Source organism: Varroa jacobsoni, unplaced genomic scaffold (genome assembly GCF_002532875.2).
Source record: "Varroa jacobsoni isolate VJ856 unplaced genomic scaffold, vjacob_1.0 contig01218, whole genome shotgun sequence".
Taxonomy (NCBI): Eukaryota; Metazoa; Arthropoda; class Arachnida; order Mesostigmata; family Varroidae; genus Varroa; species Varroa jacobsoni.
The window spans coordinates 19,960-92,048 of NW_019214599.1; the positions used below are offsets into that span (position 1 = coordinate 19,960).

The 72,089-nt window shown below is 45.8% G+C and overlaps 1 protein-coding gene across 1 annotated transcript; it reads right to left on the reverse strand.

Annotated features, from left to right (window-relative positions):
* Positions 1 to 863: 863 nt before the first annotated feature.
* On the reverse strand, positions 864 to 35,808 carry LOC111271886 (plexin-B). Its single transcript, XM_022852917.2, has 3 exons — positions 34,356 to 35,808; positions 19,432 to 19,608; positions 864 to 1,289 (listed from the first exon to the last, which is right to left on the reverse strand). The coding sequence occupies exons 1-3, from the start codon at positions 35,772 to 35,774 to the stop codon at positions 1,122 to 1,124; spliced, it is 1,764 nt and encodes a 587-aa protein (XP_022708652.1). The 5' UTR covers positions 35,775 to 35,808; the 3' UTR covers positions 864 to 1,121.
* Positions 35,809 to 72,089: the final 36,281 nt, after the last annotated feature.

Genomic DNA, 72,089 nt, shown 5'->3' on the forward strand with positions numbered 1-72,089 from the left:
AAAGCAGACAGACACGCTAAAGAGACGGATACAGGATAGGCGGTTTTTGGTATCGAGTCACAAGGAATTCTCATGTTTACGAATACTTCCCATTGGAGTTTTATTCCATCATAACTATTCCCGTTTGTTTTTCATGATCGACTGGTTCTAACCAGTAGATTACAGTTAGAGGGAATACCCTCGCCAAAATAACGGTAACATTAGCGAAATCATACGTTTAATATCCAGTCACCTTTGTTAGAACGTATTTATATACTGCTGTACACGCTGAACAGTTGTGCATGCTCATACAATTGTTAAGCTGTTACTAACGGCACTTTAGGGCTCGCCTATCTTTATATTATCTGCAGACCCATCTAGGACGTATGTCCAACAACGATAACAATGAAAATCAATTGTGTGAATGAATCGTCGTGATCACCTTGATTATCTTTTGATACGTTGTGGAACGGCATAGCTTATGGACAATAGTGTGCTTGACGTTATTCTGTTTGCTGGGTTGGACACCATCGATAACAGTGAGCGTCGACCCACTGGTCTACTGCGCTGCCAGCCCAAGTCATACTGGCATAAATAAAATAATAAGTCAGACCTCTGCGACTAGGACCACAAATTCACACAGACCCAAATCATAATGCTCCCACATATCGACCGTAGGTGACGAAACGAACGACTACAGAAATTGCCGTTATTATATGTCTGTCGGCTCGGGAACCAAACAAAATGAAGCCGACAACCCTCGAACGAAATTGTGACTGGATGCGTCATGACCAGTCGCTGCTTTTCTATACAGCCTGCCACTTGCTACTACAAAGATGACCGTTCTGATCGTACAATGATAACGAAGAAGTTGATGAAGATCGCGAACGCGAAAGGGGACGATCATATTTTGGTTTACGAAACTACAACGCCGCTAGTGTTCGGGTCCAATGTTCACATATCAGCGATGATTACAACTATTACCTCAGAAGTTTCATTTGTTCGTGTGTGCGACCTATCCGTGGTGTATATTCAACTCTTTGTCTCTATCTCGTTCGCTGTTCTTTTCGAACCAATTTTTTCATTCTTGATATTTTTACCTCGGCAATCCGGTTGAACTTCAGTGAACATCCATTGATTGCTCAGTGGGCTATGTGTCTGCTTGGAAATGAAGTACTAACCTTATAAGGCGATGCGGCGTAAACGAAGTCACCGTGGATGCTTAACATCATGTCGGCGAGGATTGAATGGGGATGATCTACTTCGACCTCCTCGAACTCTTCTCCGATGCCCTCCGCTGATAGTAAGACCTGCAACGTTAGAAGTGAGGTCACTTCTTAGATTGTGCTATTCAAGTAATAAAAGATCACACGGCCGTCGGTAAACAATAAACATTTATGTCGCGTAACAGCTGGTATAATTTACAAATTACCATCTGGTTGGGTGTAGTCAAATCTTCACTGCCTCCAAATGCTAACTTTTTTTTCGTAGAAATATATTTATCTACCGCAAAAATAAGAGTAACTATGTGTGCATCTACTTTGTATTTTTGATCTCCTGTCATCGTTTTGTTACTTGTTAACAAAGCTAATGAGAAGAAAAGGCAACTTTACATGAGCTTTGCTACCAGTGTGCACAGAGCGAAACGTGCACTTGTTCTCAGTTCCCGCTTTCACCTGCTGTCGCGTATCTGCTATTCCGCCATCTTCCATCCATTATACTACTCGATGCCCTGTGCCCCTACCTAAAGTCTGCTTAAAATTTTTCTTCAAACAGAAGTTGATTACATGGTTTGTCGCTCCAAAATAAATAAGTCTAGTAATCGGACTAGTACATCACCTTCGTTCATACAACCTCTGCTTCCTTTGTACTTTTTTCGTTCCTGTGAGCAGCTTCTGATCTGTCATACGTGAGAACGAAAGATACAGAAAGGACCGTGAATCACACACTTCATTCCGGCAAGCTTTCTGCCATCATCACGACCAAATGCCAAGCATCAGCTCCTCTTTGCTGCCCCTCAAAATCCTCGCCTTTAGGACCTTGATATGCCCAATCTTGCTCATGAGTGCCCGGGCTTTGGAATCTATTCAGTTTCGCCTCTACTATTCTGAACTTCTTGTCCGGTTGCCCGGACTCACTTTCTTTCTATTTTTCCTTTGTGTGCTCTCTCTCTCTTGCTCCCGCATCCCTCTTTCGCTCTTTCTGTCTATCACTTCTATCTCTGCACTTTCCGAGACTTAGAACGCTGTGTTGTCGACGACAAGGAAACCTTGCGAGATTCCCGTTTCCTGCGGGCCGTATCTAACCTGGCACCGGGTCCCCCGGCAACCGGTTGCCATCGCTGACTCCTTGTTCCCACCTAGCAACGGTGTGCTATGTAAAACACCTTCATCGCTATATCAAAACTGGCGTCACTGCGCTATGGGCTAGCGATCGTTGTGGGTGCATTGGAGGGCCAGGAACCAGGTGAGTCAGCTGAGCAATCGTTCGTAGCTTAGAGTACACACGCAAGCCGTACATGTAGCTAACGCATTACATTAGGACAAATTGCTGGACCAGGGGCAGGCAAGTCAGCCTTGGGAGCCTTAGTTGCAAAGGGGGACAAGCGCAGGCCGGAAACGTGTGTTAAAGCTAGACACGGATCGGGAAAAGACGGCCGTTGCAAGCAGAGCGAAGATACCCTAAGGACGTCGTCCCATGTTACCCCACGTTTCCCCTGCCGTTTCCTTTCATCATAAAGCGTGCACGTAATCTTCTTTTTCCCTTGCTCACCACTGCTACTGGGGCAGCACAGCGGCTTCCGTCGTTGCTCTCCTGTGCGGAATGCTTCCTGCGTCGTTTCGGCTTTGTCGCGTCGGCGCCTTTTCATATGGCCACTCCGTGATGTAGCCTTGGGTGAAGCCAGCGTCTGCTATGGTACATATAGCGGTAAAGCCCTTGCAGGTAGGCCGTTGGGCCATTATGTACTAGCAACGTAGCTACCTTCGTCAGTGTCTTCGCCATTTTCATTGCGTCTGGGATGTTGTATAGCGCTGCGTAGCTCCCGGACGACAGCATGTTAGCGCGGGGAAAGAAGCAAGGACGAGGCGCTCAACGAAGAGCGACGTCAGAGAGCAGCAAGGAAACATGAACATAGTGAACGATAACAGTTTCTCGGTGCTCAGGAAGGCTCGGAGGTTCCGCGGGAGCGAGAGGGCGTTCCACTGATACAACAATGATGGAGAGATGTAGCCTCAGTGAAAACGTCTTAACAAAAATCATAGAACGCACGCGAAATAAGAGAGGAATTAAAACATGCGACGGAGGATCGAATATCCGCCGAAACGATCAAATGTTAGAGAAGCAGCGAAAAAAAAGAAAATAAGAAGGATAAATGAGTTTGCGGGGGACGTTCATCAGAACGACCGTGGACATCTAACAGTGCCATATATATATCTTTTTCTTGACCTGTCATCGCGGACAGCGTTTGCTCTAGTAGCAGAATTGCGCGCTAGTAAGAAAATAAACTATAAGCAAGCAAGGACAAATTATACAGAAAAAGTAGTTTACAAAGGCCAGTGAAACACCGCTCATGAATTGATGCCTGTGACCTTGGTAACCTAAAGCTACTTGAATGTTGCCGTGAAAATGCCACCTGTTTACTGCCAGGCGCGCAGGCCATTCCGTCCAACTGTTCCCGAAGCAAAACATTGTAGGTAGAATATGCGATGTCCGCACGATTGGCTGCTTATACACCTCACATCATCCGGTAACAACAACTGAGGGTAGTTTGTTGAGTGCGCCATGGCCACATTATTCGATCGAGTGTCTATTGCAGTTTCGCGCGCTATAATTATCGTTATTGTTGCTGGTGCTTTTTTATAGGTAACTTTTTGGATTAGGTAACGATGTGACTTACGGCGTTATATGGGTCTACTATAGGTTTCGCTAATGACATGATAACTACAAAATAACTTACCAATAATTGATAAGAGCGTGTGAATCTCATACATATCCCATATACAACTAGCTCTATTCTATGATCTCTAGCTATGGTCGAACGAATTCAACCAGGATTTTTACCATTACAGGTTTCTTCTCTTGGTTTTGTCCTATCGAAGATTTTCGTTCGCAGCACTATATTATGTTTAGTACTCGCGCATGTTGTAAGATTTCCTGTTTGTTTTCTATGACGCTTTGAGCGGATCGAGTCGAATAGAGTCACGTTTCAACACAACCGCCTGCCATCCATCCCCTTGCCATACACATACAGAAAACGTTCAATGGATGAAACCTTAAGTATCATTGGTTCCCCATAGCTTGTCAACACCAGCCACATTCGTGCCAGCAAAAAAAATTCGGCTACGTGGGGTCCTGCTGTGTTCAATAGCTACGTAAGCACCCAAATTCGCTTCTACACAAACAACCATATGCTATCCTATACCCAAATACACTGTCGTGAACACAGATCGACAGAACCCACCATCAGCGCTACCATCTTTTCTACCTAGTGCTATAAAACGGCGAGTTTGCTACCTGCCCAATGCTCGCTTCCGACTCCTGTTCAGCCTTGGACACCACTGACAAACGAAGATCAGACCCTCAGCCCTCGACAAGCTAGTAGTCCAAATAACGGGCTTCCGAAGCCCTTTGAACGGGCTTCGGCAGTTTTCTCTTTCTCTCTCTCTCTCTCTCTCTCTCTCTCTCTCTCTCTCTCTCTCTCTCTCTCGATAATCTGAAGTCCGTGCTTCAAGCAGAAAGGTACATACGGCTGATGAGCTTACCATTTGTGGCTCACTGACTGGTCAGATAGCCACGACAAACTAGAATTGATGTTCACTACTTGTAAGCAACAAGCCCCTTCTTGCCACGGCTCTAATAGGCCGATAGAAACCTAAAAGGGCTGAGCCTGTATTTGCAACAAGAGCCTGCATAGATGTGTTTAAGGGATGATGGTGTGTGCAGCTGTGTGTACAGATTTAAGAGTATTTGTTTGGCTCCGATTTCGGACCAACCGAATTAACAAACCGTCGGACGGGAAAGCGGGATGTAGGAATCGCATGGTCAAACAACCTGTGCTATGGGATAGGAATTACAGTAAAATGATATACGGTAGGGACTGAAGCCATCTCTCGCATAAAGATCGGCGGCTGAAGTACTACAGTAGCCGCATATTTAAGCTGAGATTTGGCTTGCGTGCAACGGGCATTACAAGGCTGAAGAGACGCTTATGTTATTCCTAGCTGCTTTGCAATGGCATCACTACGACTGTTAGTTAACGTTTCGTCCGGCTCTACGAAAAAGCCATTGAGTTGAGCACCGATTAAACCCTGTGGTTGCCGAAGATATACCGAATCTTAGGAAATCGGGACGGTACCCTATGGAAGGCATCCAGCGATTTCTTCCGTGGGCAAAAAAGCTATAGGGGTTCTTGTGAGGGGTTTCGGAATTGATTGAGGCAGACGACAACAGCCTGCGACAATTAGTTGTCCAGCAAACTGCAGATTCATCTGAGCCGGTGCAGTAAGACGTGCAACAGCCAGTCACGGACCGAACACGATTGGACTGGCGTGACACCAATGGAAACCATCATAATCACTAGGACGATGCCACCATCGAAGAGTAACACATGCAGCTCAACAGCCGGAGTATTAGTGGATGGCCAGGTAGGATAGAGGCACACAGAGCGCTTCGTTGCTGCGCCTACCAAGTAGCCATACAAAAGGGGGTTGCAGAAGATTGTGAACAGCGAACGATCGATAGTAGAATCAGTAAAAGCCCGATGAACTTAGGTTCGTAACGACAGGCTTTATAAGGTGGAGTAAGTTGGGAGCCGATACGTCACGGGAAGTCGATAGGGTTGTCTACCATTGTTAACCTGTCCCATAGGCGTTCTTAGGTTTGAAGTCTAGATTATTTACTTTCTCTCTGCCAATTGCCCAGTAGGCATGTCAACTGAGTTGGAGACCGTATACAAGTAGTTGTAACGTCTGTAACGTACTACTGAAACGTAGCAGCAGCAATAGTGAAATTATATTAACCTAAATTTTGTGAACTAGAAGCAAGTAAATCCAACGCGACGGAATAAGGTAAAAAGGAGAAACAAAGGAATCACATAAATCGTAGTTGGACAACACGAAAACTAGATGTACACAATCGTAGAATCAGTTGGACCTAATAGCTTACTGCTTAAAGCCGTACGGGGGATATATTATGACTGGCTTAGATTTGGCCTTAGCACAGGTATAACAGATGATCCAGTCTGACGCGACTGAGGAAGAAAAGGCCTCGTATGCCAAAACAATGGTGAGTTCCATCTCTTTGGAGGCAAGTGGAGGCAGTCTGTGAGGTACATTTGCACGAAATTAAGATTGGTTAGGTAAAAAAAAATACAAGAACAAATAAAACCCAATAGAACCAGCTTTCGTCTAATCGAAAAGTCCTACAAAGCGAAAGAAGGCTCCCATGTGTGGGCGACATGACCAGGTGTTTGTACGGGGTTATGAACCGTGGACATGATATGTATTGGGAAAAAAGACAACGAAGCTTGATACAGTTAATCAACTGGGTCACTGAAACATCCGACTGAGACAGAACGGCTTACGGAGGTAGTTTTTCTGATGTATTGTTCTTGTGCCATTTTTGCTCAGGGTCGATGTTGCATTACAGCTACCATTCTTCATTGTCATTTGTGTATGATTGGGTTGACGTCCCATCTTTGAAATCTCTATTTGATTTCTATTCCATTCTTCTTCGCTTTATTTCATCATAGTGCCAAGCATTACTTTCCCGTTAGTTTCGATAAAGCACCAAATGTCGTGTTTCTTCTAAAGATTCTCGCAGATTTTTTTCCTCGTCCGTCTATTCAGCCTGTTGCCCATAGTTTCATTTGGTTTTTTTAAGGAATGCATGTTGCTTTGTTATTGAACGAACAATGTTGATCAACAAGCGACAGCGTACCATTGGTATTATCGTCTTGTGCGAGAAGGATGCCAGATTGACCGCCGACATTTCCTGGCCAGCAGCGCAACTACCCGTGCTCGTGCGTTTTTTATCGCTTGAAAACACCGCGCCGTTGGCAAATACCAAACCACTTTTCACACACCCCGACAGATACAACTACACCGCTAGATGTCAACTTTCATACAGCTGAGAGACACCGTCTAGCAACCAGTTTCCCAAAAGGAAAAAAGTTAGCCAACGTCATCGACAAACGCCTCTTTACGCCACATGGCAAAATGGGTAGCACTGGCCGATCACAGCAACGTTGAACAAGCGAATTGAAGTTAGCCGTCAAGTTTATACGTATACGTCAGTTGAGAGCATCGGCCCCGACCCGTCTCCCATCCCCGGTTTGTTTCGTTCCACTGCAGCATCTCCTAACATGTCGACGCTACGGGGGCAAAAAATCGTCTCAACGAATCATCTAGTAAGCTCCGAAGAGACGGCAAGAGCCGTTGGCAACGTACCCGCAACCGGACCTAGAGAGCGAGGAAGCACAAAAGCTGAAAACGCCAAAGAAATAGACCGAACAGAAGAAAAGCCCCAAACAGCGGCCCCATCATCTTCATTCGAAGCATCATCTGATGAAGCCACAGAAACGTTTCTGTGTTGTTTTCTTTTCATTGTTTAGCCTATTCCACCATTTGTCCTTAACAGCTGTTTCGGCAGTGACCACTTGTTGTTGTTGTTGTTATTCTTCCCAAAATGCTAGAAATACTACCACCTTTCCTAAAGACACTCACACGTAGAGGAAACAAAGTGTCAGACACGAACATTATGTACGTACAAATGTACATAACTCACTACACGCGTAATAAGACACACACACACACACACAAAGAGGGACACGAAGGCGGATGAATGCACAATCGGCGTGTGTTTGTTCATCGTTCAAACCCCCTTTTGCTATGGGTTAGGCCAAACGGCTGTCGGAGCAGACAGAAAGGAAGCTACACGCTAGGGATGAGATGTTTCGTTCGATTGAACTGCATCTACGTCCAGTGCCCAAGCTGCGATTAAAATGACTGAAGTCATTGCCTTTTTCTTTTTTGTTAACGAGGGTTAGCCTTTTCCAAGTAATTTCCGCTTCAACTCCACTTTTGATCCATGAATCATCTGAAGTCTCTTGGATACAAACTTCAGCTGGTTTGCAGTTAGCTGGAATAAGCCAGCACGTTATATTAAGGAATGTTGAGTCACACGATGACCGGCGGCACCATATAGGACTTGAATATAGCAATGATAGCCGATAGAAAGTAAGTTTGACAGTAGCTAACTTGAGCTATCAGCCGCCAGCGGTGCTGGTCAATAGGAGCAAACAATCACCAGCTATTCCGTACGGATGCCACCGTATGAAGCTGTTGCCAGTTGTGTACAACGTTGGCAACATTGGCTATAGCATCGGTAATGCCGTCATCGGCACCACTACTAACAACGGTACAGAAGCCTCCAAGCTATTGGGGAGAACCAGGGGGCGCCGCCAACGACTGCATTGCTAACCAGATATGGATATACATAAATACTTGCTGAGACAGCTAGCCGGACACGCAACTTAGTCGGTAGCTCTTGCGTTCTACTGTGTGCCTTTTGCTCGGCTAGCAACGCTTGGTTCTATTTTGCTTCTTCTATTTAATGGCGAGCACAGTTCGCCTAGTCGATCGGTAGACTCCCGGGTAAACGAAAAACCTATACTGCCTTCTTGTCATATTGACGCGATACAACAGCGCATCGCGTTAACTTACGCGACGGAAACGACAAAACAGCAGACAGCAAAGACGGCTAGGGATCTCGTACAACAATAGAATCAACAATATAACTACAATAACAGCATCAACGTCAGTGGGACTCGCTGAAACAGCAATACGCTCAACAATAACCACATTGTTTCACCATACCAATAGAGACGGAGTTGACGAAAAGTGGGTCGTTTTTCTTTTCTTACGTTATCTGATGCGGGGCGTTAACGTTGCGCCCTGTTGTGGTCGAGTCCATAGGAAGCTATGGTTCGAGAGGACTGCCGGTACACATGCACACTTCTAACCCAAATTCGGAATTGCCTGAGAGCTTCTGCGATTCGCCTAATTGTGACTCGTTTCACCTGTCTGACACGGCGAGACGATCAAGCCGTTGTTAACATCTGATATTATATGTCAGTGCGTGTTATAATGAACAGGTACGTCTAAATACGCTTATGGTAGTCGTCAAATAACTGAAAGCAATGTCCAGTTTAATCCAAGCCTAGGCATATACTCTAATTCAGAGCGAGCACTTATCAACTAGTTATTGCCGTTTTCGAAGAGGATGCCCAGCCTACTCCCTAGGCGACATGTTCTCCTGTGGGGGGCAAGTTCTTGATGCTACACCGGAGAGGGGATTTCAAGGAGTTCTTTATGTAATGAAAATGTCGTCAAGCATTCAAAAAAAAAGTACGTAGACGTACCTCGGTACACATAGGAACACAAGTCATCAGCTGTGATCAGATCGCGCGATTGGACACAGCGTCCCCTAGTGATCGGCAATCTCCAATGGCAACTATCTTTATGACAACTTTATACGAATACGCTATGCTCATTTCTTGTAAACGATCAAGCCAAATAAGGAAGCCTTTTATCTTCTACGCGGCCGTTAAATAAATAGAGACGACCAACCAGCTTCTACAGGCGCTACGAGCGTTACCTTTGTCGCGACTGCCGCAGTTTCCGTGTCATCACGACGTGAAATTACTCAATTTCTACCGTTTCGATTCTGCCTTCGGTCGGCGAGTGATCACTGAGGGACGCATCGCATGCTTTCCCATTGTTGTTTTGGCTGGTGCTATTGTTGCTATAGCTGAATAGAATATCTGCACATCGGTGTAACAATAATGTCAACGTTGAATCTCTGCGGTATTTCACAGCACGGTAGGGTATCGTCTTTACTGTTGAAGACATGTCGACGATATTACTTTCATGTCGACGGAGACGGAACCGACGCCAGCAGCCGTAACGATTCGCACGAGTGAGTCTACGACGCCGAACGCGTCAATTTTCTTCAATCGTAACTAGAACCGATCAGTCGCTATCTATTCTTTGAATCTGCTGAATCCCCAGTGTTAGGCCGATTCTTCCGCGCACAGTCCCACCACTGACGACAACGAGCAGAGTAGCAACGATAATCGTACTAATGGTGTATTTCCCAACAACACTGCCGCCGACGCCACAGGCCCAGCACAATTCAGACACGCTGTTCACCCCTCCGCATAATGGCCAATGTTTGTTTTTCAAGTCACCTGCGTAACCTAGCTAGTCTGACTTCAGTCAGCTATTCGATCGGGATCAGAATGCATAATAATTAGCAGAAAACGATCGTGCTGCATAAATATCTCCAAACAGCAGCATAACTAATAATAGCAATAGATTGTATCGAGCGGAATTGATTTACACGTGTTAACAGAACGATGAGAAGATGCGTACGTTGTTAGTACTATGCAAACTGCGCCGATATATTGCGACGTATAAACTTGTCTATTTGGTGATGGCTCGATTATACCGTACGGTAATTATTGCGCATTACTAAGAAGTATTAATTCAAATTATATGCCTGCTGTGGCCTGTATGGTATGACCTTGTGATACCGTTGTTTGTTTCCTTGTTCTTCGCGATGTGAGGCGAAATCATCGCCCGCCTCGATGAGTGCTCTGTAAAATAGGCCTAATCCGGTCATCGATTACATCCTATGGAACATATAGACAGAGAGCGATGAACAGAATAACGTCTTTATCTCGCGTTCGATACTCGGCTCATTGTAGAAGAGGGTGGCAGGCGATCGTGCTCAACGTGAACCATTCCATATTAAAAGCGACCTATAAAGGCCCTTTTCGTTCTAGTGAGTAACAGCAAACTACAACGGAGTGTTCAGCGGCTCTCGGTAACCTAGGACGCGATTTTTATAAGCCAGAGGTAGATATAAGACTCAAGTGTTTATCGTTCATTTTATTACCATTATGTATTAATACCTAAGCAAGCACACAACAAGGTTACGATTTTGTATTTTGTGATTAGCAAACAACACGCGATGCCAAAACAGGAGTCTGGAAGATCCGAGTCGCGTAACATCTGCATATGCTATTTACGTGTTTTTAGTATCCCGCAATGAAGGGCAAACTTATAAGCGGATTTATCTGATAAAGACGCCCCTACTAACTTTAACCTCACCTAGAAAAAGAACTACATGTTTTTCAATGTATATAATTGATTGTTGACAAAGCATACCTACAATGAATATATCTTAAAGAAGAACGCGAAATCCCGATTACATACGCTAAATTAAGGGCACACGACGGCCGAACGATGGAACGAGTCCATTGAGAGATAATCCGGAAAAAGACCCAGACTTGTTACTCACATGCACTGTTATTATACACCAACCTTTGTTACGGTAACATACTGACGTATTCATTTATAATCTCCTATACGCAAAGCAGCTAACTGGTATTAGCAGCATCGACAATATGTACGTCCATGATTTTCCGTCGACCCAGAACTTCACTGACTGTTCTGAGTGTCTGGGTCGCTTAGCTCGTCTGTCCCGTCCCAGTTCTGTGTACAGATCCCGAAGTAGAAGCCGCTGACTTTATAACCCGTTGTCATCGAATGTCCGAATCTCCTGCTCTCCAAAAGGGAGACGCCGATTTTAGCGAAACAAACGCGCTAATCGGTAGATAGCGCTATGCGAACAGTGGTGCAATCCGTTGAAGCGACATCTCGCTAATTTTTCCCGTCCTTCAACGGTGGCTGCAAAAAATGCAGCAGTAGCAGCAAATGCTCAAAACTATACGCACCCATTCCTCATGCCGGTACCACGAAGAAGTATATAGTACTGCAACGTTACGTACTGGGACGTTCTCCTACCTTTCTCCACTCTTCACTTTTTTGAGGGGCCTCGTATAATCGAAATGTTGCAATGATGACTGTTGTTGCCGCTGCTGTTATCGTAATGAGCGTGCTGAGTGAGGCGGGTCCTGCTCTTTGGCTTTTCACCATAGGCCTGTTTTGTAAAGTGACGGTTGTCATCTCTAATAACAATCAAAAAAATGTTTAGCAGCGCTGTCCACGCGTTGATTCGACTCGTTAACATAATCGTATGAGTATTTATCTACGTAGACAGTATCTCCCTAGCGTTGACGTTCGCGTATGCGGTCTTCGTTGATGCTCTATCCGGTACACGGACTAGGTTTTAGGCGGATCTGTATGCATGGACATACGCTGTATTAATACCGTGCTTGTTTTGACGCTAAGTAACAGGTTGGAGATTAGCTAGGTTCTCCGTGCATATCACCACCGGACAGTCGAGAAAAGCAGGAGAACGCAGGAGAAGCTGACCGTCGATCAGCTTCACCTGCGTTAGCGATCGCTCTCTCTGTCTGGATGGGATCCGTTAGCTAATCGTAGGCAGGTAGATGTAAAGCAGAACAAGTAGGCTTTATTTCTGGTGGCCATCGTTAGCAATACGATGGCTCCTGAGCTGAGCAGGGGGAAAGGCGTAAACGTGGCTAAACTAAATCGTTTGTCAGATTAATTCGCTTTTAGATTTATTGCATTGGCGTGTACGCCGAAATCAATCGATGTATTTATTTACTGCGCGGAGTGTATCGCGCTTAGCTGTTGTGCCGGCTATGCGCAGACAGGTCCTAAAGAAGGCCAGCGTATGACGTCCAGTAGGCCGATCCGCCAGACGCATATATCGTCGAATAATGATCAACAACGAGTTTATTTCCAATTTAATTGGCCCCTCCGCCTGCCAATCACTACCCCTCTTACCTCTGTGGGATGCATTTACGGCACCACTATTAATCATTCCTATAATATGTAACCTCGTTTCAATCGATACGCTTCATGCCGCCATTGCTGATGTTCCATCATAAAAATGATGATTTTTTGATGGTAATAACGATGATATCTCTGTTAATATGGCTACGCGTACTCAGGCGTGATCGGATAGAGTGTCATAAATCAAGAGAATAAAGATTAAAGGCGCGCTGATTATATGGGTGACAACATTCAATAACATTACTGTACACCACTTTAGTATACATATATAAGGAATACGATAAATACGAACTTTTTGAGTTTATGATTTAGCACGAATGAAAATTGGGCCGGATTATCAGAATATGATGATCAAAATGACGGTATAAGACAAGTATTTTATTGGCCTGGTTATTTTTATTCGTCCAGTTTGTCCTTTTATCGTTGTTGTATTGAACTGGCGGTAAAATGGTTAACTCATTGAAGGTAGGTTCTCGTAGCAGGTGAAAATAGTAAAATTTCCCCACATTTTCTCCACTAAACTTCGCACCCCATCCATCCCACCTTCTCCCCCGGACGTAGACACACTTCGTTTCGATGAACAGCAGTGCTAGACGAAAAGCTTGTAACATTTAAGCCTGCTAATTGAGACGGTGTACGAATTGCTATGCGATTAACAGTGGAACACGAGATTCGCATCAACAAAGTGAGTATAACTGAAGTATAAGTTAGTTCGGATAAAGTTACGAAGATGCAATCGAAAAGGCATTGGCACACTCACTGACAAAAATCATTGGCAAAAGTCATTGTCACAAATTGCCAGTGGTAAGGAATAGCCATCGTCGAGTCGACCCGACCTGACTTGTCGACGATAACGAAATGTAATGAAAATTTCTTAAGTGATATGAGAAAAGGACCCTCGCTTCCATCCATCCATCGTTTACATGGCGGTCCTTTTGAAACTTGCTGATGTAAGGTGATATAATGAAAAATTACTCCTACAAGAACCAGCACACGCTGATCTACTCCTGCAACGGTATTGGGTTACGACTGCCCGTCCAAACTTTGGCTGCTGACTCTGAGTCAATCGGACGCGTAAAGTTGATCGACTCCAGTCGCTGCTTTCACATCGAAGTTCTTTGTGTTCTAGTGGGTGGGGTGCCAGTGCGGTCCGATCCGACAATTGAACTCATGTACACAGATACACATTCCAGTACAAGTGGGGCGTTACGTTACTGGATTGTGATGTTGAAGCTTCAGAGTCACCAGGTCGATGGGGGTCCACAAGGCATTTGACTTGGCAGAGCCACGGATTGATCGCGGGACAATTGAAGCTAGGAAATGTTGGACGTCTAGAGAGCTGGTTAGCGACAAGAATGACTCGTCAGCTCAGTACGGCATCGGCGCGGTAGACGCGACATTCAACTGTGATAGTTGAACATTTACTACGAGAACCGCTCTGCTGGTAGGAGCAGACCCGATTCGCTCTGCGACTGCTGTCGCGTTGCAATGGTCCCACAGCACTATGCCATGTAACTGTGTCACACTTGGCAGCCTCCCACCGCTAGCCATTCCGTGGAGAGGGTCGTTGGCCGTTGCTTGCCAACCGTATCAAGGAGGCCTCGTTGTTCGCTCGCCGAAGTTTAGCTGTACAACACAGTACAGCCCCTCAGAGACCGACATTCTGGATAGGGAAAGAAATAGAGCTGCCTGGGCAAGCATGCAACGGTGGTCCCAGAAGCTGAACCTAATGTAAGATAAGGGTTCAATAGCACTCGTTCAATAATCGAAGTCTCACTCATCAAGGGCTGAAGTCGACTCAAAACCGTTAGTCGTTGCTGCTGCTGTTGTTGTTGGTAATAGATGTGTGTATGTATGAAGTGTATATGTTTGAGTCTATGGGCGTCAGTAGCGGCGTTTTAGACAACTGCGTTTCTTCAAGCTGCGTACAGTTCAGATGGGATAGTCACCAGGGTAATATTATACAACCCCTACGTACACACATAAGGCATTGCGCTCGTACCGCCCAAAAAAAATGGATCTGCAACGTTTTCGGACCGTTCGACTATAAGTTCAGTCAGAGCGTAGGCGTTCAGAAAGGTATCACGTAGCAAACGCAAACCAGCCGATAGGTTAAAATCGTGCTTTCGTTGAACGGAGAATAGACGTTATCGGTGTTACGATAAAGGTGGCTTTTAGTGGCAGTTAGCCGTTGTTTACTACTAATAATAGTAAAAATAACAGTTCCACGTGTTCCCCCCATTTACTCAGTGTAGAACAGTATTTAGCCCGTGTTCACCATTGACACCCCCTTTATTAACGTAGCCTATGTCCTATTCCTGCCAGACGTCTCAAAGGCCATAGCGACAACACGACGAAGACAACTAGATTGCGATCTAATCACCACAGGCTGTTAGCAAAGTCGCCCGCCGAGAACTGCCGAAGGGGCCGGCTGTCGAGCAGGTCCATTAAAGTTTTGAAGTCTGATTTCTCTGTGCTATCAGCTACCGATCAGTTTTTGTTTTCTCCACTAGTTACCTCAGTACCGCAATTGTCCATGTGTCACACAAGGAGACTACGACGCTGTCTTAGACTCAACGACCAGCATTTGCGGGATTGTAAACACCCGTCGCGGCGCCTACCTTTAGTTTTGCCTGCCCAAACGCCCGATCCCGCTGTAACATAATAAGCAGCCCGCCTGAACAGGTGCGTAGTGAACCGGCTTTTAAGGGCAGTGGGCTACGATAGGTTGTGGCGGAGCAGTCGATTGCTACGATCGGACATTTCCCATCGTCCAAACCCTCTCCCAGATCAGCCACGATACACGGTTTTAGGTGTAACACAGAAAATGCAGAAGACAAGCTACATAGCGTTTTAAACTGAAAGATCGAGTTGCGTCGGCTTCGAGTCATTGATCAAAGTTTCAAAATTTCAAAAAAAAAAAGATAAGCGGAGATGCTATCTTATCTTGCGATAGCTTATAGAGGCAGGTACGTGGACGACGGCAAAAACGACGACATTTTCTGCGCTCGATAAGAGAGAATATGAGATAAGAAACGAGATATTGGAGAACCCCCGAGATATACGTGCGATCAAATGAAGTTATTGGAGATAAATTGGCCTCGAAGTTACCTCATCAGCTCAAATCAGGTGACGAATGCCTGTTAGCGCTACACAGTTTGGGATCAAACGTAACAACACAACAGCAGCTTTTGCTTTGGCCTCTTTTCTGCCTGTCTAAGGCTGTATAACGGAAACGCTGCTATTGCTAGTGGATTTGGTTTCTCTATTAAAATCGTATCAATCTAATTCGTAAAGCAACTCGGCAGAAGCGTTGATCAGCAGGTCCGATACGGCCTGGTATAAGGCAACAGCACCTCGTGTGATTGTCTATCTCAACATTTGGACAATTGTCGTTTTTCTTGAGATTTGTTAATGATTCGAAATATTTTTGTTTTTAATTCCATTAATTTATTTTTAGCATGAGGCATTTACTAACTGAAGAACCACCATGCTGCTCGCTGTTGTGGTTTACTGGGAGAGACAGACCTGAAGAGGTTTACTTTTCCGTTTACGAAATAGAACTTCGTACAGATCGCGCAAATGGTAAGACAAGCGGGACTTTGACACGGGAGTTTGCCCGACAGGTCGGCTAACGAAAATGTGCTAGAGAACAATAGCTCACATTTTAGTTGTACTGGATCAATCTGCCGCCTTGTTATTCTACGTTGCTTTAAGTGACGAGCCGTATATTTCTTAACGAAAAAGAACAATCAGCAGAAGCGTTGTGTACCCTCGTAAATGACAGATTATTCGAGGACAAAGAATGAAAAAACGAAGTTGCCAACGAGTAGCCAAATTAAAGGCAAGATAGTTTGATTCCTACGGACACCTATACGAATGTATAATATTCTTCGTAGGGACAAAATAGACTGAACTGTTGGATTAAACAACAGTCGAACAACAACGGAGTGGCTAGATCCACACCGCCATGTGAGTGCCTTTTGGACCCTAAGTCTGTGTAGGCTAGTATACATTTATCTGGCTATAGTTGCATGAGCCTTGAAGATCTTAATGGCACAGTGGTTTTACCCAGTCATCAAGTCTCCATCGTTTTGTCTATGTTGCACTACAAATGGACTTTTCAGACGCTACCTTGCCAGGGCAGCGAAATAGGACGAGACGATAAAGGTACAAATCGATTTGTGTAACGACAACGCTAGAGTCCCGGATCCGAGATCTTTTGAGTAAAGGAAATTTCTTGATTGGTGTGTATTTTAGATGCCCAATCGAAGCCTGTACCAACCCAATATGATAACGGCGAAGAATTGTCTAACGCAACCCAGTCACTACTGAAGGCGTTTCTCTACCGCCTGTTTTAGGGCTGATCCCGAACTTTGAAGACACTGCACGATGACGATTGAAACAGAAGATTACTGCGCGACAAAACCAAAATCGCTACCGCACGCATGTGCAATGCTCTCAAGGGAGTTTTGTGCGAAGGGGCACCTACATTAAAATACACTTATCCCAACTAAGTGCTGCTCGGGGAGCTTAAGTTTAGTAGGCACAGCGTTGTGTAGTGTAGGCTGCCTGATGTACACGGACCCCTGTCCTGAGCTGTCGAACAGACCAACGTCACCCTTGTTTTTTTAAGTTAATATCGAGATGCGAGAAGCAGTTTCAACAAGCAGTAATAGCAGCAGCGCAGCAGTAGCAATATCGAAGGTGCGCTACAATTCCTATTTAGGTTTTGCTAGGGATTTACACCCAGAGGTGTTGTCCTTCGCCTTAGGAGGATGAGATATAAAGAGTCAGACTCAGACAGCGATGGTTTACTGCTATAACCATGCTGAGCTGAGTGGATCTCCACGACTGTCGTGTTTTGGAAAATAAATTACCGATACTGATCGAGTGAAGGATTTCAATATCATGTTTTTATTAACTCAAACCGCTTCCCTCGTCAAGCTTAGTCATTTGCCACCTTCACGAAGAAGCACTTATTCACGGATTTTTATTGTCCTGGTTCCTCATAGCAATCATCTAACATATCCAACCCCAATGACGATCATCCCCTTTCTTAATGGATGGACACCAATAGCGATTGCGCGTAATACCACCTGTATAGTATTTCTAGCTAGGTAGGCTGGCTTGCTGATCGATTTTCGAAAACTAGCGCGCTTCCCATACACATACACAGACACAGATACACATACGTACACCTATCCAGATCTGTTATTATCGTTTTGTCTGTAGCAGCTGACGGAGCTTCAAACGACTAGTAACCGTACAAAAAGGTACGTGTGACAACTTCTAAATATATTGGTACCCACCAATAATGAAGAGACTATCGACATAGTAGGACAGACTGAAAGAACTGACGTCTGACGTGTAGGAATCTATGTGCGGATTTTGGGCATATCATTATAGTACTGGCTCTGGTGTTGTCGCCAACAGGACGGAAAACCTGGATAGACACAGGCATGCGTATAGCTATATAGATAATAACTGTACGTGGCTATGGTATAATTTCTGTCGTAGGTTGAATTGTCGACGGAGCGAGTAGGCCGCCGAATCGAACATTTCGAAATAGACGCAGATACGCATAAATAAAATAGATGGATTCCAAATAAAAGGGACGACACTCTGTCAAAATTGAATTTATGATAGGTATAAAATAATTGTTCAAATGGTTCTCCTTAGACATATATGAGATATATACGTACATCTAAAGAGAATCACTGGAGGTGCGGAGCCGCAAGAGCTAAGCACGAAAGGATGCCCCCAGTGCTGCAGATTGTCACTAGAAGCAAATGCACTGGCACAAACGCAAGGGCTAGTGAAAATTGAACAACCGAGACAGAAAAACATCGTTGAAAATCCCTACTACCAGCAACAAGTTTTTCTTTATCGAAGAGCTCTACTCGGAACAGATCCGACAGACAGGCAGTCCGATCAGGCGATCAGCCCGTCTACGAGTTATAGCAGAAGCAGAGTAAGTGCAATGTGTTTAACCTTAAGCGGGCACGCTCAGACGGACCTGAGCCAATTTTGGACGCATCAAAGCAAGCCATATCCTATCGCTAAAGCTTGATACCACGGCCACAGCCTTCGCGTTCGTTTTGAAAGGCCGCAATACGAAGATAGCCACAGAAGAGTCTTGAAAGGCCTCCAATAGCTCGGATATGCTTAACAGCACAGACAAACCTCTAATTGTGAGTGGTGATGACAGAAGTACAGAAGCGACACTGGTGGTATTTCAACATATCGCAGCAGAAATAGCAACAGGATGGCAGATAGAAAAAGGAAATTGAACTTAGGCACTGATGTACAACGAGGTCGAGATTAAATATATGCTAATACGAAAAAAATGTAATTATACTGACGAAAATATTTTTAATTATTTAATGCACATTCAGTTAGATCGTGCGATGTGTTACACATTTCTAGATTCTATAACTTATTGTCCTGTTTGTATCGTCACATATCTAAACTATACGAGCGTCGGGTACTTAATGGGCGACGCTCTACTATATAAGAACAGGCAAGGTCTGTGGGCACAATGCGACCACTCAATGTACGAAGGAAAAAGCATTATATCAATTGATTGACGTCGGAAGTGTCGTATATGGATCAGCTAAGCAGGGTATTTTGAGGCCTTTTTTGGACAAGCTGAGTCACGTACCTTTTTGACGGTTCCGTGATTTGTTCCGAGGAAGGCGACGCTGTGCTGTTGCGTGACTGTCACGACAACGGCCGTTAGCGTTACGCCAGTCCACGTAGCGGCGGCCTGAGCCCGGATCGGCGCGCTGCCGTTAACTTTAAGCGTCTCGTTACAGAAGCTGTACACGTTGCCGCTTTTCTGTAATTAGAGTAAACAAAAGAGCAGAAATTGTAGTAATTATGACTGTGCCATGACCACTACGCCACCTGTTGATCTAGCAACTTCTATATAGTATTTGGAGAATATAAAAATACGTGTATTACTTTTGTTATTATATGCTATAAGAAATATGTTGATCAAAAGCATCCATGACCCTATGAGGATGTTGGGCACTGAGTGTCCCGTAGCATACTATAGTTTTCTATGTCTATCTAGGTTGCCATTTCTATCCAACACCTTTATAGTATATTACGTTTATAGAATGCTATGGGTGCAATCTTACATGCGCCTGTTACGTATGCCATTGCTTTATATGCGGTATTCATCGAACAAACGCTATTAACAAACGCTTTCTTTTATAAAATCGAAAACTCACAGCGTTTGATCCTCACCACCCGGACACCTTAAAAACTTCTAGTTTCATCTTTAACCTAGTCGCATATCTCGCTGCGTATAACATGATGCAACCTGCGTATTCACCGCCTAAAGTGATATGGCTGAAACGTTTGTCGGCCATCGTTCAGACGACGCTTGACTGGCACTGGGCAGCTTCCTCCATCCGAAGCACTTCCGTTGATACATCAAGTTTATTTCGACCCCGTATACACACAAATACCAGGATCATGTAGAGGCTTTTGCGTTGTCATGAGCGTTGCTCACAGTTGCTTTGCGACCAGCCATCGGTTTCTCCCCAGACGGAAAACCGAAGTTTCAAGTTTCCTGCTGCCTCGGGCAGCATGCAGAAATCACTGTACGTGCGGGCCTTCTCTTAGAGAAGCATTACCTTTCGCCACTGCTCCTGAGGCAACGAACGACCCAGCGGTTTTAGTCTGTCCAAGAACTTCAGCGATGGTGGGGTGGTCCTTTCGTTTCAGACTCGCCGAGTGCAAAGGCAAAGTAGATGCCCAGGGGTGCCCTCTGGCTCCGCCTTGTCTGCCATTTGCCCTCTGCTGGGGTCATCCGGTCACCCACACTGGCAGGGCGTTTTATTGAATTTTTACGATTCTCACTCACACCCTGCCTGTGAGTTCCAAAGAGGCCATTACCCACCAGCAAGCTTTACATATACTAGTATTAAGCTCCGCTTTTTCTACACAACCCAAATGGAGTTTGAGAATAGCAATGTTGACTGCGGTGCCGCTTCTACGCTGCGCAAGGAAAAGCTAAGCTTTTGATGCTACGAACTCAGAAGTTATTGTCAGTGTAAGAGAGAAATAAAGGCATAAGGACAAGTACTGGATGGTGTAAGTCTATGCTACTATGAGGCTCGCTGCTCCGTAATATTGAGCACCAGCACCTGCGGGCGTCCTCTATAATAAAATTCTCGCTATGTCAGAACGAGTATTTGTATATGCCTATATTATAAGACCCTGCAGTTTCGCGCGATCTGTAAAATCCGTTTATGTGTGTGTGTGTGAATGTATGTGTCGCTTTCTCGGTAGCTCAGCGGTCTTGTCATCCATGCCAGCAGGACAACATCTGGGCGACAATCAGCAGGGGATAACCGGCAGAAGGAGCCAAGAACCAGTTTCATCGTTGTTGCCGGGTCGAGGCAAGTCCTGAATCGAGCCCGTAAAAGGGACATCGCCTGAGGGAGAGCTGAGGTTAATATCCGAGTAGCGCCATGAGGCGAGCATGTGCGCTAGTACAATTTTACAGAAATTCGCCTTTCACACACTTCTTGGCCGCTTCCAGCTTTGACATAACGGTACTCCGGCACAGGCCATCAACCGTACATCAAGCCTATCCGTTCATGTCGTGTAGAAGGCAGAAGCGGCAAAAACACAGACCAGTTGAACTCTCCCTCTTTTCATTCCTTCGTAAAAAGTGGAAAAGTGCCTTTCTGATGATTACGTGAGACTTTCCCAGCATTGAGGTAGCAACGCAGTAAAGCTTTCCAAAGACAAAGGCTTTAGGTGAGCCATCTAACCTGCTTTATCTAGGCAAAGATAAGGAGGGAAGCTCGTTTCCGCTGTGAACTTCATATTGTGCACGTATGAGGACAGAGCAGGAAGAGGTTCACCAAAAATAAAAAGCCTCAAAAACCCTTTACTTTGTGCCCGGAGCAATGACTTAACAAGCTCGTAATTCAGTCCGTTCGGCTACGCTTACTTAGCGTTTGTTTTTAGAAAGAATGCTCAACGTGCCAAGTACTGTATTTCGTAAGCAGTCCATATGCGTTCGACCAGCACACGGCCATCCCCAATAACGTTGAGAATACCGACCATCTGTTAATATGGCTGAAGTCATATTATTACCACCATTGCGTTAAATGTGAGTTGGAGTATGTCTTGGAGGATCTGATATAAAAATTTATTTTTATCTGGTTCCTAAAAAAGCAAGCGGGCTGCACAGACGACGATGTTCATTCTAGCGCCAGCCACCCGGTGGTCCCCAAAAGCAGTTCGTGCGGGCCGTTAACCGTCATCCACGACAACTGTGGTCCAAGTCTTGCTTCTTTAGCTTTGCCGTGTCCTACATCCCCCTCCCTGCGATGAAATGGTCTTCAAGGGAACTGTAAAATTCCCAGAGGATGGTGAGTTTCTAGCATATTTTTCACTGGTTTTCTCTATTGGGCTTCCGTTGGCTCAACCTTGTTTCGTTTGCTGTTATACCTTATCCATCCGCTGCCCGGCCGCTCAGGTTCTGTTAGTTGCCTAGAGTTTTTTCGCATTTTACCTTAACTTTCACTCTCTAACGCACCTTCCTTCCCGTTCCTCGTTTTTCAACCTATCATTCCTATATTACTTGCTGCTTCTGCGTCACAGAGTTAGGCTCATAGTGAACATCGTATGAGTCTTAGGTCCGCACCAGGCCAAAAGGACATTGCGCAACATACAGCTCACAGTAATACCGTTGGGTAAAGTAGTGGTGTGGTTCAAACTCTTATTGAGATTGACACAATCCGGTTTTCGCCTCCTGCAACGAGGCACAGGTGCTGAAAAGTCGCCACACCCTACAGGCACGGCCGCTTGCCGTCTACTCTGGCAGCTTCTCTACTATGAAATCAGCAACAGCAGCAACGAGACGAAGTGAGGAGGCTCCCTTATCCTCTTACGCCAGCGCAGTAGTCCATGTTGGTTCACCCAAAGTGGCAGGATTCTGCATCCGTATCCTTGCTCGACATATCCCATTGCAGCTTCCCCGGCCTTGAGCACGGCCATTGCCGCCCACTGCACTACCCAAATTATTGCTCTCGCTACAATTGACAAATACGTCTATTATAGCAGACAGACGCCAGTCGTTCGCTGCGAGCTCAAAGATTCGTCTCGATAAGCTTATATAACCCAAAAAGTCACGATGATCCATTCCTCCTTCCCGTGTTTCGTTGTCGAATCCACGCGCTCCTGCTTTTTTCCTCCCTTTTCCACTATCCACACCCGGTGTCAGAAAAAGCCTTGAGCACGAAAAGTCCCAAGGAAAAAAGGGGTGTATTGAGAGCAAAACTAGATGCCCGGTGGTGTACACGCCCAGATATATCGACCGACAGACATGCGCCGCGTGGCCGCGTTTCTCTCCAACGTTGACTAACCCAGAAAAAGGTGCCTTGCAGGCAAGCAAAACCCTCGCTGTGCTTAGCAGGCGCCAGTAATCTACCCGACTCCAATTACGCTTATTCGCCGGCACGTCGATCGCGCATCAGTGGGCCGCCAGACAGCAGTGCGACCTGCGTCTTCTGCTGCTGCTACTGCTTTCGATGTTGCATCTATGCTGTTGCTTCCTTTAGCAGCTGTGGCGGCTCATTGGTTTCTGCTCCCGGCTTCGCTTCTCTCGTGCTCTGTTTTTAGCCGTACTCATCCCTCTCCCTAGCAGGTTCCCTCCACCACTTCTCGCTCTCTCCACAGTTTTCTCCTCTTTGTGGAGCATTAACAGACAGTGGTTGGGCAGCGGTTTCCGATTGGTGGGACCGGTCAGTTTGCCCCACTGTCTAACGGCTATTGCCAGTTTCCTAGCAATAAGGAGTCTAGTGGGACAAGTAATAGGAGTGACAGCAGCAGCAGTCGGTAGTAGTAGAATAGTAACTGTAATAGCCGGTCCCGCGTCATGGCTCACGCCTCAGATGAGCCTAAAGAATGCATGCCTGATGGATCTCTACATAGAGAAACCGTCTAAGACGTGAGAAAAGGATGAAGAGAGACCCAAAGTTTTCAGTGTCGTGTGTCCCAGAAGCGAGTGGTTCGCTATGTTAACTGATGATGACGGTGGGAATAGGGCCACAGCAACTCAACCATAAAGTCCATGTCGTAAGTGCTTGTATATCTACTGTGACATTAACGCACATTACGACGATTGCTTCCGAATAAGTAGAGCAGAAGCGCTGTTTGGTGAGCTCTAGTCGCATACGATCGTGCGGTCAACGAGGGGGTAACGTTGCGCTCCGTTTCTAATGTAGTGCAGTGCCACTGCTCCATAGCGGTGAGAAATAGCTAGTCCCTTAAGACAACCTCGTGGTATGCCAATAACCGGACATGATCAGTCTATTAACAAGCAAAATCTAACAGTCATGATGAGCTCAGCCAGAGGTTCAGAGGAGGGATCGCATCGCGAGTCTGCACTAGGCTCTCACTTTTCCTCTTCGGTTCGCTCTTTCGACTCTCACTCTCGCAATAACGGTGGCGCATGACGCAGGACTCAGCTCAGCTAAGGGCATTCATGTGAAAAAAACTAATTTCAAGCGACGGGCTGTCCTCAAGCTCGTCGCCAAGGGGCAAACGGCTAATTATGGAACGCACGTGGATAACCTTATCTTGCTCTATATGGCGGCAGAACAGAACCTTCAGGAAGCTCTTGACTTGCTTTGCAATCGGCTGAGGGGGGATGCTGCACCATCGAGAAGGAGCGACTGAAAAACGAGGCCACTAATGGTGTATGAGCAAGATGCAGCCCGCTGAAGAGCCAATCGGTTCGTTTCTCACTGCAGATGGCAGAAGAGGATATCATAAGGGGAATAATATCATAAGAATATCATTTCTGCACTACATGTACCTCTGCTTTTACGCTTCCGCTACTGCGTGTTATGCCCCCTTCATAAGAATGTAAGTTATAATGTTGCTGGTAATTGCGGGTCCTGCTTCGGCTTGCTGCTGCTACAAACTCCTATTGCCATATTGCCAACAGGTGCCCGCGTTCTCTTTTCCTCCCGAAACTTACGTCGTTGGTATGAGGTCGTCTGGAGATTAACTACGGGCCTAGCGAGGTAAACAGGCGAAGTTAACGTGCTCGAGTGTTCGTATCACGCACATATGGTCTCTTGCATGCAACACGAAATCAGACGTAATAGAGTGGAGATACAGCTTTTATGTATCTGCTAGGGTGATTTAGGCGGGAGAGCCCTCTTACAGGAGAAACGAAAATGTGTCACACTAATGATTAAATAGGAATAGATGCATGTAACACAGATTGCTAGGTGTTTCAAGGATGATTCAATAACATGATCCGTCTCCAATCGATGCGATATGATATGAGCGTTAACTGTTCGGCCGGGTAGTATAGAGTATCAGCTCAGTTGCGTCTTCAGTGTCTTCAGTCTCACAGCTTCTTCGCAGACGTTGATAAAGGTGTGACATATATTGCACACCCAAAGGGCCATCTATGTCCTTCTGAGATTTTCAAAAAGAATCAAGGAACGAAACATCATACCATGAAACCTTTATATTATACGCCTGCTACCGCTGGCGCTCTTCTCAAGCCGACGACACTTCATACTGACTTTGTGGGCACTTACATTTAACCCACCTTCATTGCTTGCTAAAGCTTGGTCTTTTCAGTTGCCCAATGTCATGGTGCTGCTGTCGGTGCGATGAAACGGAAGTTTTTGAAATGGCTGCCCTCAGGTCTTGCTGCTTTACTCCATCGAATTCTCTTCTTTCCTCCGATCTATCAACGAAATCTCCTTTGGACGCAATTCAAGAAAGACGCTTTCTTCTAGGAGGACAGTTCTGCGAGTGTAAAAGCGGCCTGGTCCATTGAAACATCTGCCACTTCTTCGCCTGGCTGGATCTCGGTTTTTCTGTCCCGTTTCTTTCCATCTTTATATTATGGGGGGAACACCTTTGACAGCAGCACTGTCAGCTCTATTTAGTCAACCGCCAAATACGCTGTTAGCCGTTAAACCCATAAATATGAAACAAGCCCCTGTTTTTCTGCCGCTATTTTTCTGTCTCCGTCGATCTGAAAGTGAACGCGAACGAAGACGACATAGAACTGGAAACCCAGGAGAAGATACAATAAGTTTTGGCTGAACGGTTTATAAATATCTATTCTATAATACCATCATGGTTTGCATATAGCAGTAGATGTAGAATGTATTATTAGGTTTGACGGGTATCTGAATTAGGCGATTTAAAGCAACCTAACGGACAGTTGACCCATTGATTTGAAACTCTTCAGAACGATCGATGATAGTGACGGTTTGATGGCAGCTAACACAGATGTCCTCATCTATGTCAGATCAGTACGGCAATATTTCCTTTGACATCTCTGTATTCTCTTACATATCTCATAGTAGACTTTGATATAATGACTTGTCCGCGATTCTCTAACTATGGTCGTAGTTTATGGTGGTCTGAATTCTCCATAAGATTCATGTCCTTTGACGTTACATGATAGTAGCTGGGAAGTATTAATAATCACAGATGTGACAGATACTACACCGCGTGCGAGCTGAAATTCGGCATTCGTCCGTAGAATTGGACGCGTGTAGAATCTAATCGTCAACAAGTTTCGGCATAAAATTAGTAATTGTTCCAGAAGGCGAGCACGGCGCAACAATCGAACCGTATAGTTCTTGCTTTTCCAATATGGCATGATGTTAATCGATAGACGCAAGCAGTAAGTCTGTTTTTGTAGGCAATATCTGTACCATGTGCTGTTGTTGCAATCTGTACCTATAGCTACTCGCGCTCTTGAAATACGCATAGATAGATCTCAACAGTATCTAACCCATCACGACCCTATGGGCGGAGATATCTTTAGCCGGCGTTTTTTGAACCATGTCCAGTGGCGGCCAGTCCAATGAAGCATAGGGATCTTGATAGTATCAAGCGATTGGGTATGCCAACTACGTGCCGTTTTTCCTGTATTTCTTCATTAGCTAATTACAGAAGGCATAGTAAGGGAGAGGTATGCATAAAGGCAATTAGTCAAAAACGAAGAGACCGGGACGCTGTACTCCACCAACTTACACATGGCCTCGAACCTCATTGCGTTATTCGCAATAATTGTGGTGAAAGATACCACTCGGCCTGATTTTCTCGTTGCCTCCAAACGGCAAGCTGATGAAAGCTCCCTTTGAACATTTCTCGAGCCCGTTCGTTCCTTCGTTGGTTTAACCATCCGTAGTCCGTCGTCTACCATCTAAAGATCTCATCTATAAACCTTCAGTGAATGTTTGACGGAAGAAAAGCAAAACTGGTCCTGGAACGGAAATGTTTTTTTTTAAGAAATACAGAAGGAAAAACGTTCTCCGCCTTCAAGCCTTCGAAATGCTACTTTGGTGCGGCCGAGGCAGGCCCCGCGCTGATATTTGGCGGTCCCTACAGCCAGCTTATGCCGACTCTGTGGAAACAACCACAAACCACGTTCATCTCTTTGCGCCACTGCTTTTCACCGCTGCTGCGCCTGCTTAGCAGCAGGCCACATGGCAGCGTCACTCAAAGCTCTCCTGGCAGTTGCCCATGGGTGCTTCCTGTGAAGCCTGTGGGTCCTCATTGGCTATACCAGGGCCTTGCGGCTCATAACCCGGTAGCCCCGCTTCAGAAACCGATCACGCCTACGCCGTTAACATTTCGAATGGAGATAAATACCGGCGTGGATGTGAACGCCGCGGGACATTTTCCTCTTGCCGCAGCTATCGCCATAGCTCACCACCTAGAAACTCAGCGGTTACAGTCGGGGCAACTTAAACTAACCCGAGGCAACTCAAGGCGGCAATGAAGCGTAGGCAAACCTTCAAGAAGCTTTGCCTACGATCGATTGTAGGGAACCGGTTTTCCCAGGGCTTGTTCCTTTATTGAACAAGCATTTCATCATCATCTCATGGCAGCCAGGAGCGGCACCAGCTATGATGGCAGCAGTAGCAGACCTCCACGAGGATTTTCAGCCAAAATGCCGCAAGCCTGCATGATCGGGAAGGCAATCGCCGACAAAAGCTGCTAGCAGCATCTCTTTTTTGCTTTGCAAAGGAAAGCGCTAGCCAAACAGGGTGACCAAGACCTTCTTATTGGGTTTCTTCGTCGTCCCGCAATTGGGGTTCGTGTGCCATAATGGAAGAGCTTGAGGCACCGCCGCTGCCACCGCCACCGTCGCAACTACAAGGAAAGAGAGAGAGCAAAGGTTAATAAAGAGACAGCCCGGAACGCCCAGGCAGCCAGTACAGCCATGGTACCTAGTATCTTCTATAGTGCCTCATAACAGTACATCTATCGCGGGTTTAGGCTCGGCAGCGATGGCAGCAGAAAAAGCAGTAGGAAGATCCTCTGCCCCTACTGCAACGATGGCCACGACCATCCTTCGACGGGATAAGAAGCCCTCTGTCCCAAGTGATCCTCAAAGGGTCTCACCCATGATGAACCGCTCCGTCTTTGCTAGCGGATCCTCGGCCTTCAGCATCGTCCCCGCAGGCACGCTCTCCATAAAATTGGTATAAACCCACATACTTCATGGATGGGTTGTCCAGCAAACCAATAGACAACAGTTGCCCATCAGCCACATTCAACTGAGCACCCTTCTTCCTTCGACGACGATGTCTATCAGTATTATTCTATGACTGGTGCTGCTAGCACCCAAATGTCCATGGGTCCACTATAAACCCGCCGTCTCCATGTTATAGACGTTTAGCAGTAAGAGCCGTTGGCTGCGAGTTAGACAGCATCCGAGGCCGGACTCGAAGCCGGCGCCGGGCCGATTATCGATGACGGCGACTCAAAAAAGTAAAGCAGCGGAAAGGGCGGCTGTAATTTATTTGATAGGTCCAACGACAAAAAGAACCAGCCGACGCCGACAACGGCAATGATGAGACTGGAAAGGCAAGCGGACGTGTGCCTGGAGATCATAAACGGCATAATGCTATACGCGTTAGAGCTGTTGTTGCTGCTGCCACTCCTGCAGCTGCAATGGCAGCTGTTCGCTAGACAGGAACGTGTCTAGTGGTCGTTGTTATACGGACACTGAAGTTATATAGGGCTAAAGCGAACGGGGCTGCAGCCACGGCGGAAGTTAAGTAATAATTGGGTTTGTGGTATCACGGTGCTTCCTGGTTATTTTCTTAGCTATCGCAGGAGTTAAAGATAAAATAACAACACGAGTATTAGAAACAGGACGAACGAGCCATTGTCATGTTCACCAGCAATATATATATATATAATAAAACAAATTGTCTAATTTGCGCCAGCGTGACCAAATGTAACTAGCGGTCAGTGAAAAAATACGTTTTGTAAAAATAGCAGGGCAGTAGCCCATATCCGTTCAGTCGTGTCGGAAACAACCGCTTTTGCATCACTGAATGCAAATATCGCACGCTGACGAGGTTTCGCTGGCATTCAACTACAATAGTGAAGCTGGAATTGTAGTGCCTAAATTCAACATAGATTTAGAATTTCTCCATTGTGAAAAAAAAAATATACGTGTCTACCATGAAAATATACGTGTCTACCATGAAAATATACGTGTCTACCATGAAGGAGAAGATAGCTACTTCATATAGTTTAGATTCGAAGTTTTTCCTGATGTTTGTTACTTATGATGATGGTGTTTTATACTGCGTGCTAAACCTTGAAGCATAATTTTGGGTATTGGCAGCAAAACAAAAGCCTAAAGTTAACGACTAGTACCTCTGAAGCAACGTCTGCCGTACAGCCGAGAGAATATTGCTTAAACTGATACAGAGGCGTAGTTCGTTCTTTATCAGTTATTGAAAAGATTAGCAAATCATCGCGGGCAGCCACTGCCCCGGTTTTCAGCCATTTTCTATGAGTTTCGGAGCTGCAGCCCAACGAGCAGGGCAACGGATAGTCAGGCTTAGCAGAGCAGCTCGTAGTCAATCGAAAACGCCGAAAGTAGATGCCCATAAGGCATCTCATTTTAAGGCGATGCAAGATCCCCCACTTCACCCAAAAATAGGCTTAGTTGCGAATAAGAAGGAAGCGTGTTACGGTTTCCGATTTCGAACCGTGACGACAAGGACAGCTTCTCTGAACATGGCCTACTATGAGGCCATTCTGCTTTAAGCCGGTCCTCGAGAACCGGAAGTGGCAGGGGGGATGAAAGCCCGTGGGTGCCTGGGCCCGTGGGGAACTGAAGCTGTGGGTTTACTCGAAAGTAAGGTGACGGAATGCCGATAAAGAACAAAGCGGAAAACCGAGTACTGGTTAACGTCAAGCTGTGGGGAGCTTCGCTTACTCTAATTTCTCATTTTATACATGCTACTCCTCCTGCAGCCGTTTGCTCACTTAGAACAGACAAATGCTCGATCCCGAGTGACTGCAGCTGTAGAAGAGTCAGTAGAAACGTTAGTTTTCAAGGATCTGCCATCACGACAACTACAAACATCCATCAAACTTTTAACCGAGTCTACGATCCATATGGAACTAGGACCCATCCCGTAAAAACCATCGACGCAATGTAATCTAGATGCGTCAACTCTTGTAACTTTAATTAACGAAAAAAGTCAGGGGTTTCAGGGGTTTTTAGGCTAGCGATGCTCAAAGACTCACCGGTTTAGTGGATCGCTTCACGTCCACTCGGCAATCATCTTCAACGAACAGCTTGGGCAAACATAGTTGATGCCAGCGTCATCGTCTCGAAGCATCGGCATGGGTTTTTCGCTAGACGTTGGCGGTCCACCCAGCCGAGCGGCTTCGTCCGTTGACGAAGCGTAAAGCATCGCCTCGAGGCGCACTCCGTTAACTCCATCGTTACCATGGTGGTCTTCTACTTTCATACTTCCGCAACATATTTAGAATGTAGCCGTAGCCTGCAGAGTCACAGTCTCTGCAACAGTCTACACTACTCTCAGTAGCGACCATCGTCCGCTGCTAGTTTCCCCGCAAAGAAAATGGTCTTTAATTATCTACACTCTTGTTTTACGGGGATCTAGTCAAGCAGCGTTGTCCCGCTGTTACGATAAGTTACAATAGATGGCGGGCGCCCTCGCCCTGTTCGCCCATCTAGTGCTACCTGTATCGGCCTTTCTTGCCGTTACCACTACAGCCATCATTCCAAGTGGAAGAAGGAAAAGAAAACTTCACAAAGTTCATGTTGTACAGAGTTCTTCTCGTTCGACAGCGCAGGACACAGGCCAAGTGCAGACCGCGTTTCGGAGAGTGTGTTAAAAAAGTGATAGACGACCAAAGAGGAACGAGAGAGATGCACGTGGCAAGGAAGAGGTAGTCAAACGATGCCGCTACTAGCTGTCGTCCCGACAGTCAACAACTGGCGCCCGCCATGAGGCGCGGCGTGGACCGCTGAGAGGATCAACACTGGGCCACTGCCAGACACGATGGCACGGGAGTTGTGCAGCAGCGTGGACGTAGGTTTGGCTACGAAGAAGGTATTCAGCGCGCCGCCCAACCAGCTATTTCATTTCTACGCGTCTCTTGATGTTACCCAGTGACGCTTTTACATCAGATATAAAGAGGCCTGCACCGATCCTATAGAGCAGAAAGCTGGCGATGCAGCCAGTATGGCGATTCCAGCTACCGGCACGACTTCAGAATAAAGTGTACATAAATACTTTTTTAAATCCGGCAGCAGATAGCGTTGCGGACGCGCAAGCTACCGTGTGCAACACACATCTAATTACAACAAGTAAATAAAAGTAGATAGACAAGAGTTTATCGTCTCGCCAATACCTTTTGCGTAGTAGTAGTAGTAGCTGATCATCATGCGGAGAAGTGGCTTCACAAAGAGTCTTGTCCTAATCCTATGGTCCCGCCGTTGCTGCCTATTCTATTAGTAAGAAGGGTCTTATTCGTATGTAGTGGTACATAGGCGAGAGCTGAGAAAGAAGTTCGCATCGCTTGGGCATGAAGTAGTAGGACCGCGGTTGACAAGTGTGTTAGAACTCAAGGGAAACGAAGCAGGCTGACAGAACGATTGTCCGTGTCCATCGGATCATACAGTACAGTGAGATGACAGTGTTCTATGATCTTGACTGCTATCTGCCCAAAAAAGAGAACCAAGACACTGCCGGAAACCTCGAGCTGTTCCGCTTTTTTTTGTTGCTCCCACTGCCGCCGTAGGGCAAAGCTACTGAGACCGGCTGAATGGTTAACGGTCACAGCCAGCCAAACGACAAAGACTACGCAAGAGACAGAAGTCGGTAGTTTGCCCTAACGCTTTTGGCGAACATCTCGCTGAACGCCCAGGGCTTTCTTCTAGCGCGACCCTGTAGAATCCCTACTGCCGGTTTCCTTTGACGGCCATCAGGATCTGGTTACAGAGGCATCGATAGAACCTTCCCTCTAAGTCCCTATATATATGCTTCCACCATTAGTCGCTCGCTATCAATGGGCTACCGGGCACTTAGACGTCTTCATTTTCTCACTCGTCCGCGATCCATAGACCGATTCCATGGTACATCAAAACTCGACTCGGAATAAGCCGCGGTCAGTGGTAGCTAGTGGTCTATCGAACAAGAAGGCTATCACTCGTTGTCCCGGATATGGTCGTAATAGTGAAGCGACCGTCGGTCACTTCGTTATGGCACGAGTATCTTTGTGCAGGAAAACATGATAGAAAAAACACCCTCGCCTATTTAGGTGCTTACCTACTGAATCATCCGTAGAAAAGGACGCTGAAAATAGTGCTAGCATAGTTGACAGAGTAAGAACAAGCACTACAACTACAATTACTACGCACTGGGATCGGCTCCACTATCGCAAACACCCATATGGACATATATATGTACATATAAGCAGGTTCGTCCATATCGACAATGAGCAGAACTGAGCCGGACAACGGCCACCATCGCAGCTCACTTTTCCTGCTCTCTTGCTATGATCGTCGACCATAGGTGGGCTACGGACTGTTACTACAGCTGCGAGAAAGACCCAGGCAAGATCCTCATACGATTCCGGATAACACCATGCTACTGGGCCCTGGAGCTTGATTCACTTGCCGATTGTCCAGGCCGATGATCAATAAATGCATTTGTTGCATTCATATTGTACAGTAAGCGATGGTAGATGTGGCGGCGATCGTCGATGGGACCAACCCATCAGAGCAATCCAACAGACTAAGGCGGCCCACAAGGCATAGAATTATCGCATGTTGTTCGAACGACCGCAACTGGGCGACGATACAAAGCCTAAGGATAAGGAGACCCTGCAGACAGGCTTCCCCGCGTTCAGCTGGATCTGTCAACTGCGTCAAGTGTTTGGCGTCCCAGGCGCTGGTTCGTGGTTGGCCGTAACCCTGACTGAAGCAGCTTTCTCCATTGCAAGATAGGCACATTTGCGTCAATGTATACGTGGGGAGACACAAACCACAGATAGATAGGCAGAGAAAGGTAGCTAAAAAAAAATTGGAAGGACATGGATTTCATCTATTACTGTTTGATTAACATCGCGTGTTGTGTGTACTGGGCGAAACGTGTACTAATACAGGGAGCCAAATCTCTACAGACCCATTCATGGTAGATACAGGGCCTTGAAGAACTTCGTTCGGCCAAGTTAATTTTATACCATGCTCATTCGTGCTGTAGTTGTACAACTGAGGGAAGGAGCTGCTGATGTTGATACGCGCTTTTTTCGATGCAAATGTCAGCATCCATAAAGGCGCAAACTGTCCAATAACCAGTTTGAGAAAGGAAGACAACAAAACAAGCGAGAATTTAAGATGCGCTTGATTATCTCCTTTCTTTCGTTTGGCAGACCCAGCGTCCTAGCCTCCTTCTTTTTTCTTTCCCGATCATTCCCTCAGACTCTCGAGTTCCCGCAGTATCGAATATTCTTGCCTCACAGTGTATTTAACGACATGTCCGTGTTACAATGAAATTGCTATTGTCACTACCTATACGCACTAGTGTAAGAACTAGTAATAAATCAGAAACTAAAAAAACCGTCCATAAAATCTTCCATCTTGAAACAAAGATCCAGCAGTATGCCTCAACGGCCAAGAAATACAAGACTGTCGTTCTCTAACATACTGGCCTTGCCTTCAGCAACAAATCCTTGTTTAAGGCAAGAAACTAAAGTGTTATTTATCTTATAGATTCAACCCGTTTTTGCTTTGCCTACGTGCAGCCGTAAATTGATCGTACATGCTGTATCTGCATGGAATTCGTCAAGCACACAACATTTTACAAGAGCAGGCCGTCTTTCTTTATTTGTAGGTTTTATTGACGTCAGTTATTCGCATGAATTAAAAAGTGGTAAGAAATGACTCCGAAAATTGCTAACGGTAAGGCATATTGATGTATGCCAGTAAAAGTAGCAAAAAATAAAGTTAACAACTAAGTACGATGAGTGCATGGCACTTCATTCATAACATACATAAAAACTGTGTATATAAACATATGTTAGATCATCCTCGCTATTTGAAATTTCAGCAGTTAGGTAACGATGGCACGAATAGCGTGCTCTTTTAAAATATACTGATTGATTGAAGAAGTTCGTACCTATTTCTGGGAAAACAAATATACGTATACACACCTCCAGGTTTTATTTCATCGTAACTACGTATGTCGGCTAGCATGTTTGTTAACTTATATTCATGTCTGGACTCACCCCGGGAGCAGGACAGTCGGCCAGACTGCCGGCTACGTAGTCCATGTTCCTTGTCGCCACGGTGCCGTTGTAGCACATGTGAATATTCTCGGTAAACATCTTCTCGATCTGTCGCAGCGGATAGATACAGATCGCGGAGCGGCCGCTAACTTTTGTCGTATGATCGACGCTCTGAGCAAACGCGCCCACAAAGATTCGACGCTCATCCCTCAGACCGAGCGACCGTGCAAGGTCGGACCCGGCCTCGACAACGGTGGCGTCCTGAAGCAAATTGTAATCCGTGCCGTCTGCGCCCTTGCAAACAAGGCTGATCTCGGTGTAGGTATTGAACGACGGGTCCCCAGCGCATAACCGAGCTAACCGTGAATTGTACCCCAACTCCTGCAGCTGTAGCAAATGACTTCGCATCTGAACGGTGGCAAAATAGACATAATCATCAGTGTGAAATCCGTACACGTAACTGACGAGGTAATAGTCTTTGACAGTTGTGCCAAGATCCACGCGTGCAATGGTCGAGAATGAATGCTCGAGAATGCTGAACAAATCGCCCTGCTCGAGACTTCGACCGGAAATCGCCGGCCGGATGTCACTATAGGTTCCGTAGCGGGTCCGCGTCGTCGCCACGTAAAGCATTCGTTGTTGAACGTCACCATATTTCGCCGGGCCAATCATAGCGAACGAAGACGAATTTTCATCGTTTGTTGCCACCGGAATCGGCACGATAGGCTCCTTGTCCGTAATGTCGTTCAGCTCCATACGCTGACAGGCGCCCTGGTGCGTACTCCCGCATACGATCAGTTTACGGCTCTCTTCATCAATGAGTAAGACTTTGTTGATCGTGTTTGTCGGCCGAGTCTTGTACCCTGTGCCGTTGCAGTTCGTGGGCGGACAATGCTCGTGGTCCCATTCCGGACCAGTGGCAACGCTCCGAACCAGCGTTAGATTTTCATTAAACTCCATAATGACGTTTGTTGCACCGGCGAACAGGTGACCTGTCGTCGGATTGACGATAATGTGCGTCAAGTTGACTGAATGATTGCCCGGTAACCGAAATTCACTAACGCCGATGCTGCCGCTAGAGATGGCGCCGGTGCTGCGTCTCCCATTGCTTCCAGGACCGCTGCCAATTAAGCGTACGGCAGGCGCTATTTGCACTACCAAAACACTCAGCAACACTAGACTGAACAGCTGTTCGAGCGGTGACCAGGGACGGTGACGCCGTCGCCATGGCGATTTCAGGTGGGAAGCCGCGGCGCTTCGACGCCGAACCGTCAAGCGAATCGCGGGAATCATCGTCGCGCTTATTGATCTCGTCGGTAGCCCCACTTTCTTTGTGTTCGTCGTGGTCGAGGTGTTGACGAACTGGACGGCTTGGAGCCGGGGGCGACGAAAGCTCGAGGGCTCGTCGACGCGCGTCATTCTTCACGCTTTGGCATAATTTTCGACAGTAGGATACCAGAGAAGCGGACCGGAAACCTGTAACAACAACAACAAAAACGATTAAAGAACAACAATGGCAATAAGGTAGAATATAGGTTTAGTTTAAAAACTCCAAGTGCGATAGAATAGATGGCAACATACGATAATCTTTGCCTAAATACCTTCTTCTCCAACGAATTCTTTTCAGTTCTGTCTGATATGAGGTACATAGATAGAAAATCGACAATGATAACTATGCAAGGGACGCACATATATATACATTCAACTCGGTCTCTTTTTCCTACTCTCACAACAGGCTTCATTTCTTAATGTGTCTCTATCGTCGACGTTATAAAGCTTTATCATCTCTAAGCACGAACCCACCATACTTTGGCTTAATGTTGTTACCTATAGGCAGTAAGCACGAGTAGCTGCTGCAGGGAGCAGCGGCTGTGGCAACGAAAACGGAATTCGAAAAAGCGCGCGCGTAGGACGGCAAAATAGAGCGAGAGGGAGGGGCGGAGTTGAAAAAACAACAGGAGAACCAGGCAACTACTGGTGGAATCAAATGGAAAAGACTCCTTTTGCCTCTTTATTATTTTTGCACCACTGGAGCTTTTACGCTATTCACCCAATACCGCTTCCGTTCGCCGCTGCCATTGCCGCAGCCACATTCAGGACCTGCCAATTTTCTGGCCGATCTCAAAAGTTGCTCTGCGTAAGGCCCCCTTCTCGCCATCCTTCGCTGTCTTGACTTTTACTTTTGGCCCGTCCTCGATTCTCGTAACTGGCGAAAGGAATCGAAGAGGGAAATGTGGATAATGCTAAAAGGTGAATTCGTTAAACTAGAAAGAGTAAAAATACCTATTTTTGACGCCCGTTAGAGTCATCTTCTGCCAGCAGGGTCCTCCTCCCTGGAAAAATTAGCGCGACAGACAATCTGATTTAAATAAAAGATAGGACCGGTTTGACTCGCTAGTTCCGGAAGTCCTCATAAAATAATCGAGTTCGACAGAGCGAAATGCAACAGCAGGGGGCAATGCGACACGGTATTGCAGCGTCTAGCGTCCAGCATTCAATGCGAAACTCTTGCAGAGGACATACTGGTACGGGTGCCATAGGGCTTATAGCAGGATATTATTTGACCTTTTGCTGGTTTGCCTATAGTTGCTCTGGAGTACGTTCAGACATGTGGTCAGGCATTGGAGCGCCTTAGGCTCTTAGGTTTAATTGTAGGAATCACTGTAATCGGGAAGCACCAGAAGAGATCTCCATGAACTTGCGTTATTTTGTTTCGGATTGTTTCAACAACTCTCCTGGGAAAACTTTAGTGCGGCTGGCGCCAACGAGGGTGCGTCGAATTCACCACTATAGCTATTCCCGTAGTGGTTGTTTTTCGGTAATTTCTGTTGAAGACTATTCTAAGAGAAGGGACCAGAAAGCGGTCGGTGGAATCGGAATAGAGTTCGTGTCCCACTATAGCTGGCTTCTTTTAGGCCCATGAGCCTGTCGCTTCGCCGCTGTAACAGCCGCGATTCCTATTCGGAAATGGCGGGTGTTACAACGTATTATTGAAAATGTAATCATCATAGAACAGCACTGTCGGCAGGCCACCAAGGCTAGCCACGAAAGCAAACAGGCATTACAACTGTGCCTAACCGACGTGTCGTAGTCAAATGGCGGTGGAAATAGGAGATGTAGACTCACCACAAAAACTTTAACGAAAAGCAAAGGCTTCCACAGAGCTCGCTGTGGCTATGGTGAGCGGGCAAGTCGGAACGAGGTAGGCAAAATGAGACTAGGGCAAAATGAGAACAAGCAAGAACGAGAAAAGGCTGCAGAGCAAGAAAATAAGTAGGAAGAGATAGAGAAGGAGATATAAAGTCTTGAAAATTGCCACTTGGGTGGCGGGGAGAAGTCCTACTTCCTGAGAACTTTTCGCCTTTAATTTCAATTCTATTCGATCCAAGGTACATACTTGTACATAGGCCTTTACTGTTATTGTAAAGCCTTTTACTTTTTCTCTTTTACCTTCGTTGACCCAAGTTATTTTTCGGCCTGTAATTTTCTTACCATTCTCCCGATGCCCAGGAGCTTGAATGAGGCGTAGTAGCCATAAAATGATGGAATTTAGAAGGAACATTGGCAGCGGAATATACCGAAGATGTTTGTGCGGACGGTGGGATACGTTTTTGTGATTATGGGGCGACTGGACGGGATGGTGCTGATGGAAGCATCTAGTTGCGAGGTCAACAGGAAGGCTCACCCGAGAACTTCTAAACGGGACCATGTTTATCCTGCAAGGAGCAAGCAGTCCTATTTACTAAAGATGTGTTGTAACACTGGTGCTGGAAAGCTTTCGCAATTCTGCAGCTTATTCTAGAGCTTCTACAGGCTTTACAAATCAAGCCGCTAGGTTTCCAAGAAGTGTAACTCAATTCCATCACGAGTCTCATTACAGTTGCCAGGTCAACTTCCACATCTCCCTGGGCGCACTCACTTTAGCCGAGACAACCACGTCCGACAAGCCGCCTTGAGTCTGATGGCAGAGCTGCCGTTAACAATAGCAGAAACCGTAGTACCGTCAACTTTAATCGTAACTATGGTGGGACCCGAAAGTAAGGACCCATTTTGTCTTGCAAGCAGACACACTCACGCTTTCAGTTCGGTGGCCTCTCGCGCGTTGCATCATGCGGCTATGTTTCATAACCAACGGGGCGGAAAGCTAACCTCAAGCAACAGCCGAATCCGGCACAGCGGCGGCTGTGTGACAATGGCGGTTCACCGCTTCTATGGGGCTACCTCCCAAAGCCTAACTCTACGAGTAGGACTATTCCTCCACTAGCGTCATCACTCGCCACCGTCAGGCCTCAGATCTTGACCACAAGCAACTCACCTAGAAGAGATCCTTTTACGGTCAGTTCTTTAATCTACTAAACGACTCAGAGACCGTCCACCGACATAAGCTGACGTAATAAAAAAATATAGGTCCCGTGTACGTATAATCAAAATAGGTCAAAGCCTGTGATGACCACGGACATTGTCGGGCCCACCTTCATAAAGAGACAGTGGGAAAAAAAGGAAGGCGCAGCCAAAGCGACTATATGCGGAGCTATCACAGGGTGCAGTACTATCACACGTGCCACTATCGCTTGTAAGAGAAAAAAATCAGCTTTGATTTATTTCTCATTTCTAACTTTCTTTTCTTAACTTTTCTGAAGGAGATGATACCTTGCCTTATTCATTCCTGCTGCTACAGTAGAGTGATTGGGTCAATTTGACTTTCACCAGCTAAAGGATTTGCCAGCCAGATTTTACCAGCGATTGGGGACGTTTCTAAACCACTTTTGAAAAACGTTTTTGCCGCTTAATCGGCACCGCCACTGGCACGTCGTTTAATCTACCTTCGAAGATTGTATTAGTAACAGCTTTTAGAAGTCCAGGGGGTCACTTCAGCGCATTATTTACTAAACGCAGTCGTTTTCACATGATCCCTGTGTACTATCCGGCTGCAGATCTGTCAGCGCTCTCTGCTCCTGTCGGGTATCCGTTTAGACCCTGACCCACTAGCCAGAGCAAAATCGGTTACCGAAGAGTTTAATCAGTTTTCCAACTCAATTAATGCGAATTGGTTGTGATCTCCTCCAGAGCTAACGCTATGGTTCTGGTTACTGAACTCATTCAGGCCTGCGCTGAATTTTTCAGAACACGCCAGGCCTTTTGGTAAGGTGTCCGATCTTACAACAGCAGGCCACTTTCTCATATATTCCCGTCTTGCCACTGTTTATTTCGTTCGTATTCTGTCTTATTTCGTTTCATCTCTTGACGTTACTTTGGGACATCACTTCGCAGAAGACAGTCGATAGGCGAACATAGAGTATGAGGTAGCTCTCTGCATGTAGATTAGTGTAGGGTTGTACTTTAGTAGCTTGCTAACTGTTGATTTGAAGAGAAGGGGATATTTTCTGCCATTTGCTTCATACGCTACCGGCTCCTAGACGCACATACGAATATTTTCTGCTGTAGAAATGGTACCGGTGCCAAAAAGCACTGCAGCAATCGCTCGGTAGCCACGGCTCGCATGTTTGATATGAGCAAACCTGCTTGTGTATGTGTATTTGGTCAACAAACTACTATATCTAGCTTATATCAAACTAGAGAAAGGTATCAGGAATTGCATATATAAAGCTGAGCGAAAAGCACCCGGAAATTCTGCGTTCGTATTTACTCTTGGAAACAGGGCGCTTGTTCGAAGGTTTTCTCGTAAGGGCTGGTTGAACAACGGCACGTGTTTTCGGGTCAAGTACTCGTTGCGAACGCAGCCGCGTGCCGGACAGAGACAAGAGGCCCATGCCAACACTTGCATAGGCGTTGCAGCTAATACGAGCCAATGGAAGCACTCCAGGGGATGCGAACCGTCAGAGTAAAATTCACATATCTCAAACTCTAAGATTGCCCACTGCAAACGCAAATCTGGCAGGACTCGAGTCGACTCCAGACCCTCATTTGGCCTGTTTCAAGTGGGAGGTAACCCTGCGAGGGGCGAGGCCAGCTACAGGTCTTGAACTGGTCCCTATGACGACTTTAGTCTACTGACAATCCAAGAAGACCATTCAATCATTTGTCATTAAGCAGAACGCTTGAATAGCCAGCGTTGGGACAGCGGACAAGCATAACGTCGGGAGAAGAAGGCGGTATCGCTGCGTGGAGCCTTTAGTGACTCCCGTTCATCAAACTGAGAGGAGAAACAGAAAGACATGCAAAAAAGGCGCCGGCAGAGACAAACATCGTGAGAGATACATCTGAAGGTTGAAACTTCTTGCGGCCTCTAACTTTCACTTTTACATGTTACGTATTACGACCGTTTGCCAACTCGCAGGCACACTGCGAAAGTATGCATATCACTCACCCAAAGTATTTGGTAAACAATACTTTGGGTTTTCGCTGAGAGATTGTCGCATACATTTATCATTTGTGTTTTTAACGCTATATTTAGCTGAGATACAGTAAAACTGGATCGTTCTCGGATTTATATTACTATTTTTTAATTGATGACTATTTTATTTATGTTAGAATAAATTTCAGCAATTCGTGTTTTGATCATCAACATTTATTAGGAAACTTCTTTTCGTCTAACTGAAATAAATGGAACGATGGGATTACCCGTTTACTTTTGCAGAAATAGTCAAATTTGTTATATTTTTTCTGTGTAACAATAGATAGCAGGGTTCTTTATACTTTATAATAACGCACTGTATATAAATAGACAGATTTTAGTCGCAGTCCACCAATTTATATCGAACGATAATTCTATTCGTCCGAAAAATTTGGTAACCTCGCTAAAGCTTGCTGTTTACAGACGTTATTGTTATAGACTAGCCTGCATAAATGACGGAAGAAATTGCTGCTAACCTTGTCATATGTCCATTACAAGCCGGTATAAGTTTTCTCACCTAGAATGAACTAATGTAACAAGTTCTCACAAGGTTATTTCTATAGTTTACAATATTTATATAGTTGCCAAGTAATTTTGTTTATTGTCATGTTTGACAGACAGACATACGGCCAAACCAGGCTGTTCGGGCTAGGTTCCGAGAAGCTGACGTCAATTTATTAGGGTCCAAGCTCGTCCTGCCGTTCGCAGTTAGAAATGCCACCTGGCACAGTGTTCTCTTTCGAGAAAACATTATTTCAATTCCAAATAAAGGTGCTCTCGGTTTATCGGACCCAACGATAATAGCTAAACTTCTCCCTAGTCAAACAGTTTCTTCGTCCCCTTATAGAGCTTGGTCGTGTCGCTGTAGTAACATACATCTTCCATATCTTCGAAAGAGTATAATCTCATTCTTTAACATCTACGAAATTCCTGTGAAATGTAAGAAAGGAATTGCAGTAGGCCATTTTCTACTTCGAGTGCATATATCCTTGAAGGGTCACCCGTCCGCAAACCAAGTCTGTTTTAGAAGCCGTCATCAGTAGCATCAGCAGGACGACGTCAACGTAAATCGGCCACAGGACCGAGATTCTCACTGCTCTCACTTATCCTAAACTGTGCATATGGCGTAGAATTTGTGTTATAGATAAATATGTTGCCGCGTGTGATACTCACTGAAGGCCACACCGTTCGAATTAGCGGCTGCTCGTGTCGGTAAACTGTCCTTCTCTAAAGAAAAACGAGTCGGTAACCGAACGAAGCTGGCCATTTCGATTGAACTGAAATATCGTCGTAGATTCTAGCAGCAAAACAGAACGCTGGCCTGACCTACTAAGTCAAATTTGGAAGAACGACTTACCATCACGTACAAGTTAGAGTAAGAATTCCACGCACTGGGGTGGGTGCTTGTCAGCTTTCCGTACCACACTAAACAATAAGGGCCGACGAGCCCTATTCGGTCTGCTCTTCGTTCGGCTTGTTTCGCTCATTCGATTCAGGCCACGTCGGCAGGGGACAGCGAAGGGACGCATGGCCTTAAGGCGAAAAACAGTACAAGGAAACACGAGAAGGCTGGGGTAAATTGGCCTGTTTGAGGCCTTGCCGCGCTGCACAACGTACGCACACATGACAAAAAGGACTAGCGAGATATCTTATCATCTCGCTTCAGCCACTATTTCTACTGGTAAACTGACAATACGTGCTAATATCTAGATTGTGTGTTAGAGATTGGCTTCGTCGTGGTTATACGCGCTACGATAACATAGCTACAAATGCTCGTAGAACCTACGAGAAGGTACTTTGTGATTGCAATACGGACATTAAGCACACCTATCGATAACAGGAAAATCCTCAAATATGATTCATACGGTAAGAGCAGGTGACATCTGGACTGAGAGCGAACTTTCTACCATCCATAACACTATCTATATACACGGCTAGATTGCTTCTCTGCTATTTCCTCGCAGTTGTCGTGAATTGTCAAAACAAGATATGCCTTTTTCTATAACAAGCTAGACATTTCCATGTCGTCTGAAACTCGTCTACCGTGTCACCGACGGCCGACTGAAAGTTAATGCCGTTGATGGCTTATTAGTATTTCGTTTATCGCGCTAGATACGTCAATCAGAGCGAAAACGATTATCAACTCAGCCAGTAATAATCTTTCCGCGCTACTATCCGTAGCTGCTTATAGGGCAAAAACCCGAAGTACCTAGAAACTACCAAACGTCTGCTATCATGCGCAGTAACGTCCTGCAGGAGTCTTTAACTTTTGTCACCGCCTTTGTCTGTCTTTGTCGTTTAGAGCGATTCGAACAAATCTAGGAGTGTGTGCCTATTGACTGTCGTATTAAAGAGGGCAAACCGAACAACTTAACTCGCCTGCACCTGCGGAGCGGGCAAGTTTTTCCGACCCAACCAGCTTCGGCAGTCTGTTCGTCGTTGCTTTGTTATCTTAGAAAGAACTGTGGCTGATTCTATCAGATCGCCAGTAAACAACTTTGTTCCTTCCGAGTCGCCATTGACGAAGACGACAAGCTAATAAGGACACAGCCAAGGTAAAGCCAGCAAAGGACCGAAGTGAGAACTTCATTCATCTGGAAAATAGAAGCGTCACCGCCACAGAACATCCGACGTTGCTGTAGAGTCCGCTGAAGCATTCAATCTAATATCTCTATAACCACAAGACCATTGACGAAGATGTGTTTTTCGTGTCATAACTTCACTGCAGACTGGTCGAAGAGAAAGCGGGTGACGGTCAAACTGAGTAGCTTCTCTTTTTTCATGGACTTCTGGCGCGGTTAATGTCTACTTTGTTAGCTTTGTCTTTTCGTTCCGACCGCGGGCAAACGAATTTTCCACTGTCGTTACTCGCACTAACGCGTGGCTGGCATCGCTCAAGCTATTTGCCCTAGGGGCTTTTACAACCGCCGTACTAAACCGCACCACACTACAAACATCTATTGTCGCGCGCATGTGTGCCCATGTCGTTTACGAATTGGAAAATTTGAAACGACAAATAGTTTGTTTCACTTATAATTAAGAGCAAACATAATGGGCAAATAATTGCCAGTTTTTGGTTATGGTGGAGCTATTTCCAACGTTATTACTACTTTACCGGCTTTTCGACATGCCGGTCGGTTTTTATTAAAAGATTTGTTTACGCGACCGGTTGATCTTCAATGCGCTTGTGCTTATTCCAGTTCCAATACGACCTATTTAGAAACGAAAAGTTGTTCACAGTTACTTCTATTACTGTTTATTGCTGTTGAGTCCATAGTTTTTCCCAGGACCTACACCCAGTTAACTAACAGACGAGCTTTCTGGTAATCGTGTGACATCATTGCAAAATAGCCGTTCTTACATAGACTGTTCTCACTGATCACAGCGAACTTCATACGATCCTTTGCTGATACCTACTGTTCTTGAGACCATTATTGCTAAGATGGCTGCTGCCAAGTGCTGTGAACGTTTTCACGGAAAGAAGACAGATCTAGTACGCAAATTAATACAACGTTTAGCCAACACCTGGCATCTCGTCATTGCTCGGTCGTTTGCATCCATTCGACACATTGAATATTGACACTCCGCATCTTCGCTACATGCTTAAAAAATGCTTTCTGCTCCATAAATAACGTCAGTCGGGGCCTAAATAGCATGACCGTTCGAACGTAACATACGCTGTAATGTCTACGGCACAGAATACATTTTGCCATGCCCACCGTACGATCACTACCGTGAAGCAATCGTCAGTGCCCCACATGGCCTATCAAACATGACTTTAGATAACTAGCATAAAGCAATAACAACAACAATAAGAACAGCAACAATGACGACGGGGGCAACAGGCGATAGCGAACCAAGATCCCACGATTGGCGGCTTCCCCCTTCTAGACCCAATAACGAAGCAGAGTGGGGAAATTATGGCATAATGAAGAACTAGTCACCCTCAATCAGACGCCCCGGACAATTGTTGAAGTGTACGACGGTATCGAAGAGTTCCTCTGGTTGTTCAAACGGGTACGTGGCCACTAAAACGTTCACACAGTCCGCGTCATCTTGCAGCTGGGATTAGCGGCTCCGTTGTCGTTGGTTTTCACGGCTGTGGTCGACATCGTGACCGCTTGTGGTTTGCCCCTCGCTTACCTGTACTTTTCGTTGCTGATTCGCTGAACATGTTGCTTGTTGTCAGCTAAGGCCTTGCAGTTCTACTCTGGGTCTATGTGCGATCTTCGACCGGTGCACCGCTGTAGCTGCCGTTCTAATCGGCAACGCCGTTCTGTCGCCGGCAGCGAATCTGCCACGCGTGATCCGCCGAGGTAGAGTAAGAGTGAGAGCAAAAGCGAAAAAATGATAGACAGTCTGCCACAAGAGGCGGTAAACCATGACAAGACGAAGGAAAATGAGTGCCGATAGCTGGGACTAAATAGCATCCCATCAGTTTTTGTGGGGATAACAGCAAAGAAGTAGTAGCTGTTGCCTACCAACACTGTAACGAACAGCATTTTGAACAAATGCCCCTACTCCCCGACGCCGTCCACACATGCAGCTTTTAAAGGTTTGATCTTCAATATAGCCAACAAGTAGACGGATGAATGAACGGAGGCTTCCATTCACGATTTCGCCAACATTTTGCTTGCCAAGTATCGGACCGAGTGTCGATCGGGGTGGCGCCTGCGGTGCGACGAGGCTGTGACGCCGATGTTGCGGGGGAGGAATACGAAGTTAGTGGTAGGAGGAAGATAGTTGGTGAAGAACGAAAGCGGCTGTTATGTGCCTCTCTCCATGCTCGTCGCCATCATGATCATCATCATCATCATCATCATCGGCATGAACATAACCGTAACTACAAACATCATCAGCAGATATCATGTTTTTCCTTCATCCATTGGCTGTACGAATGACACAGCCAACATCTGTGTACGGGTTCGTATCCTCTCTCGGGTCCTCTATGGGTTTCCGGCAAAAACCTCCTCCGAAACGGGTTTTTAGGTTCGATTTGACACCTTAGCGGGTATAAATAAAATTGATATTATGCGAAGTACGGGATTATTTGACATCGTCGATGTTGTCGTTATCGTCCGCTGTGTTAACAGTATGGCCATTTTAACTCGAGCTGGTCGCGGACTCGGTCGGTCGCTGGTCTCCCTTGCGGCCAGTGCTTCGAGGCTTCTGCACGGCTTGACGTGTGAACGTAGCCGTTCGTTGGCCACTACCGTTGCATCATTTCATTGCCGTTGTTTCGAAATCAGTATGTGACACGCGCATAATTCCCCAGAAAGCGAGAGGGAGAAAAAATGAAGTCGCAAATCCTTAAGGGTCTCCTGCGCGTCCGGAACACGCTGTGTTCGGATACTCATACTGACTCTCGCAATAAGCAGATGATATAATAATCTGATTATGTGCTAGCTCTTACATTGTATTCCCCTTCGTCAGGGGCCACTTTGTCATCCTTTTCGCAGGATCGTCTCACTTTTCCCTTCCTTCCTTCCTTCCTTGAGCCCGTTAAAAGAAGCGAATTAGCGCGGCCCTATTTAGTCAGCTGCAATGATACTAGTAGATCCCCAACCGTCAATGGAGATACGAAGCGGCTCCCTTCGTATTTCAAGATGCCCCGGTCACAATATCGTAGTAGTGAAGTTACCCAGTATGTGTACGCAGCCTCTCTTCGTTTACTGTTACGTACGGCGGGAACCGCAGCAAAAGCAGCAGTAGCGAGAGTAAACTGGAATATTATACCAACAATTTAGACAGTGGTCATGTTGAGCTACTGCGGTCGATAATTCAGTCGGCGACTAGAATAGAATTTATAGCGGTGGCATAGGAACAAATAAACTTCAATGTGCTCTTCTTCACTTATCAGCTAGGCGGCAAATGGACAGTGTTGACATTGATTGCTATCCGCAACTATTAAACTTTAACTGCGTTAAATAGTGCTTGATTATTTATGCCCAAGAGGTGCTGCTGAAATCATGTGAACAAGCCGCCGATATCGCTGACTTGACTAAGCTTCCCATTGCTAAATAATGTCGACATACACACGCAGGAAGGAACGAGTGATGACTACCGGGTCGCGACATAGCGTTTGCCATGTAAAGTGTGACTCACCGACTGAGCCAGTGGATGAGTGACCAAGCGGGTCTCCGGCCAGGTTAACTGTGTGAGCCTGAACAACTAGCTTCAATGGCTAAGATAGCAACGGGTCAGACGAACAGCAAATAGTAACAACGGACTCAACACGCACGGAACGAGGTATAGTTGAATAGATAGGCGTGTGTTCTGGGTGTTTGTGCGCTCGTGTAAATAAGCATGACAATGAAACAAGTAGACGTACGGGAAACACAGCCACGATAAGGACGAAAAATATAATCTTATGTAGACGTACAAAACAGCACTGCTGGTGATAATAGATAGCTGTGAGTGGACCGGTTATCTTTTCCCTGCCCAGCTCGATATGGGTTTACGAAAAACTAGTTGGGCTGTCGTGTTCTATCGTTCTAGTTGTTTACGATTGTTCGTTTCGTATTACGCTAACGAAGAGATCTACTATTTATTTGAAAATAGGACGCAATTGCACTTCGTTCCAGTTCGAGAAAGACAGGAATTGAATTTGGCATCCTTCGTCCTGCTGATGTCGTTTGACATTTCGTTTTGTGCACTCATAGATATAGACAGAAGAACATAAGCACACACACACACATGTATACACTCTGTGATTGAGCGAGCAGTGAGTTTGTGTTTTTCAGCTTAAAAACGTCAAATCCCTTTTTCATCTAGTTACTGGCTAACAGCCGAAGCTGTCGATCGGCCACTACTGGAGCATCTGCGTATTCGATAGCAGTAGAATTTATATGGAACGGAATTAAATTCGCAAGGACATCTTAGGAAAAACGACGGGTTGACAGACGACCCCAACTGGCTTTTTTTGTACCCATGATAGGAAAAGACAGAAGGCACACACGCACGCGCAGACATAGAGGCAGGGTCCCGCTGAGGATAACAGTGTGCATTCTCCAAACGAGATACGCGCTCCCCAGGCACGACCAAAAGATAGTGAAACATCAGATGAACATGCCCGAGCTCATCAAACACGGCGAAACAGGCGAAAAGATGACATCATGCTTCCCCGTCCTTCTGCCACGGTACCTGCCGCCTTATAAACTCGTTGACAGGCCCGTGGCGGATGTATAGCACAGGCTCGTGTTTTTCAGCCAGTGTCAGAATGGGGATAACTCATTCTGTTGGGCGCACAGGCGTCACCGTTGCCGCTTTCGCCGTCAACGACAGCATCGTTGAAGGCGCGCTGTAAGACGGTAAAAGTCGTTCTTAGTATTATAAAGGTTTGTCTGTCCAAGCAAGATACTGAATCCACACGTACCCGCATAGCGTGGTCTGCCATGATGAAGCACACTCAGAATTTTCGATACTGCTTCGTGGCTCGACGAGCCGATAAAACGTACGACCCAGCTTTAGCGTGGCTCCTTTACAACAGGCTGATTAATATAATAGAGAGTACCGTTTGAAGGGATGCTAAGCAGGATCGCTAAATAAGCTAGAAAGCGATCGAAGGTACGCGTTAGTTTATATTATTTATTGTTTGCTATTATATAGACTTGTCGAATTATCCTTGGCAGCCGATCAATTTACTATTTATGGTTATTTATAAGGTGTGCTGTATGTCAGCTCGCTTCACCCTACTTCACTACGCTGCCTTACCTACCTTAGGTATAACCGCATGCAATATAACTTCTGTCTTAAATATTCGAAAAAGTGGCACTAATAATTGGGGAGAGATCACGCGTTTGCCTGTCAAATCCGATTTTAGTAAAGTCGTAACGGAGTATCGAATGCCAACGCGAAATGGAGCCTCCCGCAAATGGGAGATTATTAACCCGATTGCATTCAAACATTCTGCAATTCATATAATAACATCCAAATTATCCTCTATTTGCCTTATACCAGTCGAAGATATAAATATGTGACGGATTGTATGGAAGCGCGGGCCGTACCCTCGTTTCCTGCGATGCAGTACCCATCCGGTTTTCGGTTAATTCACCATTGCGTTGTCTATTGCTTGCTACTAGACGCTCTTGTATGCGTTAGTTAGTTCGTTCATGCAAAGAGAGGTTCTACCTAAAGCCATAGCAGTCTTTTGCGTCGGCTTGCTCAACAAACCAACCAGTTTCGAGACTTCTCGTCCTATCACGGTCCCCGGGATGTTGTGGTTTTTAGCTCGTTTCTATGCATTTTTGACTCTGGCTTCCATCGTGTACACTGCTTCCTTTTCTAGATTTTTCCTTCTGTCCTGCCCGGCCATTGGGCCATATCAAACGTCAGTTATAGCTGGTCTAGGCCAAGGTGCTCCGTATGAGCGAGGGTACTTCAACGTCATCCATCGCTGCTTTTATCGCCTGTACCACCCGCCTAGACGATGGATATACGTACCGTACATATTAGTGGCCGAGAAAATAGCCCAGATGTAGTCATTTTCTATATGACGGTTGCCGAAGCGCATCCAGAAGTCACCCGGCGAAGCCAAAGAAGAGAAAAAAATCTACTCCAAGCCCTCTAGACAGGGCGATAGATATAGTACAATCCGGCACTCGCTCGTTAGGACCGGAACTCTCACCACTGAAGCGGTAGGTAGCGTAGGGGCTTCAACGTGTAGACTCTCATTTTACCATTCATTTAAGACGATCATAGAATTCTGTCACATGGTTAATGTAGCCTTCATTCAGAAGTGCGGTCCCCAAGCCTTCCAGCGTGGATTCGTCTGTATCTACGTGTGTACACACCTATCCCCGTTTCATCAGTTAACTTGAGGGTTGACTAGGTTGAACTCTATCTTGGGAGTCGTCTGCTATTGCGTCTTGTTTGCTAGGGTTGAAAGGGCTAATGAGCAAGTTTTTTTTTCTAGGCCTCCAACACGGCTGCGCGCCTTCAAAGAGTTTCTCAACTCAATGATTAAAGTTTCATACAGACGAAGCTAATAGGGTGTCATATTGAATAGAATTAAACCAAAAGAACTACGTCGACTAAGATATATATACATGTGGGTTAATACAATGTTAGTACACAGAGTGTATTCTACAAAGAGGGCATGTCGTAACAGTCCTTTGAGAAGCTTTAATTGTTCTGTAAGCCGCGATGGCTGCAGCGGAGCATTACACCTCACTAGTCCAAAGTAACAACGAGGTAAAACCATGTCTACCCATAGTTGAACAAATTAGCAATACAAGAAGAAGGAGAACTAAATCCAGCTAACTTACAGTATTGCGAATTATGTACATAGGTCTTCGAAGTTACCAATCGCAAGCGCTCCGCTACTTCGTTGCTTCCTTAACTAACAACCCATTCAGCGAAACCAATGAAGTTTTTTAAGTCGCGCCGATTCCATGCATTGATTCTTAGTGCCAGAGGATTATACAACCGCCAAGAAACTACCGAGAGGAAGCTGAAAAAAAAAAGAGCATGAATCGACGCAACACGGTCGTGGCGAAAGAAGTAGGCGTAGCAGCGAAATCTTGTAGCACCAGCAATGCGATTTATAGGCGCGACGGTTATTCCTGTGCGAATTACTGCTGCTAGAAGCCGGATCACAGATATGTAGCAATGATCTTGTTTCTGATCTTCTTGACACGCTTTGCTCTGCCCCCCCACTATCCGTCCAAGTCCTCATGGTTTCATGTTTAAAGTTAACGTCCTTTCTCTTCGCCGGTCTGTGGGCTCATCTGACGAGCGCGAAAATGAGATAAGAAGCCGGCCTTGCTGTTGCCCCAGTAAGTCCTACTTGTGGACAACAGCCAACAAGGTACGTAAGAAGATGACGACATTTTTGCACGACTCATGCTTACAGATCATCTGTCGTGTATATCTGTGTGCGTCTGTTTTTTCGTCTAAACATGCTTTCCTAATCACACAAAGCTCTGGCATGTGGCTCCTTCGAGCGGCGGCACCGGCCGCCGAAACTTACTTCACGAAATCAACCGATCTTGTTCATATCATTGGGTCAAATCTTCGTCCTAAAGCAGGGTCCAACGGTAAGCGATGACGAGCTCACGCGGCCACAAAGTAGTAATGACTCGATCGGCGGTATCAACAACAGCAGCTCCATTTTTCCTTCAGGAAGCTGAACGCAAGGATAATTATAATTGGTCCGTTGCGTTAGCTTGCTTCTTTCTTCTGTAGCGTCGTTTTCGTCGTGGCTGTCATCAAAATGATGAAAATCATAAACATCAACAAGGTCATCATCACTGTCGTCGTGGTAGCATCGGTAACGAGAAGTATTCTGCTTTCATCTGTAAAAATGTCCATAAAGATGCACCGCAGTGATCGCTTAGTAAGTATGCCGAATGCGACACAAACGAGGCAGTTCCTCGGCCCGTCATTTCGCTAGCGAAATCAAACGAAGCACTGACGTCTTGATGGCGCTGTCGGTAGGGATAAATGTCGTGTAAAGGAGTGGTAGCGTTCGTGTAGACCGAAAAAAAAAGCAGTATAGGACATGGAAGCTGCATTATCGCACGAATAAACGAAAGAACACTGTGCTACGATATTGAAGTTCGACCATAGCCAAATGCTCCAATGTTAGTGGACGCGCAGACTAACTAGTTTCTGCCCCGTAAGCCTCTTTTCAGACAGCATCGATTAGGCCATCTAGGTTTCGGCAAGTTCTATGAAGGAATGAGCAGGGCAAAATGGGACAGTATGATCGAATCAATACATCCACGAAATAGAACGCTACGCAGTGAATGCACGAGTGGCAGAAACATTCAAGAAAATCGTGGCTGACAGTGGCTCAGGAAAAGGTAGCGGTCTAAGAGCTCGCAAGACATCTGCTTTTAGTTGTGGTGTGATACGGCGGCAGCAGCAGCAGCTGGCATAACGGTAGTAAACGGCGCATCTGTCGCCCATCAAGCTACGGGAGAAAGAACGGAGAATCGTCAGGCCCCAGGTCGGAAACCGCTGGAAATTCCTGGCATTCTCTCAGTTGTCTGTTGTCTGCTGTGCCGGAGGCACATTCGGATCAGGAGGATGAGCGGATAGTTGCGGGACCGGGGGAGGCAGGGATAAGGAAGAGCTAGTACATATAGAGTGGCGGAGAATACAATATCAACCCGACGTCGATTCCTTTACTTGCGAAGGCAACGATGCCCATAGAACCACCTCACGATGGTAACCTGAATACGGCAGTAACGCCATATTATAATCAAAGTGCTCAAAGCTGACCCATTGCTGCAACTACTCGGTGAAGGCAGATGAATGCAGGCATTGATAGATATCTAGCTGATGTATTTATTGAACAATTGCCATATCTGCTTGTGCTGAGGGTGGATATGATGATATTCAGGTCTCACTAAGAAGCTAACTGAGGAAAATAACCGTGAGTAGATGGTGATAAATTCAGTAAAAATGAATTAACGGACATATTTCGGAAGCTCGCCTTTCAGTGCGACCCGTAGGTGAGAAATAACCAAATAAATGTTTCAAGTTCAGTACTGGCGGCATGAATCGTTTTAGACGCATGAGCATTATCTAAGAGTTCGTAAACGTGCCTAGAAATTCCAAAATTTCCGCTAAGAAGTTTAACTTACGGTGAAAGTATGTTGTGGTAGATAGCGTAGTTAGAGTTAAAAAAAAAAGTGATCTGTGAAACACTTTTTTTATATACATGTTACAAAAAAAGAAGAATCTTCTTTCTTGCACTATATCGTCCATGTTATATGGATATACCTTACGAAGTAGTTCAATTAATTTGATCTACTTTAATTGCATTTTTGTGTCTTTTTTTTTTCATTCCTTGGCCACTTTGCTGGAAGTTTTGGTCGACGGAAATTTTTCAGTGTTTGGCAGGTCCCAACCTAGAACTAACAAGGTCCTTTGGGCCACATGAAGCACTCATTTCCATTCGCAGTAGCACAATATAGACGACCTACAATAGGACATGATATCCGCTTTCGTATACTTACAGCAATAAATTCGTTTTTTGTTTTTAGCCATAACAAAAGTTAATTCTAAAATCGCCGTTATACCACGTCACCAGTCACTGGAACTTTTTCCAAACTGGGCGCTGAGCCCGGTCCCTTGCATGACTGTTTCTCTGTTTGAGCTAATTCGCATATGAATTCTTTTAACAAGATAAAAAGCCGTCTCATGCTTCATCCGATGGTAATATGATAAAGCTGATCCATTTCCTTTAAAAAAGTAAGTACCATAGAAGATGGTTGATGACCTGGGTTTCACTGACGGTGGTCAATTTGCATTGTCTATATATTCCTCGTAGTGAAAGACTGAAGAAATAAGATGCACATAGGAACAAATAGAAGCTAATAATTCAAACATGGTGCTCGATATTTTGAGTTAAATATCAGCTTGTTTTAGCTGCTCTAGTTATCGGTTCTTGATACGTTGCTGGGTAGGCCTTACATTTCGGTCATAGAGCAACGTATGGCAATGCCCCGCCCAGATCGTTCAGTAAATTTTTATCAAAAAAACTATACTTTGAAATCGCACATAATTAATTAGTATACCTATGAAAGGGGCAGCTGGTCCATCTCCACACCTACATCGCTCAGGCAACGGGCATATATATACATAACGGAACGCAGGCCAGTAACTACTAATACACAAGGGCCACTAGTTTACCAGTCTGTGGTTGCGGGAAGTTCCTGATTTTTCAGAGGTATTCTTTTCTAGACTCCGGAATCGTCGTTGTACGAATGCGTGCATGAATTTAACCGGGTATAACCAAAAAGGCCTGAAACCAGGGATGTGGATGAACTCCGTTAAAAACGTGACTTTACGGGATTTATCATAAAACGTACGTTTTTTTCATATATGTTCTTTCTTGTGAAATCGGATGATAGCGTAAAGACTTGAAGATTTAAAGCACATGAGCACTTAAACCCAATGGAGACAATGAGGCAAACGCCGTCGGCAGTGAACTCTTCGTAGACCCAATAGAGTCCCCTAGCAGCCGAATACACGAGTTGGGAAAGACACCTGATTCAGCATTTTCACTTTAGTTTGTTAGATGTCTAAATAATGTAGACGCTTTCCTCACCTCCAACGCGCTTTTCCGCTGATCTAGCGGAAAACCAGCAGTTATTGCTGTTGACATATGTTTAGACAACATGCCACATCCAACGATAATAGGAAGAAAAGCAATAATAGCACATGATTGTGTTTCTCATCGTTGTCTGTTGCTGTCCGGTCGATGATTGTTCAAGCTTTCGTCATCTGGTTTTCTGACAGATAGCAATACGATACCTCAGACCTCGGATTTTTCTTGTTCCATTTTTTGATCTTCACTTGTTTCCGAATGCTAGATTGTTCGTTGGGTTTCAGTATTGTCTTACCCTTTATTTCTGGCGTTGGCTTTTGGGACGCGATTATCGTCCCAGTTTGCTTCCTATTTTCTTGACACCCTCGATGCTCTTTGCAAAGCCTTGCTGGCCACTTGGTTCGGCTACTCTTATCATAGAGTAGACAAGCAACGTTTTATCAACAAAGACGTGATCGGTAATGAGGCCTAGCAGTTGATGTCATGCTTGTTCGCATTGACCCCTGTCATATTTTTCGCAAGCAACCTACCAACCATCAACAGCCCACTATGGGTCTAGAGGCCGCCACAACCCGCTCAGATGCTGCTGTCCGGGTAGAATCATGGATACCATAAAGACGGGGCACCACTAAGCAGCGCAGAGCAAAAAGAACGATTAGTAGGCTCGAAACTGCTGGCCGTTGTCCTTGGCAACTATCTCAGGACTCATGATACACCAAGGCAAACGGCCTCGGCACTCATCTCCTTGTGCTCCTCGAAATGTGGCTTTGTGCCAACAAAATTCTTTATTTTTTCCGCCAATAACCACCTATTCGGTTATAGCGAAGTTGTCGGAACCTGGGACCGTCCTCGTCTTGACTTTCTTCGTTCTTTGTTGGCAGTGCAAAGGAAAGAAGGGATATAGCTGATAGTGCTACCGATGATGGCGCGGAGTTTGGCCGTTGTGCCCCAGTGCCGCTTCTACTGCTATAACGCTGGACTATGTACAAATGTGCAAGGTTGTGAAGCTATGTGGCCTTGGTTTATGATACTTAGGTCGCATCACTAGAGTTTGGAGGACAACGTAATAGCTGCTGCTACGGGTGGCAGAAAGAGCATAGAGCTACGGCCGGGGGGGGGGGGGGTAAGGACATGCTGAGTCGCTGATGAAGCGTTCTTAAGATAGATGTGTAACAGTTCGTCCGAAGTTATGCACGATTCCTTTGGTCGTTTACATCTCAGGACGGTATTATACTAGCCTTTTTCTTTAAATCTACAGGACCTACTCTGCTGCCTCAGCTCAAAGCAATCTGAAAAGTACCAACCGCATGGTAAAACACGCCGTCACTGCAGCAAGACAAAGCAGCCTTCTAGACACGCGTACGCGAAAATCACCGCTTGCAATTTCCCACAGGGTGACCGAACTCCGCCTGCGCTATCCTCTGCCTTGGCCTTTTAGACCTTCTCTCAGGGGAGAAGAAGTAGATAAAAAGAAGCAAACGCATTCATATACCAAAAAGGCAAGGTTGGACTCTACATCTCCGTCGTCCATCGAAAAATGGGAGTGGCACTGCGCTACATCGCATCCGACGCGTTGTTTCAGCCTCACATTGTTGTCGTACGATTGTTCTAAGTCAATTATTTCTCGAGGCCCAAGATAGTAGTAATACTATTGTCTACTGTGTTGAGTGATACCTCGTCTCTGCAAGCGGATGCGCTCCGTTTGTGACCGCATCGCATCCCGAAGCATTCCCCTAGACGGAGACGAGTTGGAAGCCAGGCGAAGTGAAGGCGATTGTAGAAGAGCCATTTTGGGGTGGTGAGACAAGGCAACCAATAGAACGAGGACAAGGCCATGAGAATGCCTTTTCCTTTACTGTTTTCAGGTAAGACGCAAAGCAATCAGCCACACTATGCGACAAAAGGCAAAACAGGACATGGCAGGACGAAGGGCCAACCACGCTTTCGCTGCTGTCCTCTTCATCATCTGAGGGCCGTCCGAAGTCTTTGCAGTAATACTTCAGTATCCCTGTCACTACTATGTTTCGTTGGAAATGCTATCCCCGGAGGCAGCAGGCAGGGGATTCCGAGATCTGAGTTGCCTGCCGCAGCAGTAACATGTAAGTGGTATTCTTGCTGCCACTCATTCTTTGAAAGTGCGCAAAACAGTATTACTTCGTTTTTTTCCATGTTCTTTTGTTCCTTATCCTGTCTACCTTTTGTCTAAAAGGGGCAAAGAAGCAAAGTTCTGGAGGTCGATTTCGTAGTTTGTTCCTCCAGCATTCGTAGTACAGGTTTCCAGCAAAGAAACTATTCAAAAATACATAAAAGCGATGAGCCTAGGTAGAATTGAACCTAGAACGACAACGGGTGATGGAGGCAGACAACAAGAATATTACGACTACGCATTTTTTAAATTGTTTTTTTCTCAAAGCCTTTGCCAAAATCCCTACAATTGCCAAGAACAGCCTGGCTTCCATAATTTATGAACGACTCGGATCGACCTCTAGGGCTATCTGACAAGTGTGGAGGATGCATATTGACAGTAAAAAATTACCAACTGGTTTCTCTAATAATAAGCACAATTTAACGAATAAACCGAAAGGTTTACGTCTGTGTATGTTTTCTAAACAACAAAGTTCAACTTACAAAAAAAACGTCGTGGATATATTCATTTTCTTGTAATCAGCTATTTACTGAAAGCTGATACTCGCCTCACACACTATATGTGTTTATGTTAGGTTGCAATGAGTAAATGCCGAATGAGTAAACGAGTTAGCTAAATCGAGCACTATGATCGGTGTTAGACCCGGTCGTCAGTTAGACGGTTCCTGGCTGCGAAGAGCTTGTTTTTCAATGAGCTTAAACAGTTTTTACATAGGAGCAGTGGCCACAGCGTTAGTATCACGACAGGGCTTATCGTTTGTTATTATTATGTATCATACCGCATACGGTAGACATAGCTCATTTGGTGGGTAGCCTTAACACGTCCGGTAAGTTTACAGCACTTAACGGATAAATATGAACAGTTAAGCGACGCAGCCCCTGGAGGTTACTGGATAGGTAAACGATGTATTAAAATGTCACTTACGTATGGGCCTTTAGTAGTAACATTTCAATGTAATAACACGCATATTTTTATTATTGTACAAAAGAAGCTTAACAGCCGTAACTATTGATAGAAGAGCATTGAAGTTAGCTAGCTAGGTCAGTAAATGCGCTTTTCATTGGCCCCATTAGCGAACATCATCCTTCAACCCTAAGGAAGAATTAACTTTGATAATGAACACAGAAATGGCGCCATGTAAATATCGTACCGTATACGTGCGACGTATACACACAGCAATTATTTCTAGAGCCTAGTTTCGTTAGTCTAACATCGTTGAGGCTTGCGGGGGATCAGAGTACGCTGAAGTCGTTTTCTGATGGCTTTTCTTCCCACTAGGTGGTGCTCATCTCGGACAGGATGAAGCTCTGTCCCAATAAGACAGTAAGGAAAAAACAAACTGGTTTAAAGAACCAAACGAGATCCAGCCAAAAAACAACCTGCGCCAATAAAACGTCAGCTGTTTTTGTCATATGATTCACGTATGAACGGAACGCAACAAAAGGGAGAACGAGGAAGGCATCTTCTATAGCGTGCAGTTGCGGCATATTGCTGAATACCAAGCGACAGGTGGTCATCGACGAACATTAGAAGCATCTCCCGAGCTAGGACTGGTGCCAGCAGTATACGACTCACCGTCACAGCGTTAGCGCCATCCTTGAAGCCCTGAGCAAACGGTTCGATCGTTCGACATATACCGAGCTGATGAGTAGATGGAAAAGTTCCGTCTCCATCGACGGCTAAATCAACAACCGGTAAAACCAACCTTATTTGCTTAAATAGGTTCTTTGCAAGAATACACATCCATAGGCGCAGACAACAGTGACAACGGTTCCTTGTCACAGCGCGTAACCACTGCTACCAAACTGGCCGTTGCACGTACTCTTGCGCAAGCAAAATTCACATACCGACCGGGCTGGGTGCGAACGTTTGCCGCGCAATGATTCAAATGCAAATTTCTCGACGGAACCATCGACGGTAGCGGTTGTGGCTTCCGCTGCTTGAATAGCCTCGACGAAGCCAATACGAGGCACGACAAAGTTAGTGCAAGACTTTTTATTAAGAGCAGCTGCTCCACAGTGACTGCCCCAGAAGCGCTGCTAAGTATTGGGTTAGCAGTTGCGCTCGCAGCCAGTTGCACTACAAGCATCGATGCGTGAACAAGCGTGTGTGTGTTCATAAGGAAGAATCAGTATCTCCTGTGTCAACAGATACTGGTAGCCTTAGAGCTAGATCCTGATATCGCGTTACTTTGCTAGACATAGTAGTGTAGTTTCTAACAGAACTTGCGGCATCGTCAACCACTGTGAGGTTGACTGCCTTGCCCCTGCCCTCTGCCACAACGCCGGCGTTTCGCTAGCACCCCACTGACGACGCAGTGTTTGTGGTAGAACCGATCGACGAAGGTGACCGTGACAGTTGGATGTTAAACGCTAGGCAGCTAAAGGTTAGATGTTCGACGGCAGACGGTTGCCGAAGCGTCGAACGTCAAAGGGATTGCGCTGCTATCTCCGGCAATCCCTATAAATTTTTCACTGGTATCTTTAGCTTTTATTTGGCATGCTATGTTTACCTGTCCTTCTTGTGTACCAACGTATTCTTGAGTAAGCAACTTGTCGTGCGGATACAGCCAACCTCTCAGGTTACCCATCTGTGAGAGCGGCCTATAGAGCCGAGTCACGGTGGAGAAATCGGTGGGATCGCTCGATAGTTACTTGGTGACTGTACGTTGCCGCAAGCTACCACAACAATTGATTATCAGCGCATGCGAATCTAGAGATGATTAACAACTATCAACCCTACAATGCTGCCATATTTGGGGCCACTGCCTCAGAGATCGCAACCCAGCTGACAAGATAGAGCGGCGCTGAATGGCGTCAAGCTGAGCCTGCAAGTGTTTATTGCTGATCTTTCCTGTTAGTTTACAATGAAAATGGCCGGCAGTGAAGAAAGGTAAGTAATGGCGAGAAGCTATGGGGCAAATATTAGACCATAGATGCCCGCCGGAATATGGGCAATCAATAAAGGGCACCGACGTCGATAAACCGAGGCATTTTCTCTTGCGACGACTGTATGAGCGTACACGTAGCCCCCGTTGGTTCACCTTGGTGCTGCCGGAGCGCCGTGTAGTGTACCAGAAAGCAGTGTCACCGGACTGCTAATGTTACCCGGCCTCTGAAAGTGTAATACAAACAGCGCATACAAACAGCTTAATTCTGCGCGATCTTTCTGTCAGATCTATATGTCCACCCTAACACGCTGAGCAGGCAGAATTTTATCCTATTCTTTCAACGTGCGTTGGGGTAGCCGAAATGGTCCTACGGAAGGTCCTGTGTATCGCTTTTCGTAGCGGAGCCTAGTGAAGCTATACCACACCACATCAACAGAAGCAACAGCAGTAAGAACTTAGGGCATAGCACCAAAACTAAGCGAATGCTGCAAACGTTTCTCGAGCCGAAAAGGCCGAATGTGTCAGCTGTTCACAGGAATATGTGGAGTATGATGGGATGATGGTATAGGGGCTAGTGGTGTAGAAGGAGAGTGCATCCATTGCAAATCGGCAAACACTGCCGAGAGGCCAAAGAGATTCGGTCACGGGAGAAAAGCAATTGTGGTCTCGGGGGTAGACGGCTAGGTGAACTTCTGCTGCTCGTTTATGGCAATTATTTGCCGCTTCCTGCCAACGGAAGTTGTTTTGGCAAAGGTTTGTAGACGACAGCCGATGTAGTTTTTAGCTTCCTGTTGGTTAGCTACACTAACCACGTCCTCCACCGAGATGTTCCAGCCCTCAGTTGACCTCATGCGCTATGTACTCGCACAGCTCAGGTTCCTCTGGCACTATGCACAGGTTGTTTTTGTAGCGAGAGGAACTCGTCACGGCCAACCGTCCACTAGTTCTTTGTTCCGCTTCGTAGACACATATGCGCGTCTTATTATATCAGACACATGACTACAATGTGTCTTATATATGGATACGCCCTTAACACATGGTGCAAAGCCACTGTATTTTTCTCTAACAGATCTTCTCTTCGCTGTCCTATAAAACTTTCAAGGTACCGTGGCCGAGTGAGTTTCTCCTCTGTATGAATGTGGCTCTGTATAAATGGCTATATGAATGTGTATATGAAGCCGCATATATAAATCTTTGATTTCCTCGGCGTCATCGTTTGGCCCACATTTTTCAGGCTCTTATTTTGGACGATGATGCTGATGATGACCAGGTCATGCTTTACTAGAGATCTACTGTAGTGACGCGCGTCATTTTAAGAAACAGGTAGGATTAAAGCCAAAGAGTACTGTGCTTCAGTGTGGCCTCAATCACATCTTTAGTAGTAGAATGTAGGGGGCTGCAGACATCGCAATGGTTTGCCCTTTCTCTTCCGATTCTCAAGTGGATAACTGGACCTTGCCCGCAGGCAGGTTTAGGGTTAGGCTTAGCCGAACAGCCAGCTCCCTGTTCTTGTCTCCTTTAAGGATTTCTTTGACTTTGCTTGCTTGCCTGTTTGCTATCTTGTCATACCCCTCGTCTTTTTTTTGTCCCCTCCGGCTGCCTTTGCTCAATAGTGACAGCAGCAGCAACGGGCTTCCGAGGCTTTTTGTCTCAGCGGGATAAGCGGAGTTCAGTGTCGGAACTGCTGTTGACGTTGACACCGTTACCAACGAAGCCTATCTCTTGTTTATGATCGGCAGCCACTTCTGCCATCATCGCCGGCGGCGCCAACAGATATTCGCTGAGGAAAGCCGACCGGTTCCGACGGGCCCGGGTAGATCGCGAGTTGTCGATGGCTCTTACTTGAGCATCGCGATGCTCGTCATCGTGTTTCTCGTATTGAAAAATAGCGGCGACCGATGATTAATCTGCAAGCAGGCAGCAGTCTTGTCTGATCAGGCCTCGCTTATTTCTTTGCGGTGGGTTTGGGCGCAGTCAAACGTACGGGTAGCACCGTAAACTAATTTTAGGGACATTTAGTCCGACGATGATGGACGACGTAAAACCCGACGCGATACCACGCGGATGGATCGATGGATGGATGTATGAATACTTGCAAAGTTTGCTGTGAGCGAATGCGATGAAACGTGTCAAAAAGGCTGGCATTTACCGAGTTCTGGTGCACTACCACCTATTCAAATGTTGGTAGCTCAATTGTACTGAAGGACCGACGTCAATGGAGCGTCATCAGAGTACAGAGTGAAGAATTTTTGTCTTTGAGTAAACCACTGTAGAGTGGGTCTTGGATAACAGTGATCTTTACTGTGTAGTATTGGATTACAAGATGCACCAACCGAGGTTTTGGGCGTCAAAGGGCTAGTAACATTTAGCTGTTAAGCTGATTCGACTGCAAACAAGATCATACAATGGGTTGCAAGACTGCTCCGACAGTGATACTGTACACCGTGTTGTATCATCTACTAAAGACTGTCAAGCTGGCCAATCGTGTCTTTCCAAGGCAACCAGACCCAATTCGCTGTAGTAGAACCTTTCATTGTGTCATTAAGTTAACTGAATATATAAATATATAAAAAAAATATCGACTAACCAGGTCGACGTTCGCTGAGACGGAAGACCCGAAAGGGTCGCTTGTAACTATGGTCGCGGTCTAGGTTTAAGAAAACTTACCTGAAAGGTGAGAAAGCATAATCTTTGTTAACTTTTAGTACTTTTTGTAGCCGCACGTGGAATGGTCAGTTATTGAAATTATTAGTAATTATGCAAACACACAATAATAGGTCAAGTCAAAAATTTCTCTCCTAACTCGTCACCCACAGCAACATCATAGCTGAGGCACACACCAAGAATCATATCCAATAGCCCAGCTCGTAATAGCATCAAGGTCATACGCATAGCAGACGAATGAAGAAAGCGCTGGTAAGGCGATTGATGCGTAAATACCTAGTGCCGCTATTACTATTACGAAGTCGACTAGATTTGAGTGCAGTTGCGCAAAGCTCGTTTTTCGATTCTTTCCTGAAAGAGAGGAAAAAAGCTGCCGACGGCTTGAGAAAGCTAAAGTGAGATTGACGCTTTCGAAGGACCGCGTTTAGCGCTGAATGAAGCAAGCGCCGGAGGCCGAAAGCTTCCCCAAAGAATTACCGGTATAGGAAATGGAGCTGGGGCTTGGGGTAGGTAGTGGTAAAACGGTTGCTAGTCCCTTTCGAGATTCGATGCCGCGGTGCCGTCCGCGTAGTGGCTGGGTAATAAAATTCAAATAAGGGAAACCGCACTTTAGCAGCGGAGACTGCTGTCGGCGCTGCGGTTGAGTAGACTCGTCGAGTTGTTGGGGATATGCTGGTGGGCAACTGGTAAGGCTAAGCGTCGCAGAAGGGAGGAGGGAAGAAACGTGCAGGGCCAAGAGCAAGGCCAAAAGTAGGGCGTTTTAGAGCTGGATAAGCGACCACATCAAGGCCGTCACTGCCGACACTGGTGGGGCGGAGATAGGCGGACTAGTTGCAAACCCAAGGCCAAGACTACCCTCTGAGTATAGACAGGGAACGTACGTAATGTGGTAGTAGGCTCGGAAGAGGGCTTTTGAAGGAAAGATAAGTCGACAAGATGGCGACAGAGCCATACTAGGCTTACTGCCATTTTTACCGAGTTTCGGGAGGTCCGCGTCTCGCAATCATTTAGCTCTATACTAAAAAAGGAAGAGAGATTTTATAGGTTCTACTTTATGGGACCTTTTGTTTGGCTCATCCACTCGGTTTCACAAGCCATGTGTAATATTGTCTTTATACAGATGTGTTACTTGAATCTACAATACGAGGAAGTCTATTCATTCAAAATACTCCTACTGCTTGAACTAGGTTCATTACAAGCTTGTTATCTTTCACAACAAGGCTTGACAACGGTTTTCCCTGGGAAAATCATTGTCAGGTCTGCAACACATATAATATACTGATACGTTACGGTTGCTATAATGCCTCGTTTTGTAGAGGAATCTTTAAAATGAAAATAAACGAAAATTTAATTATTATGAAAGGAAATACAATTATTCCATTTCCTTGCAGTCCTCACAAACTGCACACTCGTCATTCTGTTTGATATCCAACCTTGTCGACCTGTCCGATCCAACATTGAGCTTCTCAAATAGCGCGACGGTTTTGATCACAGGCATAATGGCCTTCAGGCTAGGTTTGTCCTTCGTCCATCACGATAAAGAATAAAGGCACTGCGTAACTAGAACGATCAGCCTCGACCGCCGCTGCAGGTTACGACCGACGTTGATCATCTCGCCGAGGCTCCACGAGCTTCCACGGAGCTATACAGAATGTATCGTACCCAGTCCGACTACGTGCTAATATTACCCAAAAAGCGCCGCCAGTAAAGTCGCAAGCATCAGCAGCATCACCTCATAGCGCTATCAAATTAATGCGCCGTCATCTCTCGCTATGAGCTCGCCGCGACCTCCCCACAGCAATCCCCTACAGACGTCTGTTTTTTCCTTTGCCACAAACCCCCTCGGTGTATTCTTTGAAAGCCCCTTCCAGGTGTAGCCTAAGAATCGCTGGGGTAGCCATCAAGACACTGCAAGGCTGGACACAGATGGCGTACTCGGTCGGGGAGTCCGCAGGGCTGTCTTTTTCCGACGATCACTATTGCTTCGCGTCTATCTTCCTTCGCCCATTAAAAACATTACGTTTGCCCTACCCTTGCCCCATTACTGCTATTTCTGTTGCTGTATTCCTCGTTCTCTTTCTATCTGTTGTAGTAAGCTCTTGCTGTTCTGTAGTCGCCGCCTTTCCTGTACTATTGTTTTTTCGTGTCGCTCCTTTTTTCTGCGAGAGTCTTACAATCTGTTTTCTCCTCCTCCCCGCTCGATTTAGCAGCGATAGCAGCTTTCAACGTGTTCGTTTGCTTCTACACCGCTGGCGCTATCGCTCTCTCACGCAATGCCGTAAACCTCGCTATGCCTGAAGTCTAAGTCAGCGAGACTCCTTTATGAGGTTTGCCCGTTCTGCGTACGCAGCCTATGAGTAGATATTCCCGACGCTCGCAGAGGGCCTTCAATGCCGTTACGGGTCGGGTGGTGATGGCTAGATGTGGCGGTCCGCTGTTAGGACCGCGTTTGCAAGCGGGTGGCCAAGTCCTTTTTTGTGCCTCTTGCAATAGCATCTCGGTTCTTCACGTTTTCTTGTTTATATTATAGAACGTATATTGCCATTGCAGGCCGCGAACAACATTGTCGAGTGCAGTGCCGGTGTCTAGCTAGCGTAAATTTGCAATGCTCGCTTTCTTTTGTTTATCCAGAAAGACATGAATATCCTGGTGTCAGAGGCGAGATCCTAGACTTTTCTAGGCAGATTGCTAACTTCAAGAGGAAAGCGCTACGGGGTGAAATTATCCTAGTCATAGTTCATATGTAGTATTGTTGTACATTGTTCTAGACGGTCCTTAAAGGGTGTACGTATCGAAGGCAAACAACAGATTGCGGCAATCTTCTGTCGGATCGTCTATGCGACTATATTGAAAGTTGCTTAAGAACCTGCCACACTCGAAAAGTGCATGATAGCAATTTAATACACCGCCTTTGGATATGTCCCGGAGTTTATAAAAAAAAATATAACTAATATTCACTAGGATTAACCAGCCATGACAGAACATGTTGGTCCGGCGTGCCAATGAGTTAGTTTTCCACAACGTCCGCCATATCCGATCCTTCTTGCGCACTTTGTTGGTTTTTATTTTGATGGTCTCGCGACCCCCGCCATGCCGGATATCATTTGCATCATCATGGTTTTGAGCAGAACCGCAGAGAGGCCAAATCGAAATACAACTTACGATCCCTATAGCAACGTAGTTCAATGTCCAATTCGCAAACGAAAGTATCGCTTTCTCGCGTTTCCTGAACCCGTATCAATATTACTTAATGCGCCCACTAGCCAATTGTCGATGCATCTATTTCTCTGCTGTTTCCTGTTACAGCCTTTCTTTCGGCCAGCTACTCATCTCCGGAAGAGAAACTTGGCAAATCTTGTAAGCTTGAGCCCTCTGTGCAAATAATGAGTTTTCCACCAACGCCTCTATCGATGCTAAAGTCTCACAGCTGCTGCTCATTTGTAACATTTACACATGATACCGCATAACGAAAATCTGTCAATATTTATGTGTGTGTCTTGCTGACGAAGTCTAACCCTTGCAATAGTTCTCGGCAAGGACAAGACGAAAACTCTTGGGCGACCACATGAAAACAGACTTGGTGTCAGTTGGTTTTTGCCTCGTTTGCCCTTCTCCCTTATGGTGAGTTGGCATTGGCAGTAGACTGAAATGCGAATACATTACATTTACTTGCTCTTTGTAGCTTGGCGGTCGCTAGTGCTCTTTATATCTGCCTGATCGTATCAAATATATGTACAGTATCACAGCAGCCAACCCTGTGATCATATGTTCTCATGACCCATGCAACTTTCGTCAGGCCGAGACGTTCACGTCGAGTATCGGAATCATTGCTTATAGGTGATATGAAGGCACTGCATACCGTGAGGGTACCCCGCCGCCGCCAAGTAACATTTCTGCTTCGCCCAATTCCTAATCATTGGACGCATACAACCGTCTTCCCTTACGTGCGTACAAGGTCTAGCAAAAGGTGGACGAAGTTGTCTGGCCCTCCGTGTCGCACATACGAGATTCATACGAGCCGCCGTCCTTCTTCACGTAAGGCAGGCCGAAAACTGAGAGGCAGCCTGAAATGGCTGTTCCTGCTAAAATAAACCCTTCCACGAGCGGACGTCCAGACGTGTTCAACCCTTGCTAAGAAAACGATTATGGTTGTGGAACGAGTTGGCTTGGGGAGGATTTTTTTTAGTTGAAAAAGGGCTGCAGAGGGTCGATTGAAAAAGCTTGTCCCCTTTGATAATTACTTACGGCGAGCTTAGGTATTCCTCAAAGGGTTTGCCAAGGCCAAATTTGATTGGAGACAGCGAAACCCAGATTGGACGATGTCGTATGCTGGAAGGGCCTGAGGTGTTGACGCTTCCTGCACGCTTCTTGAAATAGATGCTTCTCGCAGTGACATCGTGGAGAGAATTATTTGGCTTTGGAATAAAGAAAACACTTGTGCCGCTAGAGTTTCTCTGTGACGTTCATGATAGCGACAGGTCGCTCATATTTTGAAATTTAGTTACGTAAAGGTTTCATAACGGAGTACATATCTCTCCCAAGCGACTGTAAAAAATTCTGGTCTCAACAGTCTACCGATATAGTCGAGAGTTGCATTTAAAACTAGTCGTGACGCAGCTGACTATAGCGGTAAGCAGCTAGATCTACGCGATTTCACCGCACGAATAATTCTCACTACGTCACCTCCAAAAGAAGAAGATCGGCCTTCTTTTGTCGATGTTTTCTCTACTTGGAGTTGAAACTGAAGCTGGGACAAGCCTGCTTCCTCCACTTCATACATGTTCGTTAGCCTCTCTACAACTGTTGGCTGTTTAATCATTAGCTTGTAATCGGAACTATAGTACATTTAGCGTAAAAATTGGCCATCCGCTATCGGCGTGTATTATTGCTTTTTACGGCAATGGCACCAACGCAAGCTGCTCGTCGCAAATCATCCGTCGCCGTAGTTGTTCAGCCGAGCTAGTAAAATGCTAAACGTTTTTCCTCCTTTAATCTAATAGAGGCTGCTACCCTCCTTCATTTTTCATTCGCTGATCAATTGCTTGTAGCCAAAGAAGACGCGTGCTTTATGTACATCGATCCCTTAACGTATATGATCGCAGAGCCATTTAAAGAGCACTGTTTTTTTCACCTAGATTTAACCCTAGGCACCAATTTTCAGGCAGCCAAAGTCAAAATTCAGCTGACGTTTCCGGTGAGCCATGATGCTCACTAACAAATGGCGAACAAATTAACGGTAGATAAAGGATAGAAGAATTCTGACAAACAAACAGCCTGTGAACGCTCCTGAAGATTTTCATGAAAATGTAATCAGTACCCGTTTGCTCGGATTTCCATTTTCATATTCCTGTCTAGACGATTAGGGGGCAACTAGTCCATTAACAAACACATAAACATTCACGTGTAAATGTCTATCTGATCAACAATGTAAACACGGCACCGCAATGAATGTCGCTAAACGAGAGGAACTGGCGCGTTCTCGTCACGGGCTATTGATATAAAAACGGTACAAATAGTTAACATGATAACTGCACGATAGGTAACATAAGTAAATAGGCCTGATTTACGAGACCCATGCGAAGGTTACAACGCTTTTTTCGAATCAAATTTCTTCCTGCGTATCCTAGGAACGAGAAACCAGCACACAGAGTAAGAGAGACATTTTCCAAATCCTTTCAGATTCTCCCTCGTCGACAATTCTAAGCCGAAACGTCGAGTGAGACGGTTGTCTAGCCAGCATCGACAGCGAATCCCACACGCAGCAGATAGACGCTGTGAGCCTACCGTTCTCTTTTTCTCTAGCTGCCTGTAGAGCTTAATGGCAAAATAGACAAGACTACGAGTAGCAAATCGCGGCTAAGATACTTAGGCCAAGGGGAACGGCACAGAGTCTAGCCACCTAAACTGTAATTCTCCATGGAGGTACCGTGTTGTGAATACTGCTTGTCGTATGTAGCCGAGTGAGTAACTGTCACTTAGCCATGGCCTTTGATGCTCGTGCTTCTGCTGTCGCTCTTATTGTTGTCGCGGCCTTTCGTGTCGAGCACCGTGCCGCGACGCTTAGCTGATGCGCGCCATCTCTTCTATTATATATATACTGCGGTAATCGACGCTTGTGACGGCTGTTATTCCTGCTGCTGCTGCGGCTGGCGAGCCGGGGAGGCCCAGCCGAGAACCCACGGACCCTGTCCTGTAAAGACGGTGTTGAAAACGCGCGGACGAAGATTACGACGACGACGCCGCCGAAAGCCGAAATGTCAGCCAATTGATAAGTAAACAAGTTACCAAGCGCCTCCTGTATTACTGCGCGAAGCTGCTAATCCGAATCAGCCACTGCCAATATTGGTGGCGCCATAGAGTCGAACGATACTCACAAGCACACGTACACAGATACGAAGCTGGCCATACGCGCTGTTATGGTTCCTGGCGATGCTGATGATGGCTGGCTGGCTCCAAGCCTCTTGCTTCAAGTGAAACTCAGCCTTGCTTGGGTTTGTTGACTCAAACAGCGTGCCATACTGAATTACGCTAGGGAACCTTATCTTGCCGACTAGCTGCCGGGATTGAACAGAAACTATGAAAGTGAAAAGACCGAAAACATTCAGGAAATAAATTAGATTACTACTGTTGACTAGCAAGACCAATGAAGCGTCGTCTCGCGCACTCACTGGCCTGCCAGTGCATGCTGACTTGGTACGCGTCTAGTGAGTTTTCGACGCTATGTTTGCAGCATACGTTTCTTACCAGCAGATTGAAAGATCTGTTGCTCGAAGTGTCTATGGTAATCATCTACCACCGGGTCCCCCAAGGCGATCGCATAGAGCACCACGAATCGATGGGTAGCTCCGGTGTACCGGCTCACAACAGAACGTATGTGTTACCCCTGAAAATCTGGGCTTAGCGACAAACAGCGCTGACAATGCCGATTCCGAACTTACCATTGCCAGCTTCCCCTACTGCGATCCCGATTCGAAGATCCGCCAACGAGTCCGTCTTTTGTTCGTAACATGAGGTAGATACATGACACAAAAATGAGCCTGCTGCTCATTCGCACCGTGTGCGATAGCCAACAACCCGAAACAGTTATAATATACAACATAAATGTAGTGGCATCCCGTAACAGTCGGTAAAAAAACCGATGACGATGTGGCGTTCGGCCAACGTCGATTGCTATGGAAACAGAACTCAATGACAGAGTATCAGCGTTCACCGTTTGATCGGTTGCCCAGATATATATATATATAAATACATTTTACTGTAACAGGAGAAAGGGACGGCAAAAATATTTCGACTGTATGTAGAACCACAGGATTGTATGTAGGCATTCGTGTATTTCGCAGAAAATCAACATTTTATTGTTGATAAATATCATTGGCGTGTAATGCAAAAAGGCTGACTACGGTTAACTAGATAGCCTTATCGACACTGTGACGTAAACGATAGTGTACAACCCGTTGTACGATGATGATAAACTTCTCACATAGAGCCCCCCAGACCATTGGACACGCGTCGTTGTCTTGACTTGTGTCAGTAATGATAGCAATTGCCACGAGATCATTTACAAGCAAATAATGGATCAGCTCGTACTGATGCTAGTGCCATGCATCGTAAACCATCATCACCTTGGACAGCTCAACGTAGAGCTAATCCCTCCATTTTCCTCTTGCTGTGTTGCGGAGCTAGCACTACATTCTTGTTTATTTGTTTCTAATGCTCAAATCTGAATATCATCCACTTTGACTCGAAATTACTTTGGCTTGCATTACTAACGAAAGGGCGTGGCGATCCAGCCATTCTGAATACGGTACGTTACTCTGCAAATCGGCCGCTGCAGATCTCCCCTGAAACGTTACTCTTTGGTCCTGCTAGCTTCCAACGGGTGACAAAGGCTACCATGGCACCCAGAATCAGCTTGCGAGTACCGGGCAGATGCATGGCTGTCACCCTCACCCTCTTCGTTATACTCTCTCCCTCTCTCCAATCCTCCTCACCCACGCTTTGCGCTATCGCAACGTCGTGTATTGTTTGCCCGATGCCCATTCCACACCGCGTCCCAGTATTAACGTGTCTCTTCAATAAGGCTCCGTTGTCGTTCTAGTGTTGATAGTGCTTCGTATTCTACTGTTTCTGCCGGATCCTGCCTCTACTATGATAACTGTTGCTTCGGGTCACTATTTTAGTCTTTCCTTTACTATACACACGAAAGGGTCTTTGCATGTGCGCTGGTTTGGGGGGAGCGACGAAGTACGACACAATTCTGCCGACATCTAATGTTTGCCCCTTCGGCATTTTTAAGAGTTGCAATTGCGTCTTTGGGAGCTAAAGATGGTTCGTTTCGAGCGTTAGCAGATGCTAGGCGCTTATGTTTTGTGGTTCCTGCTAGCATTCGGTAGGCTTGCAACCCCTGGCACGCTTCTGTGTATCCACGGCAAGGTGATTCCTGGTGCGGAAGCAGCACTACACAAGCACGAATACGCCAAACTATCGTAGTTATAGATATACACATGTAAAAGGCCGCGTGAACCACAACGCTATCTCTGAGCGGCTTGTGCGTTCATTCGTGATCAGGCTCATGTTTTCCGATGATGCACCTCTATCTCTTGCATCAATTGCGTTTGCCACCAGCTAGAATTGGTGCCCCTGTTTCCTCTGCTATAGTACCCACTAACTACAGTAACAATAACAAGCGGGTGCACGGAAACTTCCGCAAGTTGAGCATATAACGAACGTAACGGGCCTTTTTCATTAAGCTTGAGTCATGAGCTGCCAACATTTCGCCACTTATCGTATGTATTTCAAGCATGTCATTGTACAGATGTAGAGGTGTGGAAGACTAACGCGGTTGGATGAGTTCTGAGCTGGCGTGATACCGGCGTTACAAAAGCGGCTCACAGCTGCCGCCGACTGTAGGGCCAACGCTGTTTCTGCAGCTGTAACCCGAACGGCAACAGTAGTAACCATAAGGATACTAAAATAACTAGCTGAGGCAATTAGAAACTTAGCTACTGCCGCCGCCGGGAGTCGCTGGACAAAAAAAAGTAGACACGTATCGCAAGTGATAACGCTAAAGATGTTTCTATATTTGCGTGTAAATTATATATGGAATAGATTACAAACAAAAATGTGAACACGTTTTTATAACTGGATCGTTTATGAATCGAAATTGCCGCTTAGGGTTACATAGTTCACTAAGACATGATAGAAACCTATTACGCCTACATTGGTGCATCTACAGTGGCCTTTTTTGCCAAAGAGAGCTGGGTATTAGTGTAATTTGAATTTAGAATTTCTTCTCTCGTTGCTAGATGGCAAAGCTAGCAAGCTTGGCTCGACGCAATTAATGAAATCGCTCGTCGTCTGCACGGTCCCCACAGTAACTTATGTGTTTACTGCTCCCGCTTTGTGGAGCTGAAGTACACGCACAGCTGACAATCTGAGCGACAAGCACAACCACGCAACTTTTGTTCAAGAAAAACGACCTTCGGTGTCTCGTTCGTCCATTCGCCTGCCCTACTTTGTCCTAGTGCCCTAAGGCCTACTCAGGCCATCCTGCTGTGTTTCATTGGCCCTCTCATTTCTTCATTGGTTGTTCCAACCGCCGAATTGAATGAGACAATCCAATGGATCGATCCATACCGCTAACTCGCGCGCCGGAGTTCAAAGGAACAGTCGGCCAACGTCCTTAGCTTTTTCGTTTTTGCCTTGTTCCTCCTGTTTGCGCAAATGCTAGCGGACAGATGACCTAATCCTTCCAGCGATACAGAGCTTTTCCATGAAGGCTTCCAACGTCTTTCGCGGACGCTTGCTAGCGGTAGAAGCGGCTCTCTAAAAAGCGCTTTACTTCTTTTGTATTTGGGGTGCGCGTTCCAATATTACGTCTTTGCAGAGCGACTAAGTCTACGGCGCTATAAGTCTTAGGCGTTCCAATATTACGTCTTTGCAGAGCGACTAAGTCTACGGCGCTATAAGTCTTAGGCGTTCCCAACGTTTAACTGCTGCTGATGTTGACCTTCCAAGGCCGAACGCTTAGGGCTTAACCGAACTAAAGAGAATGGCCGTGGATCCTTGAAGAACGAACTACTAAAACTTCCGTTTCTACATCGGCAAAAAGGAAATATTCGGTTGGTCTTCGTTGTTTAGATTTGAATTATGTAAGATTGCTTTAAGTGGAAAGAGGCGACACCAAGAGTCAATTGGTCGGTCGATCTTCAGTATGCTAAATTTCATCTATAGGTCTGACGCTATAAGTTATATAATGACGCACGTGATTTACCAGATGACAGTTGGCCGATACTGAATTCAGTGGCCGTTTCAGTGGGTCAGAAGATCAGCTCGGACAACGGGAAGAATATTGTACAGGTTGATGGAAACCAACATTAGATGAGCTCTTATTTAGACAGTATATATATATATATATATATACACGCTACTGTAATCGACTTATCTGAGCAAGTGTCCTTTGATGATCAGACAATTTAAGTATAGCACTGTATTATATCATATATTGTGTACACGTTTCGATACAGCTAACGCTCTACGTTAAACCAATCGTATGGCAGAATAATGTACGATCTGTTTTGCTAATAGAAAAAAATATGCAATTGAGAACTATGTATTTG

Coding starts and splice junctions, on each gene's coding strand:
- LOC111271886 (XM_022852917.2), bottom strand. CDS start 35,774: ATGACGCGCGTCGACGAGCCCTCGAGCTTTCGTCGCCCCCGGCTCCAA. Junction 19,609..34,355: donor CCGACTGTCCTGCTCCCGGG/GTGAGTCCAGAC, acceptor CTCTAATTACAG/AAAAGCGGCAACGTGTACAG. Junction 1,290..19,431: donor ATCACGGAACCGTCAAAAAG/GTACGTGACTCA, acceptor CTAACGTTGCAG/GTCTTACTATCAGCGGAGGG.